Genomic DNA, 72,089 nt, shown 5'->3' on the forward strand with positions numbered 1-72,089 from the left:
CTTGATGTTATGGCCGCTGAGGTCAGGAGTCCAGCTTGAAAACAGCTCATCAATTACCCATTTATAGGTGGCTCTCAATGTTACACTCAACATCCCAATTTTATCTTATCTCCCTTTGATCTTATAACAGTGTTTGAGCTTTATCAAAACCTGGGCATCACTGGGGACTTCTTCAGGCTACTATTAAAGAATTAATTAGGTCATTCCACCATTCATAAAAGTCACCCTGATAGCAATCTGGTCATTATGTAGCTAAATGAAACCAAGAGCAGTCCTAGTATAGCTTAGGGAGCTACACCTAACATCTAAGTTAAGCACTCAAGTTTTTCCTGTTTCTATTTTAATAGCATGGCTCGGAAATTGGGACACTATCAGGTCAAAGGGAGAAAAAGCACATCAACATTTCTCCCTTCAGATTCCTCCCCACCTGAGCTTAAAATGGGCAGTAGAATCCAGCGCTGGGGTGAGGTCCCGGTGTAAGCTTTGGAAAAATCTAACTTGCCTTGCGGATTACAGTTCTGGTCTAGCCCCATCACTTAGCCACTTAGACCTACATTTTATGAAATCAGAGAGTTTCTATGATCATTTCTTCCTTACAGACTCCATGCCTCTCAAAATGATTGTTAGAAAAAAATATCTTCCCACTTTGACTGAAGTTCTGCTCTGTTCCTTACACCCAAGTAGAGTCCTGAGTGCATCTGCAGGGCTGGAAGGTAGAGAGAGTATCAGGAAGGGAAGAATGAACTCGGGTTCAGTCAAGCTAGGCTGTGACTTCCTGTCTGTCCTGACAGTGGGGATTTCCCAAGCTCTAGGGCCAGTCTTACTCATCAGTGGTTACTCTACTAGGGATCACAGTAAGTGTAGCTAACAGTGGGTGAGTAGGCCACAACGAGAAAGACTTGATGCTCTTTGGCAGTGAAGAGCTTCATAAAGAAACTGTTGGCTCCCCTTTGTCTGTGGTTAGGTGCTGATGAAAACCAGAAAAGTTTAATTAATTACCCTAGAAACTCATTACTTTAAAATAAATTGGAGAACATAACCCAGACTGTGTAATATGATTAAAGACATTAACTCATGGTCATTACCATTTGCAGGATGTTTATTGAACTGTGTGAAACGAGATGGTCATTTATAGAACTTCATCATTCCAGAAAATTCTGAGACCACCTAAGTAGTTTGACCATCTCTTTTCTGAGGACAAAAAAGAGAAGGCCCTCCAGTATCTCCCATGAGGTACTGTGTGGGAGAGAGACTCAGTCCAGCCAAGTCACCGTCCCACAGCGAAGTTCCTTATATGTCTTAGGAGAAGATGAGTCAAGCTGTATAAAATCCATGAGAACAGCTTGTATTCACAGCAGAAGTCTGAGGACTGAGAGAATATGGTGGCATAGAATTCAGTTTCCTGGGTGCTAATGGTGAGCACCTACTGTCCCAGGTGCCAGATAACACGTGCGGCCTCAGGGAATTTAGTCAAGGCGGTAACTCCGGTAGGGCCTGACCCATGGTTTCCAGGCTGTGCCAAATTAGGTTCTCTCCAAAATCACAGACAAGGTAGGTTTTAAATTGTGACAAGTCAATGAGGAAAGAGTATAAATTAAAAAGAAGCTAGCTTTGTGAGCCTTCTGTATCCTATCCTCACACAGCTCCTCCCCTCAGAACCCACACGGACTCACTGGGACTCTGAGGCTTGCTCATAGGAAGAAGTGTTAGCATTTTGTAGATTTCAGTGGTGCACTGGAGAACAGGCACTTCCACGCTCCATTTCACTTGAGACAGGGTCAGATACTTGACACCCACTTTTAAAGGCTAAGGACCATAAGCCAGAGTGTGAGGGCTGGGCTCCTACCTAGAGTTTGGTGCAGACTATGCTTTGATTGTAAGACAAGGGTGAGATTTGGAGCAATGTGCTAATTACTGCATTAAATTGCCATAATATTTCATATAAGCAAATGTAGTTATTAGCTGAACCGCCATACTGTATAATCGTGGCATCATTTCCCTGGCAGCAAGAATGTCAGGCTCTTACAAGGTCTTCCCTCCAAGTGCACTATGGCCCAGCAGGCAGCATGCTGCTATGGAGTGTCAAACCATCACAAAATTTATCTTAAGTGTATCTGCTCCCTGCTCCACCACCTCTTCTGTGGAGAAAGAAGTGTGGCTAATTGCCTTGGTATTACACTCGAGTAGGGGTTTAGTTTTATGGCCAGACGTTGTACCACTGCAGCTTGAGTTTGGGGAAGAGACCATTTTACTAATATCAAAATCATTTCATAAGCCACTGTGCAATAAAACTAAATATAGATATGCATGTTCCTTAACTTATGGTGGAGTTACACCCTCTAAGGCCATCACACATCAGAAATGTCGTAAGTCAGGATGCGTTTAATACTGCTGACCTGCCAAGCAGCCTATGTTGGGAGCAGAGCACACTGGAAGATCAAGGTTATCCCATGACTGAGTGTGCTGAGAGCTTGGGATCTGTGACTCACTATCGCTGCCTAATGTTGCAAGATTATCTTGCTCCTACCAGGATTGGAAAAGAGCAAACCCCAAAACTTAAAGTATGATTTCTGTTAAATATGTATCACTTTCCCACCATAACAAGTCAAAATACTCTCAGCAGAACCATTGTAAGTTGGAGACTATCTGTATTCAAACACCGGATAACAGTGAATTATCCTGGGCAATTAATGAAAGCAGTGTGGCAAAGTGAATACAGTTTAGTTTTAATATACCTAGAAATAGAACATCACAATGCCACCAGCTTCTCTGTCCAGTATATCTAATGATTAAATAGAAGTTTAAAATGGGCATTTGTTTATGGAATATTTGTTAGAATCTCTTTAATTCTATTCATTAACACAATTTCTCAATTTCCTGTTTTTCTTTCTTTAATGTATTTTCATAAAGGGGTGATGAATAGGTACTTCTGGCACACTCCACATTTAACATTAAATCAGAACCATAATAGGATCAGAAGAAAGGAGAATTGTAAAGCCGTATGAATACTTCAACCATACAGATGAGCAAGGCAGAAATGAGACGCAGACAGAAGAAATGGTCAGAGTGGATGTTGCTGCTAAACCAAAAGTTCTCAGTACTGCCTAAAAGAAATCATTGTCCAAGGAATTTTAACAGGGTCAAAACCTTGGCAAGGCCTCTTAAATTACCAACAGATAGTTTGGATTTGTTTTGGAGTGGTATTTTTTTTTTAAGATTGTTTAAAAGTTTCATTGAATTTCCTCCCACATAGCATTTAACTTTTTTGACATGTAATCAGCAAAAGGCATTTTGGAGTTAACCAAGTACTCTAAACGGAGAAGTTGACTGTGGAAGAAACGCATCAAGGAAAGGGGCCATGGCTTTGATGCTTTAACTCTGTGACAGGTTCCCCTGAGCCACTAAGGGTGCTGGTCATCGGAGGTCACTCTCCTGGCACCTCTTTGGATGTGATGGTTCCCTCTATTTTGTCTTAAGGCAGAGAAGTAGGGAGGAGACACTATTATAGCATGTGTTCTGAATTAAAAGCTGGGGAAGTGGGGTGTTTATTCTGAGAAAGAAACAGGGTGAGCAATCACGAGCACCAGGTCAAGAAGACAGTGTAGCTTAGAGCAGGCTGGTGAAACTAGAGATGGACAAACGGACAGGAGAGCAAGGGTTCTGAGTGTGACTTGCCCCCATAGGCTCATGTATTTGGACCCTTGGTCCTCAGCTGAGGACATTGCCTTAGAAGATTGTGGAACATTTAGAAGTCTCACTGGAGGAAGTGGGTTTTTAGTTCATTTCCACTTCCCGTCTATTCTGTTTCCAGGTTGTAGATGCGATATGATCAGCCATGTACCCTTGCTGCCATTCCTTCCCCAGCATGATTAACTGTATCCCTTCAAACTGTAAACCAAAACAGACCCATTTTCCTTTAAGTCACCTCTTGTCAGAAATTTGATCCCAACAAAAAAAGAGACTAACGAAGGAGAGGGGGTCAGGGAAAGCTGGAGGGCTCCACCACAGTGCCACCAGAATGACACTCTGTGGGGCCGCAGGCAGCTCTCCATGAGCCTGTCATTGTTAGGTACCTCTGCTTGGTTTTTGTGTATTTTTCCAGGTCTCACATCTTCACATGGAACAGTGGTTCTCAACCTGGGCTGTGACCGCCCCCCCCCCTTTGTGGCCCCCATATCAGATAGCCTACACATCCAACACTTATATTACAATTCATAACAGTAACAAAATTACAGTTATAAAGTAGCAATGAAAGTTTGGGGGTCACCACAACATGAGTAACTGTATTAAAGGGTCGAAGCATTAGGAAGGTTGAAAACCACTGACAGAGAACATTATAGCCTTGGATATTTTGCTATAGAGAATTTGCTACAGTGGGACTTGAAACACGGATTCAAGTGTGATTGTCGCAGTTGGTGAATTTACAAAGGCCGTGTGTGGAGAGAAGCCACAGGAGCACTCAGAGTAAAACTGAGGGTCACAGAGTTAAAGAAGCAAAGGACCCCACCATGGAGGCGAAAGCATCTGGTCAGAAAGAAGGGAGAGAATCAGAGGATATGAACACCCTGACAGGATGTCTAGCACAGGATGGCAAGGAAGACAAAAATGGACAGAAGAAACAGGATTGGTCAAGCAAGCCAAGATGGCTAATCCCTAAGAGAACCTGGTTAGTAGTAAGCATGATCAAGGAAAACAAGACCTCAGATCTGACTGCACCAAGGATGACCATGTTGGCAAGCTGAGGTTCCTAGGACCCTGGTTTGGATAATAAGCCTAATATCTTACGTAGATAATGTTGGCAAGATGGAGAAGTCCTGGTAAAAGGCCACAAAATGAGGCTCCCTACAGGGGCTGAAGTCACAGGTATGGAAAGTCAGAGTAGGTGATGAGCGGCACTCGCATTTCCTGGGAATCCCCTGCTCATGCCACTGCCTCCTCTCCAGACAAGAAGAGGGGTAGCAAGAAGGAACCTGCGGTCGTACTTACAGAAGTTGAAAACTGGAAAAAAACTTAGGTCTGAAGTTTAGATTCTAAACCTCTTATCAAGCATAGACATTGCTAGGAGCAGAGGGAAAGAGTCCCAGTACTCTTGTCTCGGTTCCTCCTGCACTCGCAGGGAGGTGTTGCACACGTGGACTCTTGTAGCAGCAGAGATTGCTGTGTTATGGTAGCACCTGCGCTACCACCACCCAATCACCATGTCTGAGCGAGGAGTTGTGGATTAAAAAACAGAGACAAGAGACAGCAGGTCATTTGCCTCAGCAGAATGCCCAATGCCGTTTATTGAAAGAGGGAGGAAACCTTAAATACAGGCTTACAGCACAATGGAGGATCCCCAGAGGGCAGAAGTTCACTACCCAATGTTCTACATTCTTGCATCTAAGCTGTTTACACCAAATGCAGGATACACAAACAAAGAACCTCCGGTGAGCATTCAGGAAGAAGGAAACCCGCAGGGAATCAGCATAGGGAGGACATCTGGTCAAGGTCGACAAGCAAGGCAACAGCTACCCAAAATGGGGGGCCAAGGCTCTACATTGCTGGACTAAGGGCTGTATTGTAATCACATCTAGCCATGTCTTGCCTCTGGTGGACAGGAAGAGTTAGCAGCAGTGAGGCTTGATTTAGGGAATATTTCAATGTGTCTCATTCAGTGTCCTCTTGCTGGGTCCTTTCTTTAAAAGCAGGGAAATAGGAAAGCTCTTAGGAAACTGATGAACATGCCAGAGAGGAAAAAGAGGGATTGAGGAGGAAGAGCAGGCTCTCGGTGAGGACACCCTGCTCTTCTGTGAAGGGATGGTGCTGTCCTAGCATGCAGAGATTCCCTTCCAGATCACTCACACCACACAACACTGATGTCTGTAGCTGCTGGAAGCGGACTCGGGCCCTTGGGGATCCCACAACCAAAGCACAAAAGCCTCTTCTTCCACACCTGTAGCTCGCTCAGGACCACTGTTTCTCTCAGGATTACAGGCATCTGTTTTTGAGCTGGCTCCTTAGAGACGTAAACAGGATTACAGTCTATGATGGTTTTTCTCATTTCCTCCTATGTACGGTTTTAAGTTTCCGTGACAGCTTTTCTGTTCCTTCCTTCAGATGGCAAAGCTGAGCACCAGCTTGTGAGTAACTGGGGCATGGACTTACAGTGAGAATGTTTAAGAAATGGAACGTTCTATAATCAGTGTTGTTTCATCCGCTACTACCAGGGGGGAAATCCCTGCGGAGTCCCAACCCACTTCACCAGTACAGAGGAAGGATCAAATCGAATGTCTCTTTGAAGATTTGGGACCTTCTCCAGTCCTAGAGTCATCACTTAGATTATCATTCTGGTCATCAGTGACTTCAGTGTCGTGGGCCCTGGGACAAAGAAAGTGGGTTGGAGCCAAAAGATTGGGGTTTCAGGACCAGCTCTGCTTGGGAACTGAGATCCAAGGCCAGTCACTTTAAATCCAAATGTCAGATTCCTTCTCTGAAAAGTTGGATAAGACACCAAGCCACCTACACAGCAGGCTGGGAAAGATGACAGATACACTCTGTGGGAGCATTTCTATCAGCTCCAGGCAACCTGTGACTGTAAGGAGCAATGAGGTGCACAGAGTCACACTTAATGCACAGGGATTGGGCCAGATGTTTCCTAAAAGCTAGGCCATGCAAGAGACTCCCAAGCCCAGGCCGGGGCATTATCACTCACTTCTTTGCTCTACAAGTAAATTGCTAGGAAAACACAAATGGAGATTTCTATGCTGCTTTTCAGCTAGCTGTGGGAATCCTTACACAACAGATAAAGAAATCCCGGCTTAGAAGTTGGGAGTTCTTAGGTAGCTTTTCTCAGGCCAGTGTTAACAAGAAGATTCACACCTGAAATGAAAGCCAGCAAGGGCAGGCAGCTTCACCTGTGCTTTTTCATCAAGACTCAAAAAGTCTGTACACATAGACAGCAGGAGGGGGGTACCAGAAAGGCCAAGAGCTAATGGAGGAAACCTGAATGGAATGCAGGAAGGGTCCCGTGGATGCTGAAGTGGCCCGTGGATGCAGGAAGGGCCAGTGGATACAGGGAGGGGCCTGTGGATGCAGGAAGTAGCCCATGGATGCAGGCAGGCAGACTCACCAGTTGCCTATAGTCAATACTTTCAGCAATTTGGGCCAGGTTTGGAAGCTGTGGTTGACTGAGACAGTTACCAGGACTATGCTGGCAACCAGCTGAGTGCTGTTGGAGCCTAGATGGCGGATATCACAGAAAAGGTTCTGAGGAAGGTAGTCTGTCAGCACACGGCCCCCTTCGCCCCTGTTACGGCACACTGTACTCTTGCAGGTGATGGGGAAAATGAGTTGCAAAGGTATCATGACCATACAGAGATTTTTTTTAAATCTCTTTACCTTATTCCTCTGTTTCTAGAAATGCCATGTTTGATTAGAAGCTTTAGAATTTAAACTTTAAACCTAAGGATTTCCCTCCATTATCCAGTCCTATAAATATAACCACAATTTCTCACTTTCTCTGACCCTACCTGTCCTGAAAGCAGGCAGCACAATGTGCAGGCTTGACCACGAATGTGTCAGCAGGTAGGAATGGGCCTGACCACGCGTCCTATCTGAAGGTGTCCCACGTGACATCAGAAGTTGTTCAACACTGAGGTCTTTGCAGTTGGACGGCAGTAAGGAAGCTGAGGATGTTAGCAAGTTGGAAGTACTGCACATCTCCAGGTCCTTCCAGTACTTCAAAAGCTCACACTCAACATTGTTATTTGTAAATAAAACATTGCTATTAGAGCCGGATTTAGGATCAGTCTTAAACCAATCAGAAGGGAGCTCCGTTTCTATGGAAACAACACATAATTGTGTCATATTTGCTCATTGCCCTTGCTCCCCATCTCCAGGAGTCATTCTATGACACAGAGCACCCAAGATTTCTGCCTTGGGCACAATGTGGCCCTTTGGATAGTTTCTCCCTATTTTCAATGAGTTTCAAATCATTGTTAATTTACCCCAATCCATTCTAACATCTGCCAATACCCCCTAAAATGGTATCTGCATGTGCAGTTTGGGAAATTCATATTTTTCCTGTTAAGAATTCATCATCTTTTCCAGACACACCTGAATGAAACAGATTCCCATTCATGTCCTGCTCCCAGGGATGCTGAGAAAATCAGATGACGCCTGCAAGGCGCAGCTTGCTCGTGGAGAAATATGATATACTAATATCACATTTAACATACATTACTTTAACATACAGCAAGGAACTGTGGCCATCCACCTGTTTCAGATTGGCCCAAATCTTGCCCTGGGGACAACTCCTGGGAGCCTGTCACCTGCAACAGCTCATCTCTTCTTAGGCACATGTAGATTCTGTGAATATCAGGCAAATTTTGGATTTGTCCATAATGCCAAGTTAGTAATACCATACTCCCTGAAATATATAGTATAGGATGCTAAGAACCTTCTCACAATCCCCTGCTCTGTGTTTATTCCTGCTCTGCCTGCCTGCTCCCCACCCTCCTGCTCTATGACAAGTAGAGATTTCGTTTCCCTGTGGGCAAAGACACTGGCTCATGGTGGAAATGTAAGCGTCCTTGAACTTCTTTCCAGATCTCACAGATTTTCTTAGGCCTGATCACCAACTTCTGCTTTCATGGGATTTTAACAATCATTCCAAATCTATCACATGAAAATAAAATTTAGCTGTAATAAGAAACTGTGTAGATAGGAGCCAGTGGAAACTCTCCTTCCTGTGAAGGCTGATACAGTAAGTTCAGAGTTGAATGATGGACTTTCACTATTCCATTGATATTAGTTTTTTATGGGAAATAACATCGTGTTGTCTACGATAACGTGATTATTATATTATTGTTATCTAGGTTTCCTGAGTGTTGTACCTGTGGCTCTAAGTGAAGAGGAAAAACTTCCCAGAAACAGGAAGAGCTCAGAGCAGAAGGAAGAAATTCCCTGAGATGAGTTAAAAATGGTCTCTTGTTTAAAAGCTTCCCTAAGAAGAGGGGGTAGAAAGGATGTAAGCTGGATAGGAGGGGGCGCTGTGAAATGTTGACTTCTGTCCATGACAGGTCCTGCGCTCATAGACTCTCTGCAGTTGTGGTCATCACAGACTCACTGCAGCTGTGGTTACCCACACAGACTCACTGCAGCTGTGGTCATCACAGACTCACTGCAGCTGTGGTCATCACAGACTCACTGCAGCTGTGGTCATCACAGACTCACTGCAGCTGTGGTCATCACAGACTCACTGCAGCTGTGGTTATCACAGACTCACTGCAGCTGTGGTTATCACAGACTCACTGCAGCTGTGGTTACCCACACAGACTCACTGCAGCTGTGGTTACCCACACAGACTCACTGCAGCTGTGGTTATCACAGACTCACTGCAGCTGTGGTTATCACAGACTCACTGCAGCTGTGATCATCACAGACTCACTGCAGCTGTGGTCATCACAGACTCACTGCAGCTGTGGTTACCCACACAGACTCACTGCAGCTGTGGTTACCCACACAGACTCACTGCAGCTGTGGTTATCACAGACTCACTGCAGCTGTGGTTATCACAGACTCACTGCAGCTGTGATCATCACAGACTCACTGCAGCTGTGGTTATCACAGACTCACTGCAGCTGTGGTTATCACAGACTCGCTGCAGCTGTGGTCATCACAGACTCGCTGCAGCTGTGGTCACCACAGACTCGCTGCAGCTGTGGTCACCACAGACTCGCTGCAGCTGTGGTCACCACAGACTCGCTGCAGCTGTGGTCACCACAGACTCGCTGCAGCTGTGGTCACCACAGACTCGCTGCAGCTGTGGTCACCACAGACTCGCTGCAGCTGTGGTCACCACAGACTCGCTGCAGCTGTGGTCACCACAGACTCGCTGCAGCTGTGGTCACCACAGACTCGCTGAAGCTGTGGTCATCACAGACTCGCTGCAGCTGTGGTCATCACAGACTCGCTGCAGCTGTGGTCATCACAGACTCGCTGCAGCTGTGGTCACCTACACAAGATCAGGCCAACACAGGCAGTCACTGCTGCAGCAGGCAGCCCTAACTGGACCCAGTGGGTTACAGAAAGAAAAGCAGAACGCCTCCCTTTCTTCAACTTAGAAACGAACAAGCACACTTAGCTTACCAAAGTCTGTGGGTGGGAAAGCCCCGCCACCCAAAGCCCCATGGTCAAGCAAGGTTTCTGTCTAGGTCCCAGCACGTTTGTCTATACTCTGTTCTCTTAATTTCTCACCATCTTTCCAAAATGGTAAATAATATCAATGTCCCATCTCTCTCTCTCTCTCTTCATGTGTGTGTGTGCACATGTATCTGTATGTCTCTCTTTATGTGTATCTGTGGGTGTGTGTCTATGTGTGTGCATGTATGTATGTCTATGGTATCTATGTGTGTGTCTGTATGTGTGTATGTCTATGTGTGTGTGTCTATGTGTGTGTGTCTATGTGTATGTGTGTTTGTATGTATGTATGTCTATTGTGTGTCTATGTGTGTGTGTATGTATGTCTATGTTATCTATGTGTGTGTCTGTATGTGTGCATGTCTATGTGTGTGTCTGTGTCTATGTGTGTGTGTGTCTGTATGTGTGTATGTCTATTGTGTGTGTATGTATGTATGTATGTATGTATGTCTATTGTGTGTCTGAGTGTGTGTGTGTCTATATATGTGTCTATGTGTGTGTGTCTGTATGTGTGTATGTCTATTGTGTGTCTGTGTGTGTGTCTGTGTGCCTGTGTATGTCTATATGTGTGCATGTATGTGTCTATATGTGTGTCTATGTGTGTGTGTCTGTGTGTGTGTGTTGCTATTTTGATGAAAGACGTGTGAGTGATAGAGGGGACCATGAGTGATAACTTCATTTCACATGTTCTCAGAGGTTCCAGTTCACACAAGTCCAGGAAATGAGAATCCTCAGACCTGTTCCTGAGGAGCTTTGCTTGCCCTGCAAACCTCTGTGACTCACTTTGTTGTTAGGGAAGTACTGGTATTATGGGTGTTAGGGAGAAAGGTCCTGTTTGTTTTTCTTGTCCTTGCTTGTTTTACTTTGGGCCCACTACACCATGTCTTAGAACTTACTGTGTTTTTATAAGGAAAGCTGAAGCTCTTATCTCGTGTCTTTCCTCTGTTCTGAGTGAAAGCGCTGTTTGGGATGAGGGGCCCTGGCACCACTGGAAGGCATTGGTGACCGAGGAATATGTCACCATGGCAGGGATATGATGTCAGGAGAAGGACCTTGAGTGGTGGAGGCATTGCCAAAGGTGACTGAGCAACCTCCCAAGAAGGAATTCTGGCAGGGCCCTGCTGTGGTTTGGAGATAGCTTGTCTCCCAAAGATTTGTTAACTGCAGACATGGTCTTTAGCATAGTAGTGTTTTGGTACTGGGCCCTTTAAGAGGTGGAGTCTAGTAGAAGGTGCTTGTGATGGAGTCTCCACCATCAAGAATGAATTGATGCTGTCTCTCTGGACTACGTCCGTTTCTGTAGGCATGGATTCGTTTCTGTAAGACGGAGTTGCTCTGAAAGGGCGAGGCTGAACTTGCCCCCTCTCACTGTTTTCCTTCCTCCCTCACACTGTGCTCGTGACTTTTCCTGGGGAGATGTGGACACACATCTGTTCACCCCAGATAGAACACCTGATTACAGATCAAAGAAATGATTCTGCCCAAGTTTAGCTTAGTGAACCAATGAATTAACTGGGGCTACTCATGGGCATGTGGGAGATTCAAATGCAGTTATATCACCAAAAGGCTCACCCAACATGGCTGAGAACTGTAGTTCCCTGCATTTATAGCCTGAAAGTCTCCTCTCCCCAGCAATTGCTATTGCTGTGTATCAATCTTTTAAGTTTCCAGAGTATTTAGACTGGTGAGTTTTGTTTACTTCCTAAGCCTTGTAAGTTTCATTTACTTCCTGACACTTAGTAAGTCTCTGTAATGGTTCGAAAGAGAAATGCCCCCCATCGGTTCTTGCCCTTCAAATGCTTGGTACCTGGTAGGTGGTACTATTTTGGGAGGTTTAGGTGATTCAGTCTTGTGAGAGGAAGTGCATCACTAGGGGCGGGCTTTGAGATTAAAAGCCTCACCTACTTCCTGTTTGCTCTCTCTGTTTCCTGCTTGCAGCAAAGGATGTGAATTCCTTTCACAGGAGTCACCTAAGACCATCAGAAAACACGAATACTTATGATTCATAACAGTAGCAAACTTACAGTTATGAAGTGGCAACGATGATAATTTTATAGCTGGGGTCACCCCAGCATGAGGAACTGTGTTAAAGGGCTGCAGCTTGGGAAGGTTGTGAACACTGCTCCAGAGCAGAGGAGAACGGGGTTTTCAAACTCCTGAGGCCTCTCCATCTTGAGTCACTGTACTCGAGGAGGAATGTCACCAGCGGAAATGTAGTATATAGCTGGTGGCAAGGTTTTCAAAATCCTGGGAATTATTAGAATGTGGAGAAAGAGAGAGAGAGAGAGAGAGAGAGAGAGAGAGAGAGAGAGAGAGAGAGAGAGAGAATTTGGCTCATAAAACAATTATTCCCAGCCTTCCCCTTCCCAAGGAATGAACAATGTTAAGAGGCCCAACTTTTGATTTGGATTTTAGATTTCAAATTTAATATGACATATTAATGAAAGCAATGTGTGGTATTCCCTCACATCACAGTTCTCAGAGCAATGCAAGACTCAGTCATGAATAAATCGCCAGTGTACCCAGAACTCTAAAAGAGAAGGGGACCAAAATCAAACCGGGGGAGAAGCAAACGAGTAGCACACCAAGCAAAGTTGTTTAAATTTATGAAATAAATGGTCCTGTTTAGGAGACGTAGCAGAGCCGCCACCAAAGGCCCAGACTCTGGGAGAGAAAGAGGATGCACTCCTCTGGTCCCTACAGCACCGCAGGAAACCTCCAAGGGGCAGAAGTTTCTGGAGCCGCACGGGAGCTGAAAGCTAGGGAAGCAGAAGCAAGGGTGCTGCGTTTTGTCACTGGTCACTGTCCACGTCTCTCTTGGTGACTGAAGGTCACTCCATGTCATGGCAGAGCAGCCTTTGGAACATGCCTAGCTAAGCTCTACTTCTGATCAGTGTGAGCGCAAGTAAGCTGAGAAACTTGCTTCTCCATGAGAATTAGCAGCAGCGGCTTGATTTTAGACCAACTTCTGTGCTTTGAAAAATTTTTGTGCTTACCCTAAAGGGTCAACTGCATTTTTATAATGATAAAAACAAAAAACATTGCTGAGAAAAATGAAAACAGCTGCAGTATCGTGCAATTCTCCCTGAAGTCTAGGTGCATGAAGATGAGTGCTCCATAGCGGCTTTTGTAGGGAGGGCATTGTTTATCACATGTTTGTGTGTGATGGATGGAGTGTCTAACAGATATTGATGAATGAATGAGTGAATGAATGAATGAATGAATGAATGAATGAATGAATGAACATCAGTGCTTCAGGGCACTTACTGATACATCAAATGGACTAGTATTGGAACTGAGGCTCTTGGAAGTTTCAATAAGTCCCCTCATCTGATGAATATCACAAATAGAATTCAAACCCAAATCCTCCTTCTGTGATGAAGGAGAGACCCAAAGCAACACTGGGAAGAATTACCCACAGTTTTTTAAATAAAGCCATTGGTGAAGCTGTCTCATTTTTCTCCTTGAGTCCCCAAGTTCTCCCAGCATGTGTCAAATAATTCCTTCATTCATTTTCTCACGTTACTCATCCCTTTAATCCTTAAGATTCTGGTTGAGATCAGTGGAACTTTCCTCCCAAAGAGCTTTTAATGCCATAAAGAACAGGGAATGCTAATCCAACCTTCTGATCTTTTTTTAAAACTCCAGACAGAAAAGAATATTGGCCCCAGTGGTAAAAACCCAGACAACTCCAGTTTTGATGGGACAGCTACCAACAAGTTCAGATACTTCCCTGAACTTGTCCAAACCTTGGGCGGTCTCCTGCTTTTCCGGAGGGAACATGCTTGGTGGATGATGCACCAAGTTTGAAACACATGGAGAATGCCCTCCTCAGGGACTCATGGGTCTTGTATGAGGTTAAGTCCCAATTGTACATCAGGCTGCCATGAAATCTGAACCATGCAGAAAGCATGTATTAACTGAGGTCTGTTGCCAGTCTGTTTAGTGTAGACCGACTGTGTGTCAGAGTCCATGCCCTATGCTTCATCTGTGGTGCCACATTTAGTCTTTACCAGGAGCCAGCTGGGCACTAAAGCCAAGAGGGATGAAGTAATATGCCCCCATTTGCATGGCTTAGAGCTGCTGGAGTTTGAACCAGCTCTCTACCTTCAAAATGAGTGCATCTTATCACTACACAGTGTCTCTTGACAAGCCCAGGAAGATCCAAGCAAATAAGACATTGTAAGTGGATTGGCATGCCAGCCTTCTCGGCTGTCTGTTCCAGAAGTGCTGGCGAGGAACCAGTGGTGCTGGTAGGCACTGCTGGTTCTCGTGTAGCCAGCATGGGTGTGGCAACCCAGCTGCTGGACGGAACTTTGGGTCAAGGAATATGAATTCACGATCCCTAAGGAAAAATAAACCATCCTCTGGCTGAAAACTCTAAGAAGCCCATCAGGAAAAAAAAAGTCTCAACAGGAGAACTAGAGTGGAAATTCATAGAAGATTTTAGAAACCAAATAAATCAAGAAGAAATTGATGTGCAAGTCAATTCCACAAACACTAGAACCTCTCAGAATTATCAGAAGTCCCCATAACTTGGGCCTGTCTGGAAGGACAGTCCCTTCACTAGAATTTAAGTTTGAATGTTTACTTTGGCATCTGCTTTCTCAATGACTTGTTCTAATCAAAATGCTTTGATGCAATGCACAAGAGAGATAATGATATGATTGAAAAGTCAGAGTAATACGTTGGTTTAAAACAACTGTGAGCACAAACGTAAATCTTTGGATATGCTATAGGCTTACCGTAAAGTACTGGGACAGGGAACTTCAATGTCTTATTGGAGAAGGAGCTCTGGGTTTTAGATTGGGTGCAAGCATATTCTAACACTGGCTTTATAGGAGTACATTTCCCCCAATGCTTCAGCCTGCCTGTAGCCAGTTTGACATCTAGCATGCCATTTGGGGAAGGGGTCTTTTTAACACCCCATACCTTATAAAGTCAGTAATGACAGTATTTTACTGAGTTTAAATACTACTTATAGGACTGGGGCCACATACTTTTTCTCTAAGTCAATGTGTTGCCTTTCTGTTTTCTGGAAACTATTTACACAGATCTGTGTACATTTAGTCATCTTAGTAAAATCTCCTGACCTAAGTTAGCCATTATCCTTTTGAAGTCCATAGCAATAATAAATGATGCTGGTTAATGTTTATTAAAATGTAATATTTACTAAAATATTACCATATGTCAGATATTCTTCGGTGGAGCAGGGCCGTTTGGCCACCTGAATGACCATAGACAAGTTACTTATCTCTCAGCTCTCTAGTTTGCTTATTGCACATTGGAAATGGCATTGGTTTGTGCATATAACTCAGTGGGAGAACACATGTCGTGTGGTTAGCGAAGGTAGCCACAACAAAGTACCACAGAGTGTGGGGCTCAAGAAACAGAACTTTAGTGCAGAATAGTGATGGCACACAGCTTTGATCCCAGCACTCAGGAGGCAGAGGCAGGTAGATCTCTGTGAGTTGGTGTCTAACCTGATCTACAGAACTAGTTCCAAGATGGCTAAGAGAAATCCTGCCTCAAAACAAAACAAAACAAAAACAACAACAACAGCAAAAGGAAACAGAAAATTTATTTTCTCATAATTCTGAAGTTTAGAAATCCAATATCAAGGTATTGAGAGAATCAGTTTTCTTTATTTTTTCTTTTGTTGTTGTTTGCTTGTTTTGGTTTTTGTGTTTTATTTTGTTTTAGATGTAAGGTCTTACTACAAAGCCCAACTGTCTTGGAACTTATTACATAGCCAAAGCTATCCCTAAACTCATGATGCGTCAGCTTCACCCTTCTGTGTGCTAGGATTACAGGCATGCACCACTGTGATGATGTCATGTGATGCCTTCTTCTCCATGTTTTCCCATAATCTTTTCTCTGTGTGTGCTGTATCCTCATCTCCTCTTCTTTTCAGAACACGAGACACATGGGAGACAGACCCCATCATGGCCACTGACTTCCAGAAGATAATATCTAGTTCAGGATGCACTGCCCCACAAGGATCAAAATATTCAGATCCATAAAACAGGGTGGGGCATACCAGTGTGTTCAATCATTTCTTTAACGTTCCACCTCCATCTTCTAAATAGCTTCAATGCTAAGCCAACTCCTAATGACTTATCCTCATGCCCATAGCCTAGTGCATCTCTCAATCCTCATCAGAGAAACTTCTCTCTTCAGTGGATGGCCATTAATACAGAGACTACAACTGGTCCAGGTGCTGAGAATCAGAGCCTGGAATACTCAGCTCTATGACATCAATGTCACACCTACTCCCCACAAGGCTTGGGAATCCTTTCAGAAGACAGAGCGAAAGAACAGAGGCATCAAAGGCAGTGGATATCCACGAGGGACCTGCTTTCAGGACACTTGAGGGCAGCTGCACATATAAACTCCTAATGATTATCTCAGCATGCACAAGACATATGCAGCCTCAAGTCAGATGTATCTCCACGTGGAGAGGGGAGTGGACACATAGTCCCATCCCTAACTGAGGAGCTATTGGTAATTGATAACTATTGGGAAAGGTAGAGTCAGTGATCTTTAAGAATGTGGCCCCTGAGAGGTTGACCATCCTCCAGTGGAAGGCCACTCATCCAAGAGTGTGTGAGCAGCAGAAATTGGGCTTCATGGGTTTAAAAGAAGGAGAAGAGGAGCACATAAAGTTGGGTGGGTAGTGAAGGGGGTGTAGATCTGGGAGGAGTTGGGGGAGGGAGTGAATATGATCAAAATACATCGCATGAAATTCTCAAAGAACTAATAAAAAATAGTAACAAATAATAGTGTTCCACCTCTGGGGGCTGGAGAGATGGCTCAGTAGTTAAGAGAACTGGCTGTTCTTCCAGAGGACCCAGATTCAGTTCCCAGCAACCACATGGTGGCTCACAACCATCTCTAGTGGGATCTCTTGTGGCATAAAGGCATGCATACAGATAGGGCACTCATGCACATAAAATACATGAATAAATCTTAAAAACATAATGTTCCACCTCAAAATACACATTCTGAGTTACTTGGGGATAGGACTTCCCTATATGAATTTTGGAGGGGAATATAATCCAGCCCTTATCCTATGTGAAATGCCCAGAAAACAGTTCACTTTTAGCAAATGCTTATTCTCCCTCCGGATCCACATCTAGTGTGAGTTCCTGCCCTGACTTCCCTCAATGATGGACTATGACCTGGAAGGGTGAGCCAAGTCAGCTTCCTCCCCAAGTCAAACTAGAACACCAGAGAAGACTAGAAGATGCTGCATCTGTTTTGGAACTGGAGCCTGCTTTGGAGCAATGGTTCCATGCAGATGTCCTTCTTTCTGAAAAGCTTGCTAGAGTCCTAGCATGCTAACACACTACTTGCACATCGTAAAGATGCACATCTATGGAATGGATGGTGCTCTCTGCAGGCCCTGCCTATAGACAATCTGGAGACAAAGAACACATTGCTGAAGAATACAGAGGACCCCCAACTGGCCCCTTTGTAGCCTATCCTCAAGTGCTTGGGGATTTAGGGCAAGAATCTTGTTGTGTGGACTTATCCGTGCAACAGCTGTTGGCAGAACAGATGAACTGGTGAAGTTACAGCCTTCTTACTTACTGGCATTTCTGCATCAGCTTCTCACTAGGAACAAGGGTGACAACCGGCACAGACGGTGATGAGAACACACATTTGAGACGCTGGGGCTGGAGCAACCCAAGGCCATGGCGATGCTTCCTGGAGGCTGCATTCTCTCCTTTTATGTGACCCATGGTGGCCTGCTTTTTCCTCCGGTTGGGAGAGAGATGCTTTCTGGTGTCTCTTTAGACTTGCTCAGGCCTGAGGGCAGGGCCTTGAGTTTTTGGTGGCCTGTCAGCTGCACTGAGCAGTGCTGGCTAAGTCCTGCACAGCATCGTCCCTGATTAGCAGAGGACAAACACTGGAGCTCCCAAAAAATAATTAAGTCTTTGGACCTCTTTCCACAAACACAAATCTGTGTGAGGTTTTCTGGAACAAACTCTGTAGATTATGTTCCAAAGGCCAAGAGGCAAAAACACACTGGTCACTCCTCCGTGTTCTCTCCATAAGTAGCTCAGTGAGTTTCTGGTGTGGTGAGACAGTGTGAAGCCGGACAGTGGCGGTAAGGGTCACAGACCAGCAAAGACAATAGCGGACAGACGGGGAAAGTCAGGTTCCACTGGGCTAGACACATCACTTCATAACTGCAGGCTTACTTCTGCTCAGCATCAAAGCTAGTTAACGACTGTGTGCACAAAGTTATCCCCTTAGCCAGAGCGGCTTGGCAGGGGCTTTCTGTGCAGACCCCTGAGCAAGGCTGGGGCAAAGGACAAAGAAAATGGCACAGGTGAGAACAGCTACCTCAAGAGCCTCCATAGTAATGAGCTCAGACATCCAGTAGATTAATGGAGAAAGAAAATGTGACACATATACACCACAGAATTCTCTTCAGCTGTGAAGAACAGAATTATGGTGTTTGCAGGCCAAGGATGGAAGCAAGAAAGACTCATAATGACAGATATGGCCTGTTTTCCATCATATGTGCAATCTATAATGTGTGTGTGTGTGCATTTGTGTATGCGTGTGTATATATGTATGTGCATGTGTATGCACGTATGTATGTATATGCATGTGCGTGTGTGTGTGTGTGTGTGTGTGTGTGTGTGTGTGTGTGTACGCGTACGCATGTGTGTTCATAGGACATGAGAGTGGAAAGAAGTCCATGAGAAAGAAGAAGAGGTCTAAGGGGGAGAGGAATGGAGCACATGAGTCATACAAGCAGAAGGACTACTATTTGGGGTGATGAAGAGGGCCAGAAGAGGAAGGAAGAGGGTGCAGGGGAAGACAGTGGACAGGGTGACAATAAAAACAAAATATAATAAGTGTATGTGAAAATGTCAAACAAAATCCATTACTCTGCTAAATAAAGGTTGTAGGCAGGAGCTGGAGAGCTGGGTCGGTGATTGAGAGCACTTGCTGCTCTTGCAGAAGACCTGAGTTTGGATCCCAGCTCCCACATCAAGCTGCTCATAACCACCTGTAGTTCCAGTTCCAGGGGACTCCAGCGCCCCCTGCTGGCCTCTGTAGGCACTGCATGTGCATAGTGTGCACACAAGTGAGCAAGCACACGTACAGACACATGAATTTAATTTTTTTTAAAAATTTTAAAATTAAAAAACAAAGCAGCGAGCCCTTTCCTTGTAAACATTCTTTATAAACGTTCATTAACTGATTCAAGAAAGAGCACGTGTTGATCTTGGGACATTTTTAAATGTATGTATTCAAATCACTTAAATAATATTGAAAATATTCTAAAAACGCTTTCTGCCAGTGGAATTCTGAACAACAGAGGTCCAAGGACCTGGAACAAAAGAATCATCACAGGTGACATGCCAGCTCCACCCTGGCTCAGGAGGGCCCTCATAGACACCCACAAATGTGAGTGAAACTCCTAGGATCCTCTGGGACTTCCAGAGTGTAAACAGGGGAGGGGGTCACATGTCATGTGGCCTAGGGAAAAGCCACAAAGGGGAGGATTTGTCTGGTGCATGGAAACTGTAGGAGAGGGCCTGGGAACATCTTACAGACATGTTTGTCGTGTGGAAAGCCTGGGTGGTTTCAGTGGTTGGCTGGAAGTGAGCTCCCATTAGTAACGCTGAGTTCAACTGGAGCTTCAGACATAATAGGCAGCTGCGTCCTCCACTTTTGGTCCTCACAACCCCACGGGTCAGGGTCTGGCTGGAATTTTGCCGTAGGATTTCATATCAAGCCTTAGAAAACTGTGAGGATAAATTTCTGGAAGGCAAGTAACATGAAGGAACCGAATTTTCTTTATCTAATTTTGAAAGATCCTGAATTTTGTAAGAGGAACAGGGTGCTTTTTGTCTCAAAAGGGATGTTTTGTGACTGAAACTGGCTGATGGTATTGCCCACATCCATCTCAAGTGCAAGGTTGGGAACTGGGTGGATTATTATCATTAGTAGAAATATAGTCTTTTTAAGCTAATGCACTGGTCTCCCTTTGGGGCCATACGGTTTCTCTAACATTGTAGCTCTCCTCTAACAGAGGTGGCCAAGGGCAGTCAGTACTTCAAAAACTCCAGGGCTAACAACTACAGTTGACAGGTCAGAACCAACATCGGTCTTAAGCAAGATGTTGAACGTCTTAGAGAACCAGGAACACCCACACTAGAATGAAAAACTGTCCCACATCCAGGGAAAATCACAGATGCATGCTTTCAATAATTGTGATAGAAATAAAATGGGGGGGCAGTGGAGACAGCAGGGGGTAGAAAATGGGGATGGGTAAGATGGCAGGCAGGAGACAGACCAAAACAAGCTTACCACCACCACCAACAGTACATGCACACACCCCCTACTCCCGGGTACAGTTCAGCACGGCCTAGGCACCCGGGGCTGGGCACTCAGCAGTGGGACTCCACATCCTTGTCCCAGCCCACGGGCAAAAGAGGGAGGCTCTGGCCGAAGTGTTTTAAACTTTGGGTTCATAGGGTGGAAGTTCCTATTTGTATCCTCTTCAATGACAAGGAATGTGATCTCATCTACGATGATGGAAATAATAAAACATCTCAGAAAAGAAAGGGGCTCCTGACGATGCGGAGGCTTGTATGTCATCCAAGGTCTGAAGAAAGCAACAGGGCTTTGGAACACTAAAATCTTGTTTGCTCACATGCCTCTGAGTAATTTAAGGAGGGGAAAAAAACGCTCAGAAAATTATTGATTAGATGCCAATTCACATAGCTCTCTTTGTCTGCTTTTTATTATCAGTATTTCTTTAAAAGGCCAGTAGATCCCGGTCTTGACAAGCATGAAGCCAGGAGGTGGGCTCGCATCCAGTGTTTTCATTTTCTCAGCCCTCTAGGGGCAATGATTAGATCTTAATACCAAGTGCACAAACCACACTCACTGTGTGAACTCTCGGAGAGGCTCCCCGCACAAGCAGGAGAGAGGAGAAGCTGTATTGGAAAGGTTGTGAAAGGAAGGGGGCGCTTTGGCTTTCTCAGGGCTGGCTGATTAGGGAGGAGTTGACTTTATTCCGAACAGTTCTCAATCTGTCCTCCCTTGGGGAAGGGAAACCTGAGAAGATTTCACTGATTTAATTCCTTTTCTAAGAATAGCTGAACTCGGGGTGGTGAGGAGCGAGCAAAATCAACCACTGAGCTTGCATCTGCAAAGTGAGCAAAGCGGCCTGGAGCTTAGGTCATAGTTGGGAGAGCCGAGGCTCTTTCCTCCACATCCCATAAACTATAAATGAACTTTGGTGAACCAAGCCAATCAGCAGATGCTTTTCCACAGGTCACATGACCTCAAACTAAGAACAAGGAGCCAAACAGGATGCAAAGGTGCTTCCGGCCATAAGTTCAGGGTGATGCCTCTGAGGTGTCGCCCAGACCGGCATGCTCTGGGCACGCGTCCTTAGAAGACTGTTTCACGATCGCACCTTCCTGCTCACCAACTGCATCCGTGTGCTCGGCAGCCCTGACCTGAGCATGCAGCAGTGCAGTCCTCTTCCCTGTCCACCTCGCTGCACTCTTTAGCCCAGGAAATCTTAGGGAGAGGGAGGCTGATGTGCTGAACACCTGGTCTCTGGAGGGTGGTGATATTTTGAAAGATTTTAGAAATGTGAGGAAAAGGAGCCTGGTAAAAGGAAGTCATGAAGGTTAGGTGAGGCAAGCAATATGAACCAGTCTTTTCCACTCCATTCTGTTTGGAGAACTGCTACAGTAATGAGTTTTCTGTTACTGTACCATAAGTAAGTGAGCTAAGAAACTCGTAGAGGGGATGATTTTTGGCTCACAGTTTCAAAGATTCCATCCCATGAAGGCTGAACCTGTTGCTCTGGGCCTGTGTGGAGGCACCACCTCAGGACAAGAGTGCATGGCTGAGCAGAACCGTCATCTCGTGCCTGGGGTGGGGAAGAAGTCAGAGGGGATAAGGCTTCCGTTTACCCCTCAGGGGACACTCGTTAGGCTCTACCAAGAATTTATACCTCTCAAGAATGCCAAGATGAGGACCAAGCCTTTAATGCATGGGCCTTCATGGGAACATTTATGATCTAAACTATAACAGATGTCACAGTCAACCACCACCCCAAGAATATCTCACACATTGTGTGTGTGTGTGTGTGTGTGTGTGTGTGTGTGTGTGTGTGTGTGTGTGTGTCCAGGGCCATGTACACACTCAGCATATGTTCTCTCATTGGGTCACCCTCCCCCCTCCCCAAATACATTCATTCTAAAGGAAAGCCACACATAATTGAGCCTTAGCAAATTCATTGTTCTAAATGCAGCAAAGTCATGTAGTAAAAGCCAGATCTTATTGTCCTTTATGATTCTCTGTAGTCCGCTGTGTTTTCCCCTTGGCTCTTCAAACCAGAGTGCTTAGCCAGGCTCTCACCCTTTGTCACTCAGTGGAATGCATATTTTAAAGGCTGATCTAGAGTTTGGAGGGACAGTCAACATGTTAAATGGCGTTCAGACTACCATGCCAACTGCTGACTGTCTGTTCAAATGCTCTATGCGGGCTTGCTCCCTGTCCTTCACTCACACGCTTAGATGGCTGGCCTCCCCTGCTCCAGGCAGCAGAGAACCCAGAAGACGGGGCTGGCTTCAGGAGCAGCCAGATTCAGAGTGAGTTTCTTCTTCTGGAAAAGTAGTTCAGTATTTGGCAAAGCTCTTCTGGGGGGGACCTAGACCATTCGGGTTCTCTCCCACCAGCACTCCAAAGCCTCCCAGAAGACACTGAGCACAGCAGTCATCCATCTGCAATGGTTTCCTCCTCCTCCGTTTCCTCCTCTTAATCCTCCTTGTCCTCCTCTTCATATCCTCATTTTCCTGTTCCTCCTCCTCCTCTTCCTTTTTTGTTTTGTTTTTCACTTTCTGTTTTGTGAGATAGGGTTTTACTATATACTCTGTAGACCAGGCTATCTTGGATTGTGCTACTGTAGCCCAAGTGTGACCTGAAATTCATAAGCCTTCTGCCTCCACCTCCCAAGTGTTAGGATTATAAGTGTGTACACACGAAGCTGTAATGGTTTCTCATATAAAGTATGTATACTTCTTATTAAGGCCAGTTAAGTAGACCCAATGAGGACGTGCCATCTTCTATGCGGACACGTTGACTGGATATACAAGACCCCATTAAACAGCCAGAGCTTACCCTGCCCTAGTGATGAGTTTCAAAAAGAAACGAGAATTCTGGAGGAGTCCCCTCTTTCCCCCAGTTCTTGTCATTGTGCTGTATTCTCAGAAGCAACTTCGTGTTTCTCATTAAGGAAAAGTCGGTTACTTAGAATGAGAGAAACAGTCAAACAGCCTGGTGGTTAAAAATCAAAATATAATTTTATTGTGTCTCTTAGATTCCCTCAGAGTAGATACACAATGAGTTCACTAACTAGTCAGACACCTCTCAACTCTGTCTAGAAGGCAGTGTTCTGTTATTTCTAATATATGTATGTCAGCCATAAGGGGGATCTAATTGTGCAAGACAATAAAATCTGTGTGTGTTTTCTGTTTGGGGGAAATCCTGCACGGGTGGATTAGAGTCATAAAAATTACTAATGTGTTTTCTCGTGGCTCTGAGCCATCACACAGGTCCTGTGTAGTGGTACTGCTTGCAGTCTGTAATCACAAACAAATGTATTCCACAAGCAGATGAGCTGTTACATGAGAAAGTGTGAGAGGTGGGAGCCTGAGCCCTGCTGTCAGCCCTGGGGCAGGTCCCTGGAGCAGAGCTGAGGACTCCAGAGGACATGCAAATGAAATGACAACGTGCCTGGGCTGGGGGAGAGGATGCCACGAGGGGTGAGGTCACTTCCAATGCACCTTCAGCTTTCCTCCTCTGGGTGGGAAATTAGAAAAGGCTTTAGACTAAAGTGTTGTCTGGGGTAGAGAGGAAGTGGGAGCTGGGGGTCAGGTGGGGTGAAGTGTGGGAAACTCCATAAGGAGGGGACAAGTGACATCAGTGGATATTCCAGAAGAGGGAATGGCCCAGAGCGATCGTGGAGCCAGCCTTGTATCAGTGACATGTGGAACACAAGGGTGATGGAGGAGGCAGATGTCAGTGTCCGGTCCAGGTGTGTCTCCAGGTGCAGTTTAGAAGGATGAGATGTGGCCTTAAGAGACCAAGCACTCTCCTTTCCAGATAAAGGAATCCTCCTGAAACATCTCCTGTTTTGTTTTAGCCTCTAACCAGGAATGTTTGGCTTGTAAACAGTGACCTTCCTCCAAGGGAGTTTCTTTGGAAAAACAGGAATCTCTCCAGAATTCTTCAGGATGGAAAGGGTCATCTATAGGATCAGTGCAGGCAGATGCAGAAACAGGTTGTGGGGTGGAGATGCCTAAGTTAAAACTCCTGCCTCCACCTCCTCCTCCCTCACTGTGAGCAAGTTACCTCTACTCGACAAACCTGTCTTCCCATCCAGAGTTTATTCTGTGGTAAAAATAAATCCAACAATGTCTTCACAACCTTTTGCCAACAATGTCCAGTTCCTCTCCCTCCAACACAAACTTCCCTTTTGAGTTCTAGATTCACACACTCTCTCCACATCCTGAAACCTTTTTAAAATCAAATGTCCACAACTGAACTCATCATTTTAAAGACTGCTCCCATCACAAATCTCTTTTCTAGTCAACTGAAGGCTGTGACATGTTAACAGGATTTGGAGAATCCTCCTTGGCTTTTTCCTCTCGGTCCCGGTTCCAGCTCTCACATCGGATACATAATTGTTTTGAGACCACTTCTTTCATCTTTCTAGTTAACCCCACCCCCAGTTCAGGCATGGCATCTGTCTGTTTCACTACCCATGTCTGTAACCACGGGTCCTCCTCCCTGCCCTTCTCCACACTCTCCAGAGAGATCTTTGGAAAGAGCAAGTTAGCCTGGTTTGCTCCTATGACAGTTAATTTCTAGTGTCAACTTTGAAGGATTTGGAATCACCCAGGAGTCCCTCTGGGTGAGTCTGTGAGGAGGGAGGATCCGCCCTGAATATGGGTGGTGACCACCCAGTTGCCTTTAGTCCCCGACAACGTAACAGAAGATGGGAGAAAGTGGACTGAGTCCCAGCACCACCTCTCTCCCTTCCTGACTGAGCACTGCAGGACCAATAGCCTCAGCCCTCTCTTGTTCTCAGCACTGTGATGGACCCTCAAGATGGGAGCCAAACGACCTCTTCCTTCTGGAAGTTGCTTTCATTAAATATTTGTCTGAGCAATGAGAAGGGTCATTAAAAAAAACTCAACTCCCCAGATCAAATGCCTTCCCACTGCCCAGCTTACAGTGCACTCTTTACCCGCTCTTCCTTAAATTCTGCCTCATGAGCTCTGGTTCCCACAGCTCCTGCCTCTAAACCTCTCTCCACACTGAGATATACTGACTGTCTCTCATCTCTGATCTGCATAGACTGTTCTCTGTGTCTGGAATCAGCTCTTTCCCCATCTCCTTCATCGCTCTGGACTAGTTACTACTCACCCTCTCATCCCAAGTTAGGTGTACCCACCCCCAACACACACGCACGCACGCACACACGCACGCACGCACTCTCTGTGCCCATGGCCGACAGGCACCTCCCTTACATGCTGTGATAATCTTCCCGTCCCTCGTACACAGGCCTCCTCACACTGGACTTGCCGGTTGCCTCCACTGGACAGCAGACATGTTGAAAGAACCAGGAGCTATAGGCTTTGGACAAGTGCTGTTTCCCAGGGAAGACAGATTCAGAAAAGTCAAGTGTAACTTAATGGATGAGGTGGAAGGCGACAATAGAGCGGGGTCGTGACATGGCATGCAGCCTGTATACTACTGGCCCTTGGGAATTGCAGAGTTTGCCTTTGTTCTTCGCGGCTGCCCTGCTTTATTTTTCTTTAGATTCAAGTGTCTGACTTACACCAGCTCTTCTTCTCCTTGAGAAACTCATCATTTCTTTCATGACTGATTTGTTAGACATGAGTTTCTTTGTGATTTTGTCTGAGAAGGTTTTCAGTTTTCACTTGAAAAGTAGGACTATTTTTTAGAGCAGTTTGGGGTTTAAAGGAAAATTGAGAGAAAAAAATTGTCATGAAACCTAACTCCCAAACACACACACACACACACACACACACACACGCACGCACGCACGCACGCACAGCTTCTGTTATTAGCATCTTGCATTCTGTGGTACATGGGCTACAACTGCTGCACCCAAGTAGAAATATTATTATTAACGGACTCAACAGGAGTCTCCAGAGCAAAACCAGCTATGGAAAAGGGTTTAGATTCAATTCAGATAGCGGCCTATTAAAGAATAAGACGGAGAGTGATGAAGACTCCCAGTGTCAACCTCAAGTCTCCTTGTGTGCACCTGTACACAAAGATGTGCCCACACAGGAGAATACACACACACACACACACACACACACACACACACACACACACACACACACGAACGAATGAATGCAGTTCCCTCACTCCCAATCAAACAGATAGACAGACAGACCTTAAATAACTACTGGCAAATATATGTTATCTGAAAAGGCTGCATGTGGTCTAAGTGGCTGCACATTTCCACACTTGCTCCAGTGAGCAGATTGGTCGCTGTTTGGACTTTTCACCACATACATGATGCGGTAACGTCTCATGATGTCTCAGGGGTGGGTTCTAATCCCCACTTCCCTGTCCCAGGCTTACCTCCCGTCTTTACATTTTCTTTAGTAAGTGTCTGCTCCTGTCCTTTTTCTACTTTTTAATTCAGGTGCTTGTTTTTCTCTAAGTGTTCTTTGTGTGCTTTGGATATTGGTCTTCCACCGTGTCATGCAAGTACAGTCTCAATACTTTAAATATTTCCTTCTCCTCTATTTTTGCCTGAATGATTTCTGACTAGAAAGCCAACCAAAGTTTTACTTTCATTTCTCTTTGGAAATTCGGTGTTTTGTATCTTTCAACTTTCTTTGTTTTTGTTGTTGTTTTCCAACTGAACATGGCATGCTCATGTCTTTTTTTTTTTTTTACCAATTTGAACATGATATGCTATCATGTATACTTTATTTAAACAATGTTATGAGCAAATATTAATTAGACAAAATACTGGATTTCACTCTGACATGTTCACCCTCCCCATTATGCTGTGTCCTCCCTGATCATACACTTTTTTAATGGTATTTATTTATTTATTTATTTTAGCTCCAACCAAAGTTTCCCCTCCCTCCTCTCTTCCCATTCCCTCCTCCTACATCCTCTCCTAATCCACTCCTCTGTTTCTGTACAGAAAGGGGAAGACCTCCCATGGTATCAACAAAGCATGGCATATCAAGTTGAGGTAAGATTAAGCGCCTGCCTCCCCTTTTATTAAAGCTGAGCAAAGCAATCAGTATGAGGAATAGGTTCCCAAGAGTCAGCCAAAGCATTAGGGGCAGCCCCTGCTCCCATTGTTAGGAGTCTCACAGGTAGACCAAGCTACACAACTGTCACACACACACACACACACACAGGCCCTAGGTCCCATGCAGGCTCTCTAGTTGTTGGTTCAGACTCTGTGAGTTCCTATGGACCCAGGTTAGTTGTTCTGTGGGTTTTCTTGTGATGTCCTTGACCCCTCTGGCTCCTACAATTCTCCCTCCCTCTCTTCAGCAGGATTCCCTGAGCTCATCCTAATGTTTGGCTGTGGGTCTCTGCATCTCTTTCTATCAGTTACTGGATGAAGGCTCTCTGATGACAATTGGGGTAGTCACCAATCTGATCACATAGGATGACGAGTTCAGGCTACATATCCACATTTTTTTGGAGCTGAGGACTGAACTCAGGGCCTTGTGCTCTACCACTATTGCTCAGCGTCTTAGCTTGGGTCATCCTTGAAGATTCATGGGAATTTCCATTAAATCAGGTGTCTACCTGACCCTGAAATGCTCCCCGCTTCAGTCATCTCTTTCAGTATTCTCCCTCTCCATCCACCCCCAACCTGATTCCTCAAGTTCCCATCCCCACTTGCCCCCAGTCCACCCAGGAGGTCTCTTCTATCTTCCCTTCCCAGGGAGATCTATGCTCCTCCTCCATGGGACCTTCTTGTTACCTAGCCTCTTGGGGTCTAAAATCAAAATGACCATGAGATTCCATCTTATACCTGTCAGAATGGCTAAGATCAAAAATACAAATGACAGTTTATGCTGGAGAGGATATGGAGCAAGGGGAACACTCCTCCATTGCTAGTGGGAGTGCAAACTTGTACAGCAAACTTTGTGAATCAATATGGCAGTTTCTCAGAAAATTGGGAGTCAATCTACCACAAAACCCAACTATTCTACTCTTGGGCATATACCCAAAGGATGCTCCATCATATGGTAACACAGACACTTGCTCAACTATGTTCATGGCAGCTTTATTAGTAATAGTCAGAACCTGAAAACAACTGAGATGTCCCCCTCAGCTGAAGAATGGATAAAGAAAATGTGGGACATTTATACAATGGAATATTGATCAGCTGTTAAAAACAATGACATCAGAAAATTTGAAGGCAAATGGATGGAACTAGAAAAAAAATCATACTGAGTGAGGTAACCCAGATCCAGAAAGATAAGTATGGTATGTACTCACTCATAAGTAGATGGCAGATGCAAAGCAAAGGATAACCATCCACTTTTTAGAATGTGCCTACTTGCTGTTCTGAGGTACTATGACTTTAAACACCATCTTTACTCCATTTATCCTTTCTTTTCCTTCAGCCATCACAGCTCTGTACTTCTCAACTTCTGGGATTGTCTCACAGTTGGTTGTTCTGTCTCTTTAATGTTATTGTACTTCTCCATATTTCTGCCTGAGGCATTTCTATGATCATATCCTCTACAGGCCTTATGCTTTTGTTTGTACACTGATTTCTTCCCTCTTAGTGACGTTCAGCACTCTAATGAACCGGTTGAAAGTGCTCTTCGTTCTACTACATGGTTTTAATTCCCAGCTCTTCTGTTCAGTCCTTCCTTAGAGTTCTCATCTGCCAGTTACAGTGTCCTTCCACACTGCCTCTGGAGGCCTAATGGGAAGCAGTCCTTACACTCTGTCCTCTTGTGTCAGCTCCATCTGTGCGATGTGGGTCTCTCTCTGACTCTCACTCTTTCTCTGGGTTGTGTTCCTCTTACCTTGTCAGTTGATGATGTCAGGTTTGGTGTCAGTCTGGGTAGCAGGTGGCTGTAGTCACAGTTTGCTGTAGCTGCACCTTCCTGTTCCCCCTGCACCTTGATTTCTGTCGCCGTTAGCACACCTTTTCCGTTTTGTCACATGCTTTGATCACGGTTCAGCTTCTAATGTTGAAGAGAAGAGAAGAACCAGCAAAGGAAAAGAAAAAGGCCAGGCAGTGAAGGAGGAAAATGGGGTTCCCCAGGGAGAATAGGGTACCCCTGAGCCAAGCAAAGACATTGTTCAGTCAGTGAAGGAGGAAATCGAGGAGAATGGGGTGTCCCTGGGGCCAAAGACACTGTTGAAGAGAAAGGATTGATCAACTATGTCCATGGTTCAGATAATTCATATAAGATGAGGACTAAGGACTGACCTATAGATTTACAGTGGAGATATGGGTACCCTAACAATCTCAGCAGCCTTGATTTTTTTCCCAGGCAGTACTTTAAGCAAGAAAAGAAATGGTTGTACATATTCCAGACAGAGATGAGAAGTGGGGTGATTGTCAAAAGATTGATGCCTGTTTGATCAGTTCTCTGAACACTCATGACATGCCATTGACCTCACCTTGTCTCTTGTTTCCACCAGTGTTTGCGACTGTGGTCCAGTTGCGAGTGACTTCCGGAAGAGGGTCCGTGCTTTGAACCAGTCGTCACATTAAGGGCATAAATACAATAGTTATCACTAAACAAAAAACTATTGGGAATTGGGGACAACTCAGTTGGCAAAGTGCCTGCCACATAGGGAGGTCCTGAGTTTGGATCTCTAGAACCATGTAAAAAGCTGGATGTGGTGGTAGCTCCTACAATCCTAGCCCTGAGGAGGTGGAGGTGAGAGGCTTCCTGGGCTTTGTTGGCCAACTACTCTAGCCAATGGGTGATCTCCCAGGATCAGTGTGAGAACTTATCTCCGAAGGTAAAATGGAAAAGCAATTGAGAAAGACACACCTCTGGCCTCCATGCACACAAATACATGTGCACACATCTGCACACCTACTTACATACTGGTACAGTACCTAAAATGAATAGATAAACAAAGACACTAAAATATCAAAGCCTGGAAAACCTTAGCCAGGGGAACAATTGCAAGCGCTGGATCGGCAGCAAAGGAAAGCCATATTCCACAGCTGTCTATATGCTCGGGGGACTCCAGAGAAAAACTGCCTGCACACATGCACAGACGGACTAGGAGCTGCACACGCTTGGCGTGTGCAGAGAGCACTGGCAGCTGCGGCCGTTCCGATACTGGCAGCAGTGAATGGACAGGAGGATTGCCTGTGCCTTTCAGCAGCTCTCCCCGGCTGTTCTAACCACACAGTCATATCTGTTTATTGACTGAGCAAAAGGTTTTAAGAAAATTGAACTGCTCATTCACGTTCAGTCAAGGAAGGAAGGAAGTTTAACTGAAATCTTCAAGACGAACAGATGAGAGGAACAGGCAGATGAGCCTCACACAGCTCGACCTGTGACAGTTTGGAGGGTTAAATCAGAGCCAGCAGTGCCCTGGGGTCTCGGTATCCAATGCCTTGTCAGAGGCTTCCGACAACTAATCACAAACCTCTGTTTGCTGCTGCCAATCACTGGCTTCCAGGGTTCCCAGAGACACAGCTTATCCTTCCAAGAGCCTTGTGTAACATTAATTCTGTGGGATGCTTTCTTGTAAGAGAAGTCAGCTTTTTTTCTTGATTGCACATACTTTGGGGTGTCCCCCATGGATCCATGTGTCCAAGCACAGGCAAGTTTTCATTTGAAAAAATTATTACATTTTAAAAATGTGTATCTATGTGTGTTTTGTATGTGAGAACATGTGTGTGGTAGTGAGCTGTGCCATGGAGGCCAGATGGCAGTTTAGGCAGTCAGTGCCTCCTTCTATGTGGGTCCCAGGGAAGGACCTCAAGTCATCAACTGTGGTGCCTAACTCACAGGCCCCAAGTTTAATTTTTCATCTTTTGCGGGTTTTTTTTTCTACTCTAAAAGGATTAAGCTTAGGTATTGATTATATCAGTAACAACAACAACCAAAACCACAAATGAACACAGATTTTGTTTGTTTGTTTTTTCCAGACAGGGTTTCTCTGTGCAGCTTTGCGCCTTTCCTGGAACTCACTCTGTAGCCCAGGCTGGCCTTGAACTCACAGAGATCCGCATGCCTCTGCCTCCCAAGTGCTGGGATCAAAAGTATGTGCCACCACCGCCTGTCTGAACACAGATTTTGAGAGGTTTAAGAGTGCTGGATTCTAGTGAAAGATTCCTTGGCTCATGTTACATAGTCACATTCAAGAGAAGTGTTTATTACATCAGCCATCTTCTATGATGGTGTTGATAAGAAGACTTGGAAAAACAAACTGTTCAACACTAAACTAAGAAACCATTTCTGATGTTCTATTCCATCAGAATTAGTAAAACAAATATTACAGGTCTGAAGCAAGAGAGTTGTGTGTTTGAAAATAGCGTGCTTCTCTTTTACGCCCCCCCCCAGCCCTACAATTAGTAACCTGATACCTGGGGTTGGAGCAGAACTTCCAAAATAAACTTGGTCTTTAGAGTTTGACAAGGATGTGTGAAACTCCAAAAGTTCAGATGTTCTGTCCAAATGAAGAACTGATATTCTTTGCCAATTACTGGGCTTCGGTGCTACTGCACTCAAGCTTTCAAAGAGACAGTTCATAGCTTTCCCGCTGGTACAGAAAACACACACACACACACACACACACACACACACACACACACACACACACACACACACACACGTTTTCCTATGTTCATTCAGCCCCTCAGCCATAGTTGATCACAGTTTGCATGATTCAGCTTAAGCCTAGATTCAAACCCTGAAAAGAAGTGTGGTATTCAGATAGGCAAAGCAGAACGCAGAAGCCTGCTCTAGATTTACCTAGTGCCTCAATACACAGGGTCCTCTTTTGTCTCCTTCCTCGACTGACTGATGTCATTCCCTAGAAAGGCAGGCTCTCTCTGTGAGAACTCAGCAAAAAAATGAGGATGATTTTCTTATTCTTAGCCCTTGCAGTAACAGGAAAAAAAAAAAAAGACTAAGTAAATAAGTAAAAGACAAAACAAATAGGAAATCTCGGATGATACTAAGAGATGTCTTCAGAACAATGGAATCAAACTCTAGAATAAAATTCAAGAGGCTAAATGTAACTTTGGGCATTCCACTGGGACCTCGGCGCACTTGCAGTGTGCCGGCTGGTTCAGGCAGGAGAAGTGGGGGTGCCCTGTGACCCCAGCACCGCTCTCAAGTGGAGTCAAGGATCAAGTAGGCAGCTCCCTGCACAGCTGGGACTGGAATCCTGAGGGCAGCTTCCACATCTGGGCAGCTGCAGTAGCTCTCTGGCAACTCTCCAGTGCATCAGGTAGATACTTTTTGCTTTACTAAGCCTTCTGAAAATAACTGTTGGATTACCTAAGTTTTGCTTGGGCTTCCGTCCCGACGCTGTTATCACTTATCAGTGTGAAAATACAAAGATCTCTTAGGCTCCTCAGCTGCAAAAATGAGCCCTGGAAGCCCTCAGAGGGCTGCAGAAAGAATTAAGCATAATATTTTATGCAAAGCAGAGAGACTAATAAATGCTCAACAGATTATAGTTTTAATTTTGAGTAATAATAATAACGTACATTGGCTGCAGAAAATGCATCCAAGTGTTATAAAAATAAAATAGCAATCATCTATAAATCTAATCAATATATTCACTGAACTGTTACAGTTTCTCTAAATAATGTTATATGAAATATTTTTATGAAGATTTTTCAAGTACACAAATACTAAAATACTAAGAGATAAGTTCAATGGACATTCCTGTTTTCGTGTGTGTGTGTGTGTGTGTGTGTGTGTGTGTGTGTGTGTGTGTGTGTGTATAGAGTTTTCTAATAAGGTTCTGTGCTATTTATTGTCTGGGTGGCTGTTCAATGATACTAATTTCAACTACAAAACATAAGGAGACTATGAAAGAAACACATTGTACACATGTATTCACATATTTGAGAGTAATTACATTTAATCATAACATTTTGACTATAAATATTTCAACACCCAGCTCCTAAAAATAAGAGCATTCTGCCTCAAAATCATAATAGAATTATCACACATGATATCAACTATTTTCCTTGGTGTCATCTTTAAAATGTATTTATTTTAGTTGTATAGGTGTTTTTGCCTATGTATGAATGTGTACCACATGGGCTTGGTGCCCACAGAGGCCAAGACCAATGCAGATGGCTGTGAGTTACCCTATGGGTGTCGAGAACCGAACCCAGGTCCTCTACAAGAACAAGTGCTCTCAACCACGGGGCAGCTCTCCAGCCTCTCCTTGATGTCTTTAACATCCAGCTTCTGCTCAAATTTTTAAATTGTTCCTCAAGTGACTTTGTGGTGTTTTGTTCCCCAAACCAGTTCAGGCAAGCCGTGTTTACGCCGTTGTTCTGGGATATTTGCATCACTAAAGTCACTCTGAGCATGTGTCTTAGTGATGACACACATGTACTCCAGTGAAGGCACTGTGGCAGCTGCCTTAGTTCCGATGTGCGGATTGTTTCCTTTTCTTCTGTTACACAGCATGTTAAGAGGCAGGTTTAGTACGTTAAGTTCTTTCACCTTTTCTAGTTAATCCTGAACATTTACAGTTCTTAAAGGATAAGAAAACATCCAGGACTAGTTTTACATATTAGCAGGCTGCTTTGCAGAAACCGAGCATGACAGGATAGCTGGGCCTTTCAGCCTATCCCGTTCCTCGGGCTCCTTCCCCAGAATACATTTCTGGTCTCTGGGAGTCAGCCCTCTCCCCGTGTTTCTGCTGAGTCCTTCCTGGCACTTTCGGTCTTCCGTGGCTCCTCCTGTTGGAGCGAGGACTCTCCCAGAGCAGGATGCAGGTTTTTCTCTGAAATCAGGAACTTGGGGAAACCAATAGATTGTGTTTTGTATTCTGTTGATTTTTCCCCCAATATGTTAACATAAAACTCTTCTGTTCATCTTTGCCAGACAGTGCATCACCACCGTATGAGCACTAACTAGCACAGTGGGTCAGTGTGAGCCTGACACATCCCTTAGGAATCCCTTTGAAATTCTTACTTTAAAATTCAACAGTCCAGATAGCAGCCAGGTGATGGGCAGATCCACTAGAACAAGCAGCAGATATTAAAATGGTGTCCTGAAGAGCATGAAATAACACGGGACTCGTGTACTCAATCACAAGGGGTGAGAACCTGTAAATACAGCACAAGAAAACCACAAGGTTAGCAAGGAAAGACAGAGCCCTGGGAAAACAGGGCTATGGTTACTAGTCATCAAACCATCAAAGAAGGAAAGGTGCTAACTTAGGCATTTCTAACTTTCATTCTGCTTTTGTACCATGCATTTAATGTTAATGCTACTTCAGCCTATAAAGAGTCTGGCAAGAATCAACAAATACATGCCACGGTGTTTTATAATTCCCTATTTCCGTCTAAAGAGTTTCAGGCACATTCTATTACAACAACATGGTCAGCTATTCCATTTTTATTTACAATCCCCTCGACAGAGCTTATCAACACCTCCAGTCCATGTGATGACACACGCAGGACTTGCCAAGTATGTGACAAACTCCAAGTTCGTTCTCTGTCTTCACCGTGAGCAGTCACTAAAGAGCATCAACCATTTGAACCTGGCATTAAACTTGGCATTAAGACAGCTCGCCCTGCGGATCTGGGCTCAAACTACAGAACCATACAGTTAATGACTTGTGATCTATAGACTCATCTTTCCTCCTATCACATGACAAACCTCCTGGACCCAAAGCCAAAGGAATTTATGGTTTTCTAGGAAACACGATATTCACTTTGACAGTTTCACGTAGCTTTAACCCGAAAACAGACAAAGAGCTGAGGTCTTTCTTCAGTCGCCTTTCCTGGGCTCAAGCCCTTTGATGGAAGGAGATCCCTGGGACTCCATCCCTAGGCCTGGAGGTGTCAGAAGCAGAAACCAGACATCCATAGCCAGCTCTTTGGGCCTCTGGGAAAATACCTAGCCATCACTGCCCTCGTCCACCAGTCTCATGCTGTCTGTCTGTCTCTAATGTCAGCATGGTGCTGACTACCAGTGTGTCTGGGAGGGCAAGAGGCATGGCAGAGAGCCAGCCGGTGACGCCTGCTCAGAGCTCTGGTAGGTCTCATCAGGCTCCGGCCAGTTCTGAGCTGTTTCACCCCTGCTCCTGCCTGGCACCCAGACACTTACCATTTTGAGTTAACCACACATTCCACTCTTCCCTAGAATCCTGCAGTGGGACCTTTGTTCTCCTCATTGCTCCAACATGAACACTGCTGCCCCCAGCCCCCAGCAGTAACAGTGCTAGTGTCAAAGTATCTACAGTCAAGGTTAAACAAAGAAAGGAAGCCTAAGATCCTGTGGACTGGAACCAGACACAATAAGTAACAGCCAGCGCGTGTACTTGATGACCTGAATGGAGAATCTGAAAGGAGTATTAGGTGCTGCGCGGACACAGACCTTTGATGGGGAGTTGGCTTTTCTTAATTAGGAGCTCAGAAACAGTGTAGTCCAATGTAACAGACCCTCTGTGGCAAAATGGGGAGTGGTGTCTAGCTGTGCATCCCAGACACCAACTCAGAGTGAGGCCATGGCTTGGAACATACTCATGAATATGATGTGGTCAGCCGTGGGATCTCCTCCATCAGAGAAGAGGCCAGAGAGGCTGGGATGCTGAGGAAACAAGTGGGGTGGGCGAGACTATAAAAGCTACTGTGAAAGTTAAAAAAAAATGAAAGCAAAGAAAATTCACCAAGGACCTCAGAGGCTCTGCTGGAGACTTCAAGGTTATTTGTATGTTCCAACAAGTTTTCTGCAGAATCAGACCCATCTTTTTGAAAGATGACTCTTGGAGAACATTTGAGCATTGGAAATGGGAACAAAGTAGTGGAAAACCCAGCATTTCAATGTGGGAGAGGAGGAGGGAGAGAGGGAGGGAGATGAGGAGGGAGAGGAGGAGGGAGAGAGGGAGGGAGATGAGGAGGGAGAGGAGGAGGGAGAGAGGGAGGGAGATGAGGAGGGAGAGGAGGAAGGAGAGAGGGAGGGAGAGGAAGAGGGAGAGGAGGAGAGAGAGGAGGAGGGAGAGGGGGAGGGAGATGAGGAGGGAGAGGAGGAGGGAGAGAGGGAGGGAGATGAGGAGGGAGAGGAGGAGGGAGAGAGGGAGGGAGAGGAAGAGGGAGAGGAGGAGAGAGAGGAGGAGGGAGAGGGGGAGGGAGAGGAAGAGGGAGAGGAGGAGAGAGAGGAGGAGGGAGAGGGGGAGGGAGAGGAAGAGGGAGAGGAGGAGAGAAAGGAGGAGGGAGAGGGGGAGGGAGAGGGGGAGGGAGAGGAGGAGGGAGAGGAGGAGGGAGAGAGGGAGGGAGAGGAGGAGAGAGAGAAGGAGGGAGAGGAGGAGGGAGAGGAGGAGGAGGGAAAGAGGGAGGGAGAGGAGGAGGTCAGCAGCCCAAGTGACGTGATAACCTCGGGGACTGAGAGGTGTCTAGGCCACATGTAGCTGGAATAGGTAGGACCTGATAACAGAGTAAGTAGATGCCATGAAGGGAACAGCGATGGATCAAAAAGAGCTCAGGTGACTATGAGGTTTGGTTGTGACAACTGAGAGGAACATAGTGTAAGTAATGCAAGAACACAGAAGGAAAGGCTCTTACCAGAAAGAAACACTTCAGGTTTAGGTGGGGTACATTAACTCCATCTCTGGAAATTTTCAATGAAGATCTTCACTGGATGCTTGGATATGTAGTTCTAAAAAACAAATTGTGTTCTACTCATAAAACTGGGAATAGTCAGCATATGGCATTGAAAAGTAGTCAAGAAAGCTGTAGATGCATTGGAGGTGACAGCCTTGTCCACTGATGAGAGAATAAAGGGTGCAAGCATGTTTGAATATTCTGTTCAGTCTTGGCAGCTTGGTGGAAATTTGGTTGAATGATTCTTTCCTAAATCCAAGCTCTGGAGGGAAACAGCGTTGTCACAATAGGTTCAAGAATGAAGGCAGCAAACTAATGAAGTGGGGAAATAATCCTTAAGTACCTTTGATTACTGAGCAAACATGCCAGTCCCTGTGCTGAATACAACAGGCATGTTATCAGGCAGCTTCTCATTACTACGACACAGAGCAGAAAAGAAGCAATTCTGAGACCGGGGCTTACCCTGGCTCCCGGCTTGTGACGTTTGAATCCATGTTCATTGGCCCACTGTTCCGGGGCTTTTGACGACACAGGCTACCATGGTAGGACGTCCTGGAAAGGCGAAGAGAAAGGGCACGCCAATGTCCTTTGCAAGGGCACGACCCCTATAACCTAGCTTCCTAAGGCTTCCTAAGAGTGCCACCATTTAGGAACTAAGCCTTCAACACACGGGTTTGAAGGACATTCAAGATCCAAATGCAACAATCACCAGACCATATGCCGTTTAATTTCTAACATAAGCTAACTACAGTAACACTCTGTTCATGGTTTTTAAAAAGCTGCACCTTGGATAGTTTTTGTGACCCTCTGGGCTACCCACCATAGAGGCCAACAGCCGGTAGATAGTAAGAGCATGAAATGTGCAATCAAGGGATTTTTAAACTTACTTTAATACTAATTCAATGTTATGTTGTTTTAATTCTAATTTAATAACTAATAAGGGATGATGTCGTTGAAAAACATTTTAGAATGTTTAAAATGAACTGAATACAGATTAATTATTTTCAGTGAAAAATTGGTAGCTGCACTAATATGTGCTACAAGTGTTAAAATGTGTACTGGGTTTTGAAGATAACATGGAAAAATATGAAATACCTCAATAATTGCTTGCATTGATTGCATGTTGAATGATATTTTGGATATCGAGTTAAATAAAAGGGTTAAAATTAATTTCACCTGTGTTTCTCTCTTTTCTTACCAAACTACTGGGGGGAAAAATTAATTCCCATGAGTGGCTGTCACAGGTTTCCCCCCTCACCGGCGTCAGCGTGGGCAGTGCTTTCTGGAGAACTCCTCGGTCACAGTCAGCACGTGCTGGTTTGCGCCATTCCTGGGGTGGACTGACCCTCTCCCGTGCCCAGGACCAGCGGGCTTTCCTGTTTGCCTTTTTGAACTCTGTTTTCTCTGCGCCTTGGAGAGCCAGAGGCTGTGATGTCACTGTATAAACAGAGGGAAGGGTGGGGGCGAAAGCTCCCTGGAGAAGAGGGTGGAGGAGGATGGGGGAGAAGCAGGAGATGACTGTAAAAGATGGCTTGGTCTAGAGTGCCTGGACGGCCCTTCGTGTTTAAGCAGAGGAGTATCCTGGTCTGTAAACTAGGGGGCGGGGAGGAGGGGTTCGGAAAAACACGGGTCGCCTAGAGCTAATTCCCCTGATTAAAAATGCATTAGTTTGGAGGTGTCATGGACACGCAGCTGTTTTCAAGGCAAGCCTGGCTCCAAGAGATCCTCCCGGGCCGGGCCGCCTGGCGGCTCCATCCCGGGCTGGATGTCAGGGAGCGCAGCCTGCCGACGCTTGTCCTCTCACTGACAGGGCCCTGGCCAATGTCCTGCTGCTGAGGGTCGTGGTAATTTACATCCTCTCTGTGTACATTAACTTATCTGCAGCCGAGCTGGCTGCGCTACTTCAGTCAGCCTGTCTCCTGTGCAGCCTGGGAGACTTCCCGCGACCCACCGACGGCCCGGGAATGCTGGGGGAGCTGGCCCCGTGAGCTCCCCAGCCCTGGGAACAGAAACCCACGACTGGTTCCGACCCGGCTCTGGGTGATGGGTCCCTACGCAGTCCAGGCCTGGGGACCAGGAGGGAACAGCCTGGACAGGGCAGAGGCGGGTGGCTAATTCACGACTCATGACTCATGGACAGGCTCCTCTTCAGTGACAGTTAGGACAGTTCCTGGTTATTTGTAGCCCCCGGCTTTCTTTTCGCTGTAATTAAGCAGTCATTTGAGGGTCATTTCATACCGGTTATAGGATCCCCGTTTTAATTATGCTCTAAGTTTCAGTGGGGGCAACAGAGAGTGGAGGCGGAGGCGTGGAGGGCAAGAGGGTAATCGTCTCTGAGAACGCGTGCACTTTTCATAACTCTTTCTGGGTGACAGGCCCGGGGTGCAGGCTTGGCAGCCTGATGGTCTGTTTCAGCACAGGCCGGGCCCTCTTCCCTGACACCAGTGGTCTTCCCTGTTTGGAGGCAGATGTTGGATTTTCTGCTCTCCCCTCTGGCACCACACTAATCATTCTCTTTAATCACTGGGGCTTTTTAATGAGGCCAAGGAGGTATTTATGGAGCCGTCTACTCTTTAAATGTGGACGTTTGATAAGTCGTTTATAACTTATCGTGGGTCAAGCCAGAAGAGAGGAAGTGAGAATAAAAGGGAGCCTGGAGCCTGCTTGGAAAACGCAGCATATCTTTACGTGCTAGACGGTACCAAGCCCGTGTGACAAATGTTCAGTCCATCAGGCTTCAGCATCAGGACTGGCCAGGGTCTGCCCTGCTTTGCTGAAAATCCCTGGCTGACATTCTTGAGTTTTGTTCCCTCTGCTTTCTCCCTTGGCTCTTTCATGAGTTCTTCCGACATCATTGTAAACTTCCATCCCGAGGTCAGTTCCACAAAGTTCCTCAAACAACACTGGTGGGACATGAACTGAAAGGTCTGGGAAGAGTAAAGCTCCGGAGTAAGATATATGTCATTGCGGAGTATCCTGCACTCCACACTGTAGCAGATGTCAAAGTTAAAGCTGGAGTTTGTAGCAGCAGCTGAAAGTGAAGTGCAGTGACTTTGTTACCTCCGAACATGTTCTGTGGCTCCAAACACTCCATGATCCCAGGGCAGCAAGGAGCACGTTTGAGAGATCTCGCAGAGTAACCGACTTGCTCTGGAAGTTCAAGTGTGAGTCAGACGCACACAGCCATGATCCTCTTACTGCATCCTCTATGCTTCCAACATATCCATTTATTTTTAATAATAATGCAGCTAGTACCAACTGGTAAACAGGATCTTACTTATCTGTTTCATGCGAGGCACTGAGCATATGTTTGTCCTTATAAAAATCCAGCAGTGTGAAGCCCCTAGATCAGGTCTGTTAGGGTTTTGAAGCTTGATTCTTTTACAGACACAGGGCCCTGCCAATGTTTCTTTCTTTTTTTTTTTTTTTTTTTTTTTTGGTTTTTCGAGACAGGGTTTCTCCGTGTAGCTTTGCACCTTTCCTGGAACTCGCTTTGTAGACCAGGCTGGCCTCGAACTCACAGAGATCCACCTGTCTCTGCCTCCCGAGTGCTAGGATTAAAGTTGTGCGCCACCACCGCCCAGCAGGCCCTACCAGTGTTAGCACAAAAGCAAGGAAGAGCACCAACAAGCATGAGCCAGCCATTGGTATCAGCCAATGTCATGTGAAGGAGAAAACACGGTACCTAATCTGGTTTCTATGTGGAAACCAAAAGAAAAATATAGGATGTATCATAGACAACTCATTCAAACAGCAATGGATTATCTTCTTCAAATTAAAATTGTGTGACAGCTATGGATTATACATTCTGCAATCCTGAAGGACTTACTATGTACATAAGTCTGAGTGAGGAATAGGAATCAGGAAGAGTTTTTGAGGCAGTTACCAGGAGCTTATACTTGTAACTCATGAAACGGTGGCACAGTGCTCAATATATTATCTAACTAATACACAAAAGGTTTAAGTATGTGTGCACTTAAAATTATGAATTTCCAAGGATTTCTTCCTAAAGAATGAAATGTTAGGGGAAAGATCCAGAGGACTATGAAGGTGTACCTGAATGACTTCCAGCCCTTACACAAATGTAGCTGAGGGGTAGCACAAACCGGAACTCACTCTCTCTCTCTCTCTCTCTCTCTCTCTCTCTCTCTCTCTCTCTCTCAAAACCACTGAAGTGTGCCTAGACTTGAAGCAACCAACGAAGTGTTTTTTAAAGAGTTCTTAAAGAGTTCTCACACCTGTGATCCAAGATTCCAAACTCACGTCCCAACCGAAGTCCAGGCTCTCCAGTGCACCCCACACATTTCAGTTTGTCTGTGTGGTCCTTCCAGTCTTGCTCTCCCTTTTTACTATAAATACTGGCTGTAAGCTTTGTAACACACACCCCACATTTTACAAGTTAAAAACCAAGTCCCCTCTGAAACAACTTATTGCAATAGTCTCAAAGATCCACAATCATATCAAGAAAAAGAACGATCTCAGCCTCATACCATCTAAACAGGGAAGAGCCATCCCTTCTGCTCAAAAATACAGGCACATACATGCATATTGTATGTAATTTGTTATAAACTTGTTTAACTTATATATGTATATAAATTTTTCTTATCAAAGTCTGAAAAGGAGGTCCAACTCAAGCCATAAGTGTGCAGGAAATGCATAGCACCCTCCTCTCCTGCTTGTGGGACCCCAAAGCCCAGCCATTAGACCTGAGTCTCCAGAGCCACTGGGCCTCTGGGACATTCGGCCCTCCCGAAGCCTATGTGGTTGTCACCCTCTAGTGGATGATCAATGACAATAGTTGGCCACCTCCTATGGGGCACAAGAGTGAATCCCAGGCACCAGAGACTGCAATATCCTAAAGGGGTCAATGACAGACAGCTGTGCCAGAGCCCCTCAGTCCCGGGCACCTATTTCCTAGGAAAATGAGTCCCTGAGCTGCTTATTCAGTCTGTGTTTACATTTCCTACTGGTGTCCTTTTGAAGAACAATACATGTTTCCGTAGGCAGCCTTCTACAGTGGGATAGCCCTAGACCATTGCTTCCCAGAGATTGTTTGCATTCAGACTGGCCCTGAAAGCCTCTTTATGTGCAGGCCTACTGAGTGTACCGACTATTTCCACAGAGAACTGTCTGAATGTCAGTTCTGAGCTGACAGATAAATAGTGCCTCAGTGTCAAAACTGTCCCAGGGACCAAAATGTGGTCCTTGGAGACTCTGTTCAAGTTCTCAGAGGAGAAATGATACTGTTCACATTTTCTTAAAGGCTTTAAGATTCAGGCATTAGATTGGAAGCTGTAACTTTGTAAACGAGCTCTAAGACCAATGTGGGTTTGCAGTCCGTACTGGAAAATTCAAAGCACTACAGTGTGGCTTGCTTCCCTCCATTTTACCAGGTCACTCAAGAACTGGGTTTCTAAATCTGGGTGGGAAGTGTACTTCTGCGTCTAAGCTTCTCAGAGGGGAGGATTATGAGTTCAGGAAATACTCTGAGTTCTCAAAGGCCTGCCTTTGTGGATGCTTGTGTTTGCTCTGGGAGAACTTACCAAAAGAAACTGTTCCTCTGGAAGACAGGTTTAATTTCCTGAGGCTCTGTTTTTTCATCCACAGAGGGCTGAGTGTTTGAAGCCAAGAGTGAACTTGGTTCTAAGAGTAAGTAAATCAAGCATTAGGACATGCAGAAATGAAATGCCCCTCCCCCACCCTATCCATTTGATAGATGGAGAAATTAAGATCTGACCAGGTTAAACAAAGTTCACGGGGCTACCTGGCCACAGCATTGCCACCAGACTAGAGCACAGTACCTCATCCCTGGACCCACATTCTTTCACCCATATCATGGTAGACTCACGGGTGGATTTTCTCAGTCATTAAATCAGTCCCCTATCCCTATTCACAGTACCACATATTATCCTGAGCCAAACAGAATTTTTAAGTATGGTTAACATTAATGTAACATAAAGGTTAACATCTTATCTATTTTATATGTACAGTTCTGTGACTTTAAATACATTCAGACTATGGTAAAACCATCATCATCCATTTCTAGATGTTTATAAACTCTTTCCCAATTCTGCAGCAACTAAACCATTTCCTATCCTCACCTCTCCTAGTTTTGAGTAAGCACCACTGTCCTCTGATGTCTGTGAATCTGAGTATTCTAAGCATCATGTATACATGGCATCATATAATTATTTTATATGTTCAGCTTACTTCAACTAGTCTATGTCTCCAGGGTTCATACAAAATACTGAAGCATGTGTCATAGTTTTCTATTTTCTTAAAATTGATTTTACTTACCATATAATAAACATTACTACAGTCAAATGGACATCTCCATCTCTTTGTTATGATTTATGACTGACAGATGCCTAACATATTTCCTTTCAGCAAATTTTTATATTATATGATACAGAATATTAACCATGGCCACTACGGTGTACATTAGGCCTCCAGAATTTATTTATTCTCCTCTATGTAACCAAAATCTTTTTAAAATTTTCAAATTATTGTACAGGTACATATTGTATGTCCCTCACCCTTTCCCCAGCCTCTCTCCCCCATCCCTCCATCTCTCTCCTCTGTTCCCTTAGGCGACTTCATTTCTACTGTAATATATACATTCATGATTTTATACATTCACATAAAATATAGGAACCACAGATGAGGGAAAATAGATGATATTTTTCCTTTTTGTGACTGGCTCAATTAAAATCACTTAATATGATCAGTTTCCCTGCAAAAGCCATAACCTCTTTCTGTTCAAGAATGAATTTCTTCATGTATATAAACTACATTTTGCTTATCCATTTCTCTCTTATTGGATACCTTTGCTGATAGCCCAAAATCTGTGTCTTTTGAACATCTTCCCTCGATGTTCATCTACCTTTCAACTCTCTGCTTCTATAAGCTGGATTTTTTTAAACTCTATAAATAAGTGAAGTCATATTATGAGTTTTCTTTTTAAGTTTTTAAAAACTTATTACTGTTGTGAGTGTCTGTGCATGATGTCTATGGGCTCGGACACTATGGCATGTGCTGGAGGTCAGAGGGTCCTTTGTGACAATGGTTCTCTCCTTCCACCTTTACTTGGGTTCCAGGGACTGAATCCAGGCCATCAGGCTTACATACTGGTTGAGTCACTTTGCTGACCTAGGTTTTTCTTAACCTCTCCATTGATGATTCCAGCTTCCCGACAAAACAAACAAACTAAAAAACTTGTAGAAAGCATATTCTTCTGGAAGAATAATGTCAGTAAAGTTTCATGCAACTGAGAACCCTTCTCATGCCTCAAGAGCCGAAGGAATCTACTGAAGGAATATTGTGTAGCTCAGGGAATTGTTGCATGTCTGGAAACAGGCTTGAGGATTTCAGAAACAAGGCCCAAACCATGTCCAAAACTGACTAAGGAGGAAAACATAGTGTAATGTGAAGATTACACTATCCAAACAGTGATGTCCTGGCGGCACTGGAACCAACCAACCGTCTGTCATTTCTGAATTCCTGCTGTCCTCCAAAGTAGATGTCCACCTTGACCCCAAAACAGACTCCATACAGCCCCGTCCTCAAACCAGCACATTCTCACACAAGTAAAGTGATTGACAAGGCATGATCACATGCCTCTACACAAACAATTATTATATGGTTGGGAGGTATTGGGATTTTTTAATTACTTGAGAGAAGTGGAACAAAGACAATTCTTCACTCACAGGAAGGATATCCAAACGCTGCTGGAGGTGAAGGAAATATATATCCCCTCCAGTAAGAATCAGACAGAGGAATAATGGTTAGAATAAGCAAGTATCCAAATGAGCTTCCAGACAGTTTCCAGGTAAACCTAGGTTCTTCCTATCTTACACCTACTGTGTCCAATGCCATCAACACCTGCCATGGAGAAAGCAGACAAGCTGGCAAGCACTCAGCGCCAGCCAACGCTGCATCACCTCAGGACTTGACCCAGCCTAGGTAAGGAAACTAGGTGATGGACAACAGCCAATACCAGCTGAAAGGACACTGGAAGGTGCTGTACCTTGTGCTTGGACCTTAGAATTATTGTTCTTGGGTTAATTCTGTCTACTTTCTCTCATAATTTGACAATGAAAGTTAAGAAATGCACGCTTCTACTTTAAAAGTATGTTTTAGAAAAGAAACTGTCGATCACATATTAGCCTTTCTTTCCATCTTCATACTGTATTAATCGACCCTTACAAACTCAACCAAATACTAATGGCACAACAGACATGTACGTGGCAGAAAATGTCCAAAGGTCCAGAGTTGCTGGCTCTAAACTACTGGAGATGACTAATGTGAAGGAGGTCACGTCACATTCTAAGAAATCTTGGAGAAATCAGGCATAATAAGAGTGATCTGGCTTCATCTGAAAATTGGTTTCCTTCCCAGATGACTTAAAATGAATTTGACCATAAGCATCACAGGATGACATGATTTTTTTTTCAAAAAGGAAAGCAAAAGAATGAATTGTAATACAAATCTATATTCTAAAAACTATCAGGAAATCCCAGCTGTGATCATCACAGTCAGCAGCTTATCTAAGGTCAAAGAAATCGACCCACTGAGTGATGCTCTCAAATTTTCCCTTAGTGGTAGGCCTGATATTATTCAAATAACTATGATTATATATCCATGAGAAAGGATTCATTACTTATACTAAATTTGATGGAGAAAAACATTTAAAGCTGTATTTCAAGGGTACCTTCTATAAAACAAATTGATTGGCTTCATAAAATGCTATTTAACAGGATTTTCTTCCTTTAAGTGCACTATATAAATTTTACTTTAAAAATATCCATAATCTAATATGTGCACTATGGAGAAAGGGGGAAGCATGCAGAGTTTTACTGAGTAGGCTAAAGTGGAAAATAAAATTGTGGGTTGGGATAGGGTAATGTTTAACTTGAAATAAATCTTTCAGATCATCGAATTCTGAGGCTGACGAATACATTGGGTAGGAATGGGCACTTTCCTCATTTCTGGCCAAGGCAGACATAAGTAATCAATTTCAGCAATTTCTAACTGAACAAAACATTACAGCCTCATAATTCTTCAACAGAAGTCTAGAATTCGTACAAGTACAATGGAATGGTGGTTACCAGAAGCTGGAGATGAAAGTGGGACAAGCTAGGGGAAACCTGGATCAGCGGCCAAAATGTTTCAGTTAGGATAGACGCACAGACCCTGTTCTATGGCACAGTGTGGACTGTAGCTAATAATTATGTATCATTACTTCAGATACAGTAGTACATTTCAGTATAATGAACAGGGGGTTTCAAATGGTCCCACTACAAAGTTATGATAAATATTTGAGGTGATGGATATGCCAATTAGCTTGATGAGGTAGTTTCACAATATGTATTTAAATCAATACTTTGTACTATACTTTATAAATACATGTAATTATTACCTGTCAATTAGATTTGTAAGAACAGAGCCTGGCCAGCATCTACATAGCATTGGCAGGTGCAAAGAGACTGTCTTCCATGTGTGGTACTTTCACTTTGAATTTGCTCACAGGTGGAGACTGGAGAGTGTTCAATGATAAACTCAACCAATGCAACCCTGCTGGCAATTGAACCAGATGATAACCCAGTCACAGAACATGACACACCGCCAAACACAGTCCAGGCTCCAAGTTCACAGTTTACCAATGCGATGTTCCAGGAAAGAGTTCATATTACCAACCTTAACTTTCTCTTTTGAAAGAAGAGAAATAGACAAAAAGACTCTTATGGCTATGGTTATACATGAGTTAATTTATTATTCATAAAAGTGATTTTTCTTTTATAATCATAAGGAGAATGTTAAAGCAATGTCCTTAGAAACTGTGAAGGAGATACCCAGAGATTGAGGCAGACTTTTTTTTTTTTAAGAAACGCTCTTTTGTAAGAAATCCTCTTTGTAGCAGCAACAATGAAAATTCACAATGTATCACAGTACTTGTAAATTAAAGCAACTACTCACTTCCACAGACATGATGATAACGGGTCTTTGCTGGTGTTTTCCTCCTTTTGATGCCAGTGGCTGTCCAGTGTTCACATGGGACAGCACACAGGCATTCACGGTCAGCTCACAAGTGAAAGTAAACACAGAAATTAGATGCTAGGGAGCGGAAGTCCGGGAAAGAGACAAGCAGGGAAAGTGCCCAGCTGAGAGCCATTTACCTTCTGTCAGAGGCCTGTGTACTGCTTCTAGACGTTTTCCCCAAATGTAATGTTTATACATTTTAATTAAAATATAATTACATCACTTCCCCCTCCCTCTTCTCCCACCACCCCCTCCAAAGTCCCCTTCCTCCAATTCCTCCAATGACCCCATTCACTCTCAAAGTGACAGCCTCTTTCCCTGATTCTTAATATATATGTGTGTGTATATATACATACATACACAAGTATATATGTATACACAAATATACATATATAATACATTAAAGCAACCTGCTGAGTCTGTTTTTGTTGTTTGTGTATATATAATTTTAGGGCTGACCACTTTGTATTGGACAGTCAATTAGGAGACTACTTCCGGGAGCTGAGGAGGACATGGGTCACAGAAGACAATCTGTTGTTGCCTCTCTGCTAGACAGCATGATTCTTAACCAGATTCTAAATCTTACACCCACAGAGGTGTAGCTACCACCTAGCATCAAAGACGTTTCTCTTTCCAGTGCATGGGAAGTATCACAGAAAACCACAGCTGGACACAATACAGGTGTCAGCTGAGGGTGGGGAGCTCAGTATGCTGACCGAGAAGGATGTAAGCCTCCAGGTCACACTCCTGCACAAAGCAGCTGATGGCTGCTGAGAGAGGAGAGGTAGCTTCTCCCAGGGATAAGTCTGGTTTCTTTCTTTATTGGTTTTGATTATCAGTACAACTCATGCATTGTTTTAACAATCAAATTTTGTTAAGTTTTTTAAAGCAAAAAATAGCCACTCTTCCACTCTCCCTCCCCACACCCACACCCACACCCATACCCACACCCACACCCACACCCACACCCACACCCACACCCACACCCACACCCATACCCACACCCACACCCACACACAGATCTCACATCCAAAAGGCAGCTGCTCCCAACATTGCAGCTGTCTCTGCTGACATTCACCTTTGTGTTCCTAAACAGTACAGCTGTGCTTGTGGATTCATCAAAATAGACATTGCCCTTTATAGCAGTAGATAAAAATTTAAGCTTCTTTACATACTTCTTTTTTCCTTCTCTTCCCCACCTCCCAACTTTTGGTTAATTTAATAACCAGTAGTTTCACTATTAACACTGTGAAAACACTATTTCCTATATTCTTTGAGCTCTCAGCAAAAGTGATTTCTTTTTCTCATTGTTTGGTAGCTTCCTACATGTGTGTGATACACTTTGGTCATCTTCACCCTCTTTCCAGGTTCTCCCCCTGGACCTGTTCCTCTCATCAAGTCCCCGTCCTAACATCACCCCTTCTTTTTGTGTGTGACCCCTGAGTTTAGTTGGAGTTTCTGGCCTAAGTGTGAGTGAGAAGCTACCAGTGAACTTACCCACCAGTGGCTACACCACTGAACAGAATTAAACAACCCTTAATTGACAGAAGCCTCTCAGGGAGGCACCGATCTTGTAGCGGTCTTGTGCAGATCATGACAGCTGCAGGGAGTTCATGAGCATGACGGCTCTGTCCTGCTCAGAAGATGTCTTCCTGCTATCCGTCTCTGCATCCTCAGTCCCCTGTTCTGTGACATTCCCTGCGCCTTGGAGGGAGGGAGATAGACACCCTGCTTACTGCTGAGCTGTCCCTCTCACTTTAGACACCTGGGTCAGTTATGGGTTTCTGCATAACTGTTACCTGCTGCGATGATGGCGGAGAGTGGTGTCAGCTACACTAACCCCAGACGGCAGCAGAATGTTGGGGCCCAAGTACAGGAGGGCTCTCAGACGCCAAATAGCAAGCCCAAGAGCTGTTGTTTGACTTAGCTTTCTGCCCTACAAAATCATTACTTGATTCCCTCATATTTTCATTTATTTAATTGTCTTTGATGCTCTGGGCTCCTACATTCTCCAAGAACTTTGCCAATCTCTTGGTACAATCTTCCACAAAAGCTAGACATTCTTCTATTTCCCGAGCTTTCCTGGAGGCACCGCGCCCCTACCTGCCCCACGTTCCGGCTTCTCTGGGCTTCGGTGCAGCTGTACCCCTGTTATTGTGGCTCCTCTCTCCAGAATGTGTGTCTATATCTCCTGGGACTCCTCCTGTGTTTCATCATAGCATCCTGCAAAGAGCTTCCCGAGAAAAAATGCAGGAGAGGAGACCTTTTCTAAGACCTTACTTGTATGAAAATACATTCATTCAACCGTCATTCTGGATTGACAGTTTCACTGGGTATCATATTTAAGCTAAAATATTATTTTTTACTGAGTATGAAGTCATTGCCAATAGCCGTTCCTCTTCCAGCTCAGGAATCGGCAAGTTCATTGCCATCCTTGTTCCTGCAATTCTGAAAACAACCCTCTGTCTTTGGAAGATTTTAAAGTATCACTTTTATTCCTGGCGTGCTAAAGTTTCACTATGCTGGGCCATAGAGTGAGTCTTCTTGTAACCTTTGTCATTGGCTTGACCCTTGGTAGTCTGGTTTCCCAACTTCAGAAAAGAAATGGTGCCTGGTGATAAGGTGCCTGTTTTTCTGTATTGATTATTGATAGGCTGTTGGATTGTTTTTTCCTTCTCCCATAATTTTAGATTTTCCATATTTGGTTTTGATTCTACATCTTCTGCTTTGTGATTGGATCCTCTAACTACTTTAACTCTACCATCATATTTTAATTAATTTGAGTTATATTCTGTCCATGTATCCTCGGCTTGTTCATATGTATGTATCTGATAGTGTTGGTAATAACTGGCTTTTCAGAGGTGTGCTTCTCAATTGCCACATGTTGTGGACTGTCCAGTTCTACTTTGTCCCCAGAACCCACATCAGCCAATTCACAATGATCTGTAGTCCTGGCTCCAGGGGACCCAATGCCTTTAGGCTCCGTGTGCACTCACACACACACACACACACACACACACACACACACACACACAAATAAATAAATAAAATACATTTGCTCTTTACTTGTGCAGTAACCGGCCATCACCATCACTATCACCGTTATCCTCCTGTGCATCTGTGTCTTCAGAATCCAGTGTGCACAGAGAATGCTATTCCAGGTCTGACAATGCAATGTGCACAGAGAATGCTATTCCCGTTCTGACAATGCAGTGTGCACAGAGAGTGCTATTCCAGGTCTGACAGTGCAGTGTGCATGGAGAATGCTATTCCAGGTCTGACAATGCAGTGTGCATGGAGAATGTTATTCCCGTTCTGACAATGCAGTGTACATGGAGAATGATATTCCAGGTCTGACAATGCAGTGTGCATGGAGAATGCTATTCCAGGTCTGACAATGCATTGTGCATGGAGAGTGTTATTCCAGGTCTGACAATGCAGTGTGCATGGAGAATGCTATTCCAGGTCTTACCTGTAAGTTAAGATCTGGCTGCATTCTGCGCTTGGGAGCAAAGAGGGCTGGTTATGGCTTTTACTCTAGCTCCAGCTTTCCTTTCCCTCAGCCACTCACTCTCTACTGGTTCTGTGTCTGTTGGCCTCAAATTTAGAACCTCTCTGATTCAGTTCCCAGGAGCCTGAAGCCCTTGTCTCCCATTGGAGTAGTAAGTAAGGAGGGGACTATTCATCTGGCTGTTGGCACCAGCAGAAGCAGTTTTAGGGTCCACAGATCCGATCCCTTGTGGACATTTAAGGGACCTCTATTTTTATCACTTTCCATGAAAATTAATCAGAACTCAGTGTTCTCCTCCCCCAGCTTTTCTTTGGCGTTGTAGGCAGATTGCCTTGTCTAATAAGTGTGGACACCGCAAACACCCTGGCTCGCATCTCTGTCTCTCCTTTGCCAGGGCTGACAGACTTCACAGAGCAGGCTCCAACAACAGGGTGTGCTGGAAGCTGGAAGTCCGAGATCAAGACACTGCTAGAGTGCTTTCTTCTGGGAGCTGTGAGGACCACTCAGCCCCGGTCTTCTGGTGTTGGTGCCTTTCGGGCCATCCTGGCCTTCCTTGGCTTGGTGTGTATCACTTCGTCTCTGCCTTCATCTCCATTGTGTTTACACTCCTCCTTTCAGTTAGGACACCGTCAGATTAGATCAGAGGCCTTAGTGGTTTGAATGAGAATGTCCCCTGCAGGCTCGCAAGCTTGAAGTCTTGGTCTCCCAGTTTGTGGTGCTGTTTGGGGAGGATTGGGAGGAAGGATTGGATACACTGGAGGTGGACTTTGAGAGCTTAAACCACTAACAGCATCTATAATTCACACTTGTGGCTTCATATGGTTCAGGATGTGAGCCCTCAGCTACCTACTCCTACTCCAGTTTCACTGCTACTTTAGGCTTTAACCCTCTAGATTTTAAGTGGTTCTCAACCTGTGGGTCACACCCCTGGGTATCAAATGACTTTTTCATAGGGGTCGCATATCAGATATCCTGCGTGTCAAAAATTTACATTAGGATTCATAGCAGTAGCAAAATTACAGTTATGAATTAACAACAAAAATTAGCTCACGATTGTGGGTCATCACAACATGAGGAACCAACCGTATTAAAGGGTCGCAAGAGGATTGAGAACCACTGCTCTAGAGCCATAAGCCCAAGTTCACTTCCCTAAGTTGCCTTAGTCACAATGTTTTCCCACAGTGATAGAGCAGTAACGAAGGCAGGCCCTCTCCACTCCATAGGAACTCATTTCAACTCACTGTATCTGCAGCAATCTGTATTTCCAAGTAACAGTGGGGGTTAAGACTTGAATGTGTGAATATTCAGATGACACAATTCAACCCATAATACCCATATTTAATTTCTTCCAATTAGGGTCACCCTTAACCCCACATTGATCACAAAAGAGTTATCTCTACTTAATTATTGACAGAACTTCTACTCTCAATACTGTACAAATCTGAATAATAAATTGTATTCTCCCTATAGGTATTGTTCTCCACTTGCCTGAAACTATCAAAATTAAAAACTGTGCTGCCGTTACCAGTGTTCTGGACCAAAGTTTTGGGAAATGACATTTTTGAATTGTCCTATTTTCATTTTACATATGTATGTGGATGTATATATAATTGTATGAAATTATAAAAATATTTTAAAATTTTACACAAAATATGAATATGCATATAGTTTTTAAAATTACCTAAATCCACTGTAATAGAATAACATGGTCTAGAAACACAATTCTTAGTTTTCAAAAGCAGCAGCCTTTCTGAAAGGAAAATGAAAGAAAACCAAGTTTTGTGTTGCTAACAATAAACAAACAAACTTCCAGCAGTTCAAGAAAACTCCCAGGGTTCACAGAGGCTGTGAATTCAGCCAGATCGACTGCTTTGAACCCACGTCTGTTATGGGGTTGGGGACAGCTCAGTTCTTTCCATGGCAACCACCAACGCTGTCATAAACACTACAGGACTGTCTCTAAACAATCCAGCAGTTGCCGCGAGGAGGGAGATAAGATCTTATTAAAAATACAAAAGTTGGAGCTGATGTACTGAAGTTTGGAATGCTGGCATGGGGGCTTGCATTATATGTAAACAGTACCTTCTCACCAGACCACCAAAGGCAGAGGAAGTGTCTTTGGCGGGAACCAACTACTTCTTACACAAATGACCTCATAGGACAGGTCACACAGGGAGGGAACACAAGTCCAGTCAGACGAATGGAGGTCGTCTGCCTCAAAGCCACAGCACTGAAGAGTGTTTCTGTGTGAAGGAAGGACGTTACTATTTCCTCTTAAAAAGACAGTCATTTTTACCATTTTCTAATTATGAAATGCATTTCCACTTTATGAATTTAGAAATACATAAAACATAAAAGACAAAAAATTCAATTAGAAATTTTATGTCACCCAAGAATTTTTAGAATGGAATCATGCTCAATGTGTTTATAATTCCATTTTTCACATGGCATTATTATTGATATATCATATCATTAAAAATGTTTTGTAAACATGACATTTAATGATGGTCTAGAAGTCTAGAATATGCATGATCCAGTTTCACCATTTCCATATTGTGAAGGGGATGTTCAATGAGCCTAATTTGTCCATATTATGAATACTAATCATCTTACAAACAAGTGTTATTTCAAATTTCAAACTGCTTTATTTAAATTTATTTTAACACATTGCTGCAAGTGAAATTGCTAGGGAAAGTTTACTTCAAATTCTCTGCTTTTTCAGACATTTCTTCACCCTTGCTTGGTTTACATTCCCATATGCATTTTATTTAAACTTTTCTCAAAATAGGAAAAGTCCTTTAGAGTTTTTATTGCGATTACATTAAAATCATAAATTCAAAAGCAAACAATTGACATTTTTACAATTTTTCAGAAACTTAATATGTGTACCCACTTATTCAACTATTACTTTGTATCTCTCAATAAACTTTTGTAGTTTTCCTCATGATGTTCCCACACATTCTTTGTATTTTCAAATTTTTGTTACTGTTGTGAATATGGTACTCTTATTTTATTGCTTAACTAGAGATTGTTATGATATATGACATAGTGACTGATTACTCATTCATTAGTTATATTCTAATCAGCCTATTCATTATGCTTCTTCATTAGTTATACATTTATAATTGGCTGGTGTGTGTGTGTGTGTGTGTGTGTGTGTGTGTGTGTGTGTGCGTGTATGTGTGTGTTACAGTCACACTATTAGAAAACGTTAGGTTTGGACTTTTGATTTCCAATAATAACTTAGAGAAAATACTGAACCTTCCATTAGCCACAGCTTTCAGAAAATATAATAACAAACATCTTCTTTGATTTGTCCCTGGTAGGAATGAGAAAATCTCCTACCTAGTACACCACTAAATGCCACACTGGACTTTGGCATGGCATTGGCCGAGGCAATGCACACCTATGGGGTTACATAGCGCAGAAGTGGGTGGTTACAGCGAGCCTGCTGTGAGGCAGTGGAGCTGGTGGAGACGATGACCAAACGCTCTTCCCAAAGGGAGTCCCACAGCAGAAGCCTGGCTGAAACAGATCACACCACGTACAGGCACGGACCCCTATTCACACATGCCTTGGCCTTTGTTATGGGTCGCCCTATCTGGACACTCCTTGGGGGAGGGGTGAGAAGGCATGGGGTCAACAACACAGACACCAAGAGTCAGGTGAGGAGCAAGCAGCTGTTCGTTTATTGCGGATATGGGGTGAACCTATCTACCCCTCCAGATTTCCCATTGGCAGCTGGAGACTCTCAGCTGTGCTGTCTCTTTCTCATTGGCTCCCAGCATTCTGATGGTCACCATCGCCAATCACCAGAGGCAGTGGCAGACTCCAAGTTGGCTCGGCGGGAAGTAGCTAGCAGACATGCCTAGTCACACTACCTGGAACAGGGCAGCTGTGCTCTTATCAGGCTAGCTGGCTGCGCTCCTCTTATAAGCCTCCACATTGAAAGCCAAAGCCCAGCCCCACTTCCTTCTTCCACACAAAACATCTGTCTTTATATGCATGTGTCAAGCTGTCCCCCGGGGAGAGGAGCCTCAGCTTTCCACTCTCGGCTTTTGGAGCTCGCTTGCCCCCATTTGCAGGGTCTTAATTACTATAGCTTTATGACATGTCTTGGTATCTAGTCACGTGGGATTTTTCAATTCATTGGTTTATGCTTGTTCTGAATATTCTTGGGCGTTTGCATTTTCATTGACATTTTACACCACTCCCCTTGATGAGAAGTGGGAGTTCACTGAATCCATAGACCAACTTGAGAATAAATTACTATTTGTTTTATATTGAGGAACTACTACTTTAACAAAGAAAAGAGAGTTACAGCCCATGAATACCATATATTCCTTAATTTATTCCCATTCCCATGAAATCTTCTCATTAATGCTTTAGAGTTTTTAATACAGAGGGTTTTCATATCTTCTCTTGAATTTCTTATTAAGTCTCTTTTTTCCACTCCTTTATTGAAATTATACTTATCACCTCTCTTTTACATTCTAGAAGATTCACTCTCTAGTAGAAATCTCAAGAGTATCTCAGGCTTTACGTGACCCAAACTGAATTCCTAACCCAGTTAGGACAAGAACCTCCTGCCCCGCACTGGTCTTCGTTCTACAAAAGTACTCAAACCAGAAAGCTGGGCTTTGAAGATGTCGCTCATGCTCTCTCTCCCTCCACCGTCTGACACCTGGTCCGCAGCAGGTTCTGTGGACTGTTCCTGAAGGTTCCCAAATCTCTCTCCTTCTCAATTTCTGCCTTTTTGTCTGAGTCGACGTGCCTCCTAGCCAGCGTTTCTGTAGTCATTCCTGAACACCATCCACTGTGCTGGCTCTAAACCATGCTCTTAGGCAGCTAGAGCAGTTTGCTAAAAATATAAACTACCTCATTCCCCCTCCCTCCCAACATTCTTAGAATTCCTCAGTAATTTCCCTATACTTCAAATAAAATGGATAATCTGTAGCTTGGTCTTCAGGGAGCTGCATTATCCAGCTACTACCCACCTCCCTGACCCCATGGAGTGCCCCTCCCCACTCTACCTTGTGTGAGCATTACACAGATTTTATTTAAGTGCCTTAAATACACTGAACACTTTTCAGAACAGGCTCATTGCCCATAGTTTGCCTCAGTCTAGAATCTACCGCTGCTGGCATTTATGCCCAGCTTTCTTTCATTCTTTGGAAATGATTCTCAGTTCAGGGTTAAGGTCACTGCCTTAGAAGGACCTCTTCAGTCACCTAAGACAATGTAGGTTTCTCCACTCCAGTGCTGAATTCTTATCTCTCCAATATGTTTGTCTTTCTTGACAGCAATCATTATGATTTAAAATAGTCTGCATGCTGATTTCCTTATTGTCTCTTTCCCTCGACCAAACTCAGTTCCATGAGGGCAGGTCCTATGTCCTGTCTCTGTAGCCACTGCTGCACTCTGGGGGCTAGATATGTACTTCCTCAGCATCTACTAAACCACTGAATGATGAACTCAGGTGGGCTAGACATGTACTTCCTCAGTATCTGCTGAATTACCGAATGACAAGCTCAGATGCCACATGCTAGTGAAACAAAACAATATAAGATGTGGAACGAACAAAGCAAACTGATTGTCCTACATCTGAAATCAAATTCCAAATTGAAAATGAGTTAAAATAATTAAATAATTCAGTTTTATAAAATTAGTACATAGTTAAGAGTCAAAGACTAAAAATTAAGGATGTATATTTCTTGTTTAGAAATGCCTTGTTTAAAAATAGACCTGCTTTTGAGAATAGTTCTATTATAATTCATGGTCATAAAAGATACCATATGGCCAAAAATTTGTTATATTTTAATTCTAAACTTTATTGGTAAGTATACAACAATAATTGACATATATACATATATATAACATTTATAATATAGTGTTGTATAAGTATAATGTAGGTAGAAGCCCATATATATATATTGTCAATGGCATCTTGTTATAAAATTAACTCTGAAAACAAAAAATGCATATTTTTCCTCAAGAATTCCTGGAGATGTTATAAAAACAAACCTCTCCCCAGTTAGAAATCATACAATATCTAACCACAGTGCAATAAAACTAGAAACAGTACTAAAACAATCTTCTCTGCCACCTAGAACTTTTTTAAAGATTTATTTTATTATTTTTAATATTAAAGTAATGTCTGTGTGTGGGTACAGGCATACAGGTGCACGTGCTAGGGAGGCCAGAGGTGGTGATGCCTCCGGAGCTGGAGTTACAGGAAGTTGTGAACCACCCAACATGGATGCTAAGAACCCAACTCAGGTCCTCTGGAAGAATAATAATCCCTCTTACCACTGAGACCTCTCTCTAGCCCCAACCTAGGAGGTTTTTACCTCTCAAAACAATATTAAGATAAAAAAATATAACCTGAATTTGTCACACATACAGAAAAAAAATAATGAAAACAGCACACACTTGAATCGGGTTGCTAGGTCTAATACTTATACTTACAGGGAAACCTTAAATACTTTTATTAATAGACAAGATGGAATAAAAATTAAATAAAAATCAAGTTAAAGTAGAAAACAAACAATACCCTCAATAAAACCTGTAGTGGGGTATTTGTACACTGTGTGAAGATGTATTGTTGTGATTGGTGTAATAAAAAGCAGAACAGCCAACAGCTAGGCAGGAGGTAGAGATGGGACTTCTGAATAGAGAGGACTCTGGGAAGAAGAAAGGCGGAGTCACCAGCCAGACAGAGGAAGCAGGGTGTGCAAGAGGAGAAGTAACAGCCACAAGCCACATTGCAGAAGATGGATTAATATAAATTGGGTTAATTTAAGTTATAAGAACTATTTAGAAACAAGCCTATAGGCTGAGCTTTTATAATTAGTAAGTCTCCATGTCATTATTGGGGAGCTGGCTGGTGGGACAGGAAAAGACTCATTACAAAAACCTCAACTGGAGAGAATTACGGTAAATGAAGACTTTGGGAGGACCTGGGAGAGGGGCTGGGCCGCGCAGAGGAAAGCCATGCAATGTTCAGACATGAGCATCAGTGTGTAGACACATGAGACCATCAGTGCACAGTTCATGCTCCCATAAAGTGACTGCCAGGCTTGTTGGGGTGTCCAGCAACTCTGGAGAACACTCCTGTGGGGGTGTTTGGAAAAGATCCGAGAGTAAAGCACACTGACCAGGCCACGCTGTGGCCACAGTGCAATTTTAGTATTCAGTTACAATTTGAGACATTTCCCTGCTGAGAGAGGACAAGAAGGGAAAGGAAAAGAGAATGAAGAACTAATACTTTCTGAAAGAATACAGGATGATCCAGAGTCATTTTGACACGTTTTCCCCTTTGTTCTTGTACAAGTCTATGAGAATCCAATCACTGTGTCCACTGGGTGAGAAGATGCTACAGGCTCCATTGTGTGGTAGAGGACTAACTGGAAGCCAGTGCTCACATTACCATGCTACCCGCTGAGAAGAAAGAGCAGAGTGAACTGCCAACTGCCCTGCTCTGTCTTTTCTCATACAAACACGCACGGTAAAAGACTGGAGGGGAACGTGTGTGTTCAGTAAAGCATTGGTAGCTGGGATATGAGCTTTTCCCTTACTAAGACAAACTTAAATGCACTCCTGTGTTAATGTATCTGGAAGGGGGCTTCAAGGGGTGTCCTTTAACTAGATGGAAGGAGTTGTTGGCTGTAAAACTGTACACACATTTAGTGAGAAATTGGGTGTGATATGATATGGCAGTGGTTCCAGTTTGGGGTATCTTTGGGGGAGAAACAGGAGACAGAAAGAACCAGAAAACATGTCATTAAGTGCACTCATTGGGAGGGAAGAAGTCACAGTCTTACTCCTCTTAAGGAGCCTGCAAACAAAAGCAGGCAGTTTACCAGTCAGAGAGGTTGGTGTGGTGCAGCACACCTGTAATCCAAGCATTTAGGAGGCTGAGGCAGGAGGACTGCCATGACTTGGAGGCCAGCCTGGTTTAAAGACAGAATTGTAGATGTAACCAACCGTCTTGTTAAATAAGAAACACAGAACCAATGTAAAGAAGAAAGCCAAGAGGTCAGAGCTCAGAGCTAAAACCTTACCCTTCCTCTTGTGGTGGTCCTACCTCTCCGAAAGAGAGCTACTTCCTGTGTGTTTGTCTTTAGATAGTCTTTCTGTTCTGCCTTCTCATTGGTTGTAAACCCAAACACGTGACTGCCTCATCACTGTCTGTAAGTACAGCCCTCCAGGTCTTAAAGGCATATGTCTCCAATGCTGGCTGTATCCCTGAACACACAGACTTACCTAGCTCTACCTACCAAATGCTGGGATTAAAGGCGTGTGCCACCAAAGCCACGCTCTTTCTATGGCTCTAATAGCTCTGACCCTCGGGCAACTTTATTTATTAACATACAATTAAATTCACGTTTCAGTACAAATAAAATACCACCATAGAGAATATGTCTCAAAAACAAAATAGAATGTCAGAAAAAAAAATGAACTACACAAAGCAGTAGTGCCCGGGACAGTAGGAGTTCCTGCTATTTTTCCCTTTTGGTGAGAAGGGTCAACAGTGTGTGGCTTACATGTGTTTGAATTTCTAAGAGAAATTTTCACACACCAATGACCTTAAGCTTAATCTAACACAAAGTCTCTGCAGAAAGAGGATAATGTCTGGCCAAGCAGTCACAACCACCAAGTCTCAGCTGTGTGCCCCTTTGCTGTTTGGGAAGCTCTGTCCGTGCTTTGAAGCAAACTTTATCTTTTTGGGCAACTCACCAAAGGGTGATGTAAGCTGAGAAGCCTGATAAGTTGCATCCCAGCTCTATCTTTTTCTTAGAAAACTTTGTTTTGTCTAACTAAAGTAACTTGGAGAAAATGCAGAAAGAGGGGACTTATTGACTAGAATAGTGAGCACAGTAGACTGTAGAGAATGAACACATTGAAGAAAGGAATTTTGAAACACTTGATTATATTAATTTATCTTAATTTTAAAGTAATTCTCTACCACAAATCCTTAGCTCCTGAGGGACTACAGTGGAAACAGTTCTAGGCAAAGTAGATCTTAAGGGGAAATCTGCTAATGGAGTTTGAACTTCGTCTGCACATGATGATGTATTTTAAGTGCCTTTTCTGACTTTGGTACTAAACTTAGGAAAATTATAAAGAACAATAACCAGGAATGGTGTCTGGTACCTGTAATTCTAGTAACTAGGAAGCTGATGTAGAAAGATCAAAAGTTTGCAGTCAGCCTGAGCTACACAGCAAGTTCCAGACCATCCTGGGCCACTTGTGGGAAGGAACGAACAAGACAGCATCAGGAATCCACTAATGAGGATAAATAATTTAGCAATAAACATAACCAGGGCTTCGGAGATGGTTCAATTGGTAAAGTGTTCGCCACATACGCATGAGGACCTGAATTTGTAAAAGTGGGGTGCTGTGGTATATCTGTAATTTTAGCACTAGTGGTCAGAGGCGGGAGTCACGGGCCAGCCTAAGCAATCAGGGAGTCCAGGTTCAGAGAAAGACCCTGCCTCAGAAACTAAGATGGAGAGCTATGGAAAACGCCACCTGATGTTGACCTCTGGCCCCTATATGGACATGCACACACATACAACACCACACACACACACACAATATCACAAGACATTGACAAACGAAAGCATTGTACAGAATGAACAGTATCTGAACTTGCACATTAGCTGAAGTTAAAGCAGAAATGTTCACCATTATCTGGTCACTTATAAAGTTCTATTGATCAAGTCCTGGTCCTGCTGCTTCTGATACCTTGGGTGTTAGAATCGAGACGTGTTATAGAACACAGATTTCTCTAACTATTCCAGAACACCTCTCTCAGTATTGTAGTGGGGAAGGGCATCTCAGAACACTATGCATTCAGAGGATCAGCCCTCGTGTGTGTGTGTGTGTGTGTGTGTGTGTGTGTGTGTGTGTGTGTGTAAAATAATCTAATGAAGCAGTTAATAACTGTTTATTTTAGTTTAAGTTTACATGAAGAGAACAGTAAAAATGCAAATGAGACTGAGAATTAAAGAATGGCACCCCAGTCAAACTATCATGTAGGCAGAGTTTTCCTGTCCTGACCGCCTGCTCTCAAATAACCGGCAGCTGCCTCCAAATCACTGACTCGGAGACTTAATATTAATTATAAATGATCAGCCAATAGCTCAGGCTTGTCACTAACTAGCTTTTACAACTTACCCCATTTCTATTACTCTATGTGCTGCCCCGAGGTCCATGGCCTTTACATATATCTCATTTTATGTGTCCAACTTGTTCTCCATCTGACTAGCAACTCCCCTGACTCCGCCCTTCCTCATCCCATCATTCTTAGTTTGACTCCCCTGCCAAATTTTATTCTGTTCAACTATTGGCCAGTCAGCTTGTTTATTAAACCAATCACAGAGACATATATTCACACAGTGTACAGAAGGATTATTCCACAGCACTATCTCATTTTAATGTTCCAAAAGGGAAATGGGCTGGAGAGATGCTTAGGTGGTTAAGAACACTTATTTTTGCAGGGGACCTGAGCCTGTTTCCCTAGCACTCACATGGTGGCTCACAACCATCCATAACTCCAGTTCCAGGGGATCTGATGCCTCCTTCTGATCTCTGTGGACCCCAGACATAACCACAGAGATTCGCATACATACATACCAGCAAAACACTCATACACATAATAAAACAAATAAATCCTTTTAAAAATTAAAAATAATAACTATGCTCTTAATTCCTAAATGATGTGAGAAAAGTTTGGGACTCATATTTAAAGCTTGCTTTGGTCTATGCAATTGTATAAATTCTCTCATACTGAGATATTGAGGAGACAGAAATGATTCCTGCTTAACTGACTCACTGTCAGTGAGGAGGTAATGCAGATGGGTAAGTACAGCAAGGTCTCTCCGAGACAGTCTTTCGGATGGGACCAGAAGAGAGTGTTTGATGTTTTGGAGCCCGAGTTCATCTGCTTAGCTGAATCTAATGGAAGAGCGCTCAGTGACGCTGCAAGGCAGAGGGAAGTGATGAATAAAGTCATATTGCTGCCACACGTTAGCCAACAACTCTTTAAAAGCGTAGTTGGAGTTTATTATAACAAGGTACAAATTTAGGGGATGGCATTAAGAATTGAGGAGAGAATCATGTGGGCAAGGGACAGTAGAACCAGTCCTAGGGTGGCGTGGCTAACTGAGCGTCACCCTCCACTTGTTTTCCATGAGGTGACAATGCTGTGAAGTCCCCGTTTACTGTCAGCTTACACACCATTGCTACGGAAGCTCATGGGAGCAGCTGTGTGAAGCACTTATCTGAATTGTTCGATTAGTAATAAAAACCTGACAGATCACAGAAGCGGCGGAGTAATAACCACTGTCCTTCTCTCTACACTTCCCAGATAGAAGAGAACATGTGAATCCCAAGTCCCTTCCTTCTTCTTCCTGTCCAGCTTCCCTACCCTTACGCCTGGCTTCTCTATGGTTAATTCTGGTAACTGGTCTCTGACTCTACATCCTGAGGTTAACTTTATTAATGTCTTGGAGTGTCACAGTGCGATCAAATATCCCCCAAGAGCTGTGTTCTGCAGTCAATTGATAACATTACTTGTGAAATGTTCCAGTCTTTTGATTCTTTGTTCCCATTTATATCCCAGCACTAGTGGGGCAGAGACAGGAGGGTCTTGGGGACTCATCAGCCAGCCAGTCTAACCAACCTGTGAGTGCAGGCTCAGTGAGAGACCCTGCCTCCAGCCAGCCAGTCTGTGAGTTCAGGCTCAGTGAGAGACCCTGCCCAGAAACTAAGACGGAGAGCTGTTGAGTAGAACACCCGATGTTGACCTCTAGCTTCCACATGCACACAGACATACACACAACACCACACATACACACAACACCACACACACACATACACACAACACATATATACACACAACACCCCCACACACATATATACACACAACACCACACACACACATACATACATACACAAAGTAACACACACACACACACCAAGAGCCCATCTTCATAAGAAGATACCTTAGGAAGCTTGTACAGTAGTGTGTTCCCCTATGTCTTTTACCTCCTCTTCTACCCCATACCCCCTCTTCCACCCCAGTTTAACCATTCCTGTTCCATTGTTTACTTCCTTGAAAGCCCCTTGTTTTATCAGTAAAGACTCCACTAATAGAACAAAGTTCCTCTCTTAACTTCACTGGACAAGATTAGGTTGTGTACCCACCACTGTGCCTGGGTAAATACCTAATATGTACGCAATCATATGAGACTCTGAACTTGACAAAGAGAAGAAGAAAGACGAAAACTGGCTTAGACTGATCGTTAATGATCTCGGAACTGAGGATCAATACCTGAAGCTGTGGGAGGGGAGAGGAATGAAAGATGGGGGCCACCTCCATCACCACGGCATCCGTTTCTCCAGTGTTCCCCCACTTCAGGGCCGCCTGAGTCCTCCGAGTTGCCGTCACAAAGGGAAGCGCCTCCCATCACCCTGCTCCTTGTCATCCTACATCCAGTGAGACATCAAGTCATTGCTCAGAACCACGTGAAACTGACCAAGGGTAATCGTTTTAACATATCCCAAAAGGGCAGTTTTAGGCGATTCAACATGTATTACCTGAAAAATATTTCTCAAGTCCGTTCATGTCTCTCTCTTTTCTCCCACTACCCTAGCGGAAGTCACTCCAGTCTTCACCCAGAAAACCAAACAGAGGGAGCAATACTCCTCTTTCTCTCAGCCTGCCCCTCAATTCTAGCAATGTAAGTATTTCAAGACAGAGTGTGGTCTTCAAAAGCCCGCCTGTGACTGTCTAATGCTCTCAGAGAGCAAAACATTGCAAACCTCTGCTCAGAAAAGACTGCATCATCAGGTCCCAGCCTGAAACTCCAGTTTCCGCCCAGAACCCTTTCTCACCATCTTCTGGACTCTACCCTCGCTGACCTGCCATTCTCCCAAATCTTCACTCCTGTCATCCCTCTGTCTCAAGACACTTTTCCTTACCACCCACATCTTCCCCTTTAGTTACCTGCCTTGGAGCGGCGTTTCCTGGCTATCTGATCTAATTTACTTAATTTTTCCCTGTCCAGTCACTCACAATACTTTATTTGTTCATTTTCTAGAAATAATTTCCATCTATAAATTTCTCATGCTGCTTATGACTTGTATGTTTTACAGAACTGAGAGCTACGTTAGAGAAGTGTCTTTGTTTTCATCAATACCACATACACAGCAAACTGTCTTCACTGAATGGACAGTCGCATGAATGAACAAACACATGAGTCAATACACTAAGTTAAAATATGCACGGGAATCCCTGTGAGTGGATAAAGCTGCTCCCAGAAGCCATTGGCTAGCAGAATGAAAATCCGGGTGCCAGGAGTAGGCTACCTCCCTGTGAGTCCTGGGCAGGAAGACAGCAACCCCAAGAGTCTGTTGCTGTTGTGCTGCTTGTCTATGCGAACTCCGCAGTGAGCAGCCCTGTTGTCACAGACACTGCATTCTTCAGTTTCAGCCGGAAGTGAGCTGGGAGGGCCTTCCCCATTGTCAGGCTTTTGTAATTCCAGAAGGATAGTTCCTATCCAGGCTTCTGGGGTCAAGAAGTCACCAACAGTTTTGCTCAGCTGTGGACCCTACATATTACATCACCAACCTGCTAGATGAAGTGTGTCCACTGTTATGGGGATAACCAACTGCTTTCTGATTGGACTTGAGCCCAACTTACAAAAGAGAACTCAAGAGCTTAATACTACAAACCTGGTCAAAACCCCATGACTGGACCATCAGCCTAGCAAGGACGTGCTGTGGCCTGTCCAGTCTCCTTCCAAATGTTTACCTTTATGCTCACACATTAGTACTGTCAGCTCTGGTCAGAAAGGCCTCTTAATTTTTAGCAGGTAATAGAAACTTCGAAGATTCACAAGTGGTCCAAGTGCTTAGAATAAGTGACCATCGAATGCTCAGCTCTAAATGGGACATCTGTATCACCCCTTCCAAGGTCTGGGGACAGTGACAGAAATGGGGGTGGAAAGAATACAAGAAACAGATGGAGGATGGAGTGTGGTGGGATGCTTCCTTCAAGGAATGATGTGATTGTTGCACCATGAACTCAACAGTGGCTGTACGGCTGCACACGATCGAGTCATCAGGATTCCGTTGAGGAGCTGATAGGAGCTTGAAAGGACCCACCCTCCACTAAGGATTCACTGGCACTTGGTTGTTGCTGGGGGAGACAAAGGCAGTTTCTTCAGGGGCATAGTCATGGGTAAGGTGCCCATGGTTCTGTAATAACCCCTTAGCTAGGGTCCTGTGAGCAGCCCTAATTAAACTCACTGGGACACACACAGAGACAGGAAACAGAAGAAGGTGAATCAACAGGAATGGGGCACAGAGAGGACGATGGCGGCTGAATGTGACTTGGGTACATTGTACACAGGTATGAAAATGTCATAGTGAAACCCATTCTTGTGTATAATTAACAAAAAACCCAAGTAGATGGAAACAGACTGTAAATTGTGTGTACGCCATCATTACCAATACTTCCCAGCACAACACATCAAGGAAAGAAAGGCTTAGAGGGAAATAAAACAAAATGTCAGCGGGTTTCTTAAATGAGCTTCTAAATATTTTGTGTATTTTATTATCTATTTTCCACATTTTCAGTTTTTAAAGTCAGCATACAGTTTTAATGTCCACAACTTCAAAACTGTATTTTTAGGATTTTGAGAACCATCTTTTCTGCTTTAATTTTCTTATTTTCAAAATAAAAACAATATTTTAATTTCCCAATGTTCGTGATACTTATTTTCTAACATCTATAGTCATCTTCCTTCTTTATTATAGTATACATATATAACACACGTATATTATAGTGTGCATAATTTGAAGAGTGCATAAGAAGTGTGTAAGTGTTTAGTGGAGCATTTGCCCTCTGGTCAAAGGAAGTTAGGACAGTTTGCATCTTTGCTTCATTCTATCCTTGATATTTATTCTGTGTGGGCTTCCTGAGTTTCACCTGATCCCGGCTTCCTAAAACTTTGAATCCTTCTACTAAAATCAGAAAAATAGCTGAATTTTTACTTTCTGCTTCATTTACTCCAAACTAGAAATGGCCTTCAGACATAAGGCTGACTGATGACAGAATTTATATAATTTTCAATCCCCTTTTTCATGGATTAGAATCCTATGTCCTGCTGCACAGTTTCCAAAATGAGTTGTTTCCTTTCTTTCCTTTTTGTTTACAAATGGAAAGAAAATCCTAGGTCCTACTTCTTCCTCATGCTGGATATAAAAGTCTCATTGCTCCGTCTTTGACAACCCATGCTCCGGAATGAGTCTCTCAAGTATTCAAGGTGATTCTCCCAAACAGATCTGCTCATATCAGCCCTGAACAGGAAGGAGAGCAGAAGCCCTTGCCCATCTCATCCCACCCACCTCAGCAGCAGCATTCCTCATTATAGTTCAGTTTCCATTGTATGTTCCAGCATTATTAAATCATTTCCCATGTTCTTCTTCATGTTTCCATCACAGAAAATATTCTCTGCTCTCCAAATTCTCTACCTTTGGCTAATATCTACTTATTCTTTATAACCAATTTACATTACTTCTTCATAAAAGTCCCTCTGAAAACTTGGAGTTAGTCTTATAGCTCCATAGTCTCATAGCACCCTGAATCTGCCTGACAAGGATTCTCATCATGTCTCGATTTGCTCAAATTTTGTATTTTGCATCAGACAGTTAAACCCAATGAGAGTGCCAATGTTTCTCACTGTATCTGCTAAATCAAATCTTCAGTGCTTTCAGCTGGAGGGCAGAGCTCAACAAATACTAGATGAATAAATTAATAGAAGCATATAATAATCACCCAAAGAACCAATAGTGGGGTGAGGCAGGGAGAGGAAGGGGAAGACAAAACGAATGAAGAAAACCTAACATTTGAAAACAGAAGACTCCTAATGTCACCTTTTCACCTGAGGTGATAACTAGGCAGAAGACTAATGTGAAAAGGTAATTCTGATGTTTTCCCTCTGTGTACCATGAAGACTCAGACTAAAGGCTTTCCCACGGGAGGTTTTCAGAAGCAATCCTGATAAGCAAAGTTCCATGGTAATTGATCGAATACAGGACTTGATGGTTTTGTCACTCTGCCTTGGGTAAGTCCATGCAAGAAGGAGATCCATTCTCCCTTAACCTGTTCTCAGTCACCACTGTTATTTAGTGTCACAGTGAAAAAAATGTCCACTGCCTGTGATTTACATCATCCTAACCAAGTCATGTGAACAAACAAACGGGTTCTGACAATCAAAGATCTGGGAAACTATGCTTGGGAGAAGTGAGGGGTTACTGTTTTTTATATAAGGAAAATATGTCTGCAAAAGTTGCAACGCTTTTTTTCTCACTATGTAGCCCTGGCTGACCTCTAACTCTCTATGTAGACCAGGCTAACCTCAAATTCACAGAGATCCGCTTGCCTCTATCTTCCACCAAGTGCTGGGATTAAAGGTGTGTGCCACTCTGCCCGGCCTAACATTTTAGTTTAAGGGTTTTGAATCCATAGTTTTAAACATAAGTATGACCTGCTTATCTCTACACAACCAGCCTCTGTCATTTATCATTTACTCAAAAAGTTAAAAGACTGTTTCTCTCAATATGGCATGCTTTAATTTAAAATACCTTGCTAAAGGGCATTTCTAAACTATGGCTAAGATTCCCTTGCAAGGCCTGCTTTCAGTGGGAGGGGATTCCACTGCACTCCACACTCGCAAGATCTCTAGACCAAGTGTACACTTGGGATCCTAAAGACCAAAAAGCTAAGTCCTTTTGTTTTATAAACAGGGAAATGGAATAGGAAGGTATGAAGTCACCCAGTTACTTCCAAACATAAACTATAACTACCACTCAAATCAAACTCCTTAACTTACCTGTGCCCTGGCCTTTCAAGCAAGGCGTTTTCATTTCAACATCTGTACAACCTAAAATAAGTGAATCGGCTATCAAAACCTAATTTTCCTAATTCCCACTACAGCATGGTAGAGAGTATGTCAGTCACATGACCTTTGGGTGAAGTTACCAAATAGACCTATTTTTACTTAAATAGCTGCCTGTGAAACTGCAAGAATAGACTGCTATATCTTTCCAGAAAGATCTTTTAATGCTCCCTTAATCTCAAATTTGACCATCTTTCTTACCCCTTGACAGTCTTGATCTCTCTGCAACTATCATCTGTTCTTCCTGCTTAGACCAGTTCTCTGTCCTGAGTGCAAATTGTCATCATATGGAGAACCTTAAGCACTTACTGATTTTGGTATCCCACACTCAGAGATTCTAGTATAATTTGAGGGAGTACCGCCTGGGAACTACAGTGTTTGTGTCTCCCAAGAGGATGTTGATGGGAGCTGGGAGATGCCCTCTGCTTTCAAACCAGACACTAGGTGTATCCCTGGCAGACGACACTCTCCTGCACTGCTGTGTCTGCCAGCTGTCACCTTCTGCTGCACGTGCAACCATGGCGGCTAACGGGCTCCCACACCTGAGCACCTGCCATCGAAACCAAGCTCCCCAGATCTGCCTCTCCCGACTCCCACACTTTCATTAAAATTCAATCCTATTCATCGTCACCCGTCTCTAAACTAGAACCAAAAGTCTAGATTCCTAGGCTGTCTTGCCTGTCTGCAGTGTCCACTCTGTGCAACCAGAGCTGGGTGGGCTCTTCACCTCTCCTTCCATGTTTCTCAGGCATGGGCTTCCAAGTCCATGTCCACCCGCTCTGCTTTCATAGCTGCTACGACAGTCTCCAAAATATCTCTCTTTTCTCCCACGACTCAAGCTCTCACTCCTGACTGGGAAGTGACTTTGCTCTCCCACAGACATGGCGCCTTTTAATAGACCAATCAAGTGGTGTTCACAAAGAGAAGCAATGAGAGCCATGGGAGTGTTACAGTGAGTTATTTTACAATTAACATCCCCACACATATCACCTAGCTCACTCATCTAGCTCACTGTAGTTATCACCTAATTTCATCACACATGCGTGTGTCTGTGTATGCCTGTGTGTGCCTGTGTGTGTGGGGGGGGGCACACACATGCAGCTGTTTCCCATTAGAGACACCAGTTATGTGAAGACAAGAGCTTTTGTTTGGTTGGGTTTTCAGCTATGAGGATTGAGCTCAAAGCATCATATAAGAACATTGCCTATCTAGGTCTACTCCTAGCCCTAAGGGTTTTTCTCTGAGAACCCAGAAGAGCACATGGTTCTGTCAGTGTTTGTCAAATGAATTACTAAACTTTAGCCATAGTCAACAATACATTTGATAATCCACAGACTGGGTAAATCCAGTCAACCAACTCAGGAGGCCTTGGCATGACTCTCTCAAGCCCTCTGTACAGGAAGCCCTGGGCTTCCGGCGGCCATAAGGGATAGAATCCTCGAGAAGTACTCAGCACACTGGAGCCATCAGACCGCAGTGCAGTGACCTCCCAGACCCCCTCTTGCTGTCGCCTATCTGGATGTGTTTGTAAAACATGGAAATCCTTTCTCCCTCGCTTATCTCTGAAGAAAGTGTCAATGGAGAGGCCTGGACAGGCAAAGCCTCTTTTCAGACCCTCCCGGCACCCAGGATGCAGCAGCTCTCCTCTCTAGATTAAGCTGGCCTAGAGCCACAGTAAACACTGCATCTCCCCCACAGCGAGGAAAGATTAAATATCTGATTAAAATTTTTGGCCGATAATTTATTGAGCTTGGAAGAGGAAACCCTTTGGAAGTCACATGACTTTCCCTGTCTGTCTGCTGCTGCTGTCCCCTGCAGCAGAGGTCACCTGCTGTGGAAGAACAAGGAGTTGGGGGCTCCATGTGGGCTGGGGAGGAAGGACCTGGGAGGCTGAGGGGGTGCTCTCAGGTCATGTCGAGGTTCCTGTTGGGGAGGAGAGCAACCCTTCCCCAGTTAGGGCGAGAAAAGCCCACACAGACTGTGGCTGTTTCTGCGTCAACCGATTATTACCTCTGTTCTTGTCACTTGGGAGATTGATTCATTTCATTCCACCCCCCACCTATTGTTCTGGGCCGCCCAGCAACATGTCGTCATGGGCAGCCTGAAAATGTACAGGAAGTCTTCAAAGCTGAATGACTTCAATCTGTGTGTCCTTGCTGCTGGCGCTCTGTGGAAACCACACCCCGTAGGAGAGGACCGAAGACTCCCCTCTCCTTTCCCAGCTAGTCTCTCTCCAGCCTGTGCTCACTGCTACCTCCATCCCGGCTCCAAACAGAGGCACCGACAGAGGGGGAGGGAAGCCAAAGGAAAGGCAGGTCAGAGGGCTTTTCCTCCGAAAAACAGAGGTGTGGGACTCCAGGAGAATGGAAAGTCGCCTTCACTGACCTTTGGAAGAAAAAGCCAGTCATTTGGCAAAGCTGCCTGTCATGAGAATGTCCCCAGAGAGGAAAAAGTGACAGAAGCCACAAGTGATTCGTTACAACCTGCAAAGCGCAGCAAGCGAAGACTTCTGCCCAGTGATGAACCTCCTAGAACTTCCTTTTATTCTCATATTAATGACAAAGACTACGCCTGTTCATAGAAACCGCATCTGCTCGGTCCCCAAGGCCATGGAGAGAACTTACTTCACGGGTTCACCAAGCAGGGGGAATCTATGGGCCCCAGGAGAGAGCCTAGTCTAAACAACTGTACCTGGCAAGTTGCTCTCGTACTGTGACAGGGCGTCTGAGAGGAGAGAGAGCCGGGTACCGCCAAGACCAAGTCTGCTGAGGAGCCGGGAGACCTGGGACGCTCTGATCACTGAGCACTGCTGAGGGCCACTTCACACGTCCCAGGGACTGGACCTCAGATGGTGAATGCCCTGCAATGTGCTCTTTCTCACCAGGTCTCACAGCCAAGTGCTGTTTCATGACTACCCGACAGCTCTCCCACTCATCCATGGCTCTGCCTCTGGCTCTCTGGGTACTGTTTGAATAGAGTTGGGATGGCTGCTTTGTGTAAAGCAGTCAAGTCCACTAAGTGGCAACTCTGTGCCAAACTCGATGCACCTCTCTGTGGCTCTCATTTGAGTGAGAAGCCAAGACAAGGAGGATCTACCCTGTTGGGGCTAGGGACTTTGCAAATCTGTTAGTGATATTAGTTGTTTTAGGTGGCATAATCCCATAGCAATATCCATCTAGTATACATCTATAGACATGTAGCCCTGGTATTCTAGGAACTTAACTTCAGGCTTCTATGCATGCTTACATAGTAACCCTGGTGGTCCATTCTCCTGAGCTGATGACTCCTACATGCATACAAAGCATTCAACCTCCTTCCACTCCAAGAGTCATGACACATTCAAGAAAAACTAAGCTGATCATGGGCAGGACTGCACCTTCTCTCAGACCCCTGCCACAGCACAAGAGCAACTTGCAGGTATAGCTCTTTAGGCTGGGCCCCGCCATGGGGTCAATGGATTCTCCTAATTAGTGATTTACTGTGTCCCTCAATCTGCCCCAATTCAGTTCTACAAACATACAAATATCAAGACCCTTCCCAAAGACCTGATTAATATCCACTACTGGGGGCCTACCTATTCCCTAGAAAAATTCAAGGATTAGTTTCCTGGAGGGTGGACAGGGAATGACCTAGATCTGCAGCCTGGACCTAACCATCTGTCTTGTCCGACACAGGTCTTGTCTCTGTGTAGCAGAAGGCTTTCCTTCTTTAGATGCTCCTAAGGTAACCAAGTTGAGTGGAGCTGTGAGAGAGATTCTTGTTCTAGCTTTCTGGACAGCCAGTACAGCCTGTACCTTCTGCTGAGGGAGGAATAATGGATTGGGAATAGAGTGAGTTCAACTCAGCACTGCTAATGGGGAGGCCGCTTTCCTGCATAGAAAGCAGAAACTCTCATCCTCGATGAACAAGAGGAAAGTCAACCGGAAGAACTAGTGCCATTAGTTCCGGGCCTTCCACACTAACTGACATATCCTCCACATGACCAGTTCAGGTTTTGTTTGTTTCTCTGTTTTCTGAGACAGTCTACCTATTTCCCAGTCTGATCTCCAACTTGGAGTTCAAACAACCCTCTTGCCTCAGCCTCCTAAGTGGCTGGTAGGAGTCATTAGACATAGCTTTCTTTGAACAACAATGATAAAACATGCGTACACATAAATAGCAACCAAAAATGTGTGCAAGAGTATGCCATTTGGATACAAAACCCAGAAAATGGAAGTTTAGGAGACTGCATAAGAAGGAAGAAAAGAAACTTTGGTATCCATTAAGTCCTGTAAAAAGGCAACTACACTAAAATTATTTACAATGTGAACTAACAACAGAAATTACTAACTTAAGAACAAAATGATAAGCATGTTCTTTGACGTGGAGGAAAGGGAAAAGAAGCATAAAATTCATTCTGCAAATGTCCATTCTGCACCAAGAAATACTCTCAGACTTTTGCTGTTGCCTAGAGGTCACACCAGGGCAAGAATGGAGGGAGGCTCTCTAGAACAAATCTCTAGAAAATACTAAATGTCATTCTTTC

At 44.1% G+C, this 72,089-nt stretch overlaps 1 long non-coding RNA gene across 1 annotated transcript; it reads right to left on the reverse strand.

Annotated features, from left to right (window-relative positions):
• Positions 1 to 33,169: 33,169 nt before the first annotated feature.
• Positions 33,170 to 40,534, reverse strand: LOC143269519 (uncharacterized). Its single transcript, XR_013045969.1, has 4 exons — positions 38,301 to 40,534; positions 37,505 to 37,594; positions 37,004 to 37,097; positions 33,170 to 34,543 (listed from the first exon to the last, which is right to left on the reverse strand). It is a non-coding gene; the product is annotated as an uncharacterized LOC143269519 (long non-coding RNA).
• Between the last annotated feature and the right edge of the window lie 31,555 nt (positions 40,535 to 72,089).

The sequence above is a fragment of the Peromyscus maniculatus genome, chromosome 19, assembly GCF_049852395.1.
Source record: "Peromyscus maniculatus bairdii isolate BWxNUB_F1_BW_parent chromosome 19, HU_Pman_BW_mat_3.1, whole genome shotgun sequence".
Taxonomy (NCBI): domain Eukaryota; kingdom Metazoa; phylum Chordata; class Mammalia; order Rodentia; family Cricetidae; genus Peromyscus; species Peromyscus maniculatus.